The sequence below is a fragment of the Coregonus lavaretus genome (assembly GCF_964263955.1).
Source record: "Coregonus lavaretus genome assembly, chromosome: 13".
NCBI classification, from domain to species: domain Eukaryota; kingdom Metazoa; phylum Chordata; class Actinopteri; order Salmoniformes; family Salmonidae; genus Coregonus; species Coregonus lavaretus.
The window spans coordinates 37,175,504-37,247,592 of NC_140000.1; the positions used below are offsets into that span (position 1 = coordinate 37,175,504).

General features: G+C 42.5%; 1 protein-coding gene across 1 annotated transcript; it reads left to right on the forward strand.

Moving 5' to 3' along the window:
* Nucleotides 1-11,364: 11,364 nt before the first annotated feature.
* On the forward strand, nucleotides 11,365-50,148 carry LOC311140028 (synapsin-3-like; the record flags this gene model as incomplete). The annotated part of the gene is made up of 9 exons (XM_084174998.1): nucleotides 11,365-11,394; nucleotides 11,614-11,730; nucleotides 17,662-17,804; nucleotides 18,660-18,734; nucleotides 18,954-19,056; nucleotides 40,259-40,390; nucleotides 40,572-40,602; nucleotides 40,733-40,895; nucleotides 50,025-50,148. The coding sequence occupies 9 exons, from the start codon at nucleotides 11,365-11,367 to the stop codon at nucleotides 50,146-50,148; spliced, it is 918 nt and encodes a 305-aa protein (XP_084031124.1).
* Between the last annotated feature and the right edge of the window lie 21,941 nt (nucleotides 50,149-72,089).

The following is a 72,089-nucleotide window of genomic DNA, read 5'->3' on the forward strand; positions in this document are numbered from 1 at the left end:
TGGTGCAGGTCTACAATTTTGTTTCTGGTGTCCTTTGACAGCTCTTTGGTCTTGGCCATAGTGGAGTTTGGAGTGTGACTGTTTGAGGTTGTGGACAGGTGTCTTTTATACTGATAGCAAGTTCAAACAGGTGCCATTAATACAGGTAACGAGTGGAGGACAGAGGAGCCTCTTAAAGAAGAAGTTACAGGTCTGTGAGAGCCAGAAATCTTGCTTGTTTGTAGGTGACCAAATACTTATTTTCTACCATAATTTGCAAATAAATTCATTAAAAATCCTACAATGTGATTTTCTGGATTTTTTTTTTCATTTTGTCTGTCATAGTTGACGTGTACCTATGATGAAAATTACAGGCCTCTCTCATCTTTTTAAGTGGGAGAACTTGCACAATTGGTGGCTGACTAAATACTTTTTTTCCCCACTGTACATGCAGCAACCCTAATACATGGACTTCATTTTTATGGTAGCGATTGAACCATTGTCAATGGTGATCTAAGAGGGTGTGGTGCTTACTGTGGCCTGTGAGTATTGTCCTTTATCCATCAGCATGCTGTCATTGTTCTTGGCTCATCCTCTGCTCCCCCTCTGGTAGTGGCGAACCAGGCCAGACCATGGTCGATGGGATGTGTGGACTAGGTGGACCACGAGTGACCGTGGTTGACCGCGGTGTTACCGGAAAACTGCTGTGTGAGGTACCGCAGCTCATCCCAAGTCCAGATTTACTTCTGCCTGGAATCTCCCCACAGCACCACAGGAGAACCTGCACAAACATTTATCCCCAGCATCATGGGAACATTGTGCTGTTTCACAATAATGTTTCTAACTGTCCTCAAATTGATAATGATGTTTGGGCAACTGAGGATGACTAGGCCTTTTTAGAGAAAGAATGTGTTTCTGATGTCATAGTCCTTTAGAGAGTTTCGATAAATGTTTAGTCTCACCATTACAATGGAACAGTGTTTTTGTCCTTCAACTGGTCATAAAGTGGCTGTAAGTGTTGTATACATTGGGGGCTGTTAATTCAGTTTTAAAGCAACATATTAGACTCAGTTGTGTATAAAGGACAGTATACAAAGTGCAGATCGTGAGAAAGCAGCTTGAGAGGGATTTTGCGTCACCCAGTAATGATAAGTGTTGTCTTTAGAGAGAGGGCCTATAGGCACACTGGGAAGACTCCCTCAATGTATTGCTTAACTGGGCATGAAGCAATATGCTCAAACCACACTCAAAACCCTCACACCACACTTGCAATTCCTTGTAGCTCCCCATTGTCCCTGAGTGACTCCCTGTCACTCCTCCTTGTACAGTATGCCCTATCCAGTCCATCCTGGGTAAAAAGAGGTTAGGCCAGGCGAACCCTACCACTCTTCTACTCAGATGATGTTCTCTAGACAAACAGTTTCCTTCGCCATTCTAAACAGAGCCCTTTTCCAGGTGAGGAACTGGAGCAGCCCTGGGCTATGAGGATGGAGCTGCCAGGCCAGGGTTTGGACTGAGAGAGACATCAAAAGCGAGGCGGCCAGCTGCCCGGGACTGGTTCTACGGCAGAGGTTGGCTCTCTCGCTCCCTTCTGCCGGTATAAATAGAGCCGGGGTGTGCCACATCCAGCTGTTCCAAAATATTTCCCCCTTGATTTTCCCTTCTCCTTCTGTACCGGGGCCTCATTGAAAGCAGTGGCTGTGCTGACGTTTGGGCTCTGGCTTTGTGTAGTCTGCAGAAGGTTCCCCTCCCCCTTTTGCCAAAAGGAGCTGCCTGTTCCTTCTACTGTTTTCCTCAGGTGTGCCGTAGAGTAAGAGCCAACATCTACATGCATGCACTCCCTTGTGTATGATCACATGTACTTGGCAATAAATATTGTGAAATACAGTATAGGTCAGAGGGTAGAGCTAATATTGCACGAAAGACCAACTTTTGATGGCTTATGTATATCCAATCATATTTTCACGCTTGTTCAAGCTCTAAATCTTGCCCCACGCTTCCTAAAGTGAGCATTAGCACGAATGGGAACAACAACGTCATCAATTCAGGAGAGTGCACTCAAGCTTTCCCTTGGGCTTAGCTCACACCACCTGAGGTGCTAATAACCTTGTAATGGGCCTTGCATGTTATCAGGCTATATCATGCTGTGTATGTTATTCACACAGTAATGTAGGTTAAACATGAAGTGATAATCAATAACGCATGTACAGTACGACTTTCAGCTCAGTGAATCTATGGCAGTTGATCGATGCCATGAATCCCAATTGGTTCAATGTTTATTTTTCGATTCAGTCTTACATTATCTAAACTCATTTAATTCAGCCCAACACCATTTATACTGTAGTTGTATGCACACAAATACAATCCTTACTGAATTATAGTAAGTTGAGGACCTACAGGCAGAGTCCCAACCTGGAAACTGTCTTTCTCCAGCCCTCGGCTTTCCCATTTAACTCTTGAGTGGCGGACTGCTACGTCTGAGTGGCCACTCAGTGGTGGATTTCCCAACAGCCTTTCTCTTCCTGATGGATAAATCTCCCAGGGCAACACCCTCTACTACAGCCACTGTGTGTCCCGGGACTCCTGGCCATGTCAGAACAACTCTTGACTCTATGGTCTGTACTTCCTCATCCGGACAGATGTTAATAGAGAAGGAACCCGTCACTCTCCAGTATTAGCACCTGTTCTATGTCCCGGCCTTGTTTAATTTGCTTAGCCCACTTTCTTTCTTCTCTCCTCATTTGTTAATCCATTGGGCCACTTTAGGGCTTTGGCTCTGAATATGAATTTGGCTTTTACAGTGTATTAGTCCTAGAGGGAATGGTGCTTTTAAGGGCTGGGTGTGGGGGGGTTCAAAACCATTTCCTTTACTCCTAATTTAGGCCTTCACTATGCAACATTTCCCAGTTCCCTCATGCGCCACTAAAACTAAATTGTTTTGTTGTTGTGTGCCTGTAGCGTCCCCTCATTGATCAGTGTTTTGGAGGGATACTTGAGTATTACATTTTGGCTGTCCTATCACGTCTTAACCTTGTTTGCAAAAGTGGATAATTTACTGTTACCAGCTGTTTAAGGCCTACCTCTCTGACTTTCGATTAAACTTTCTAAACCCTCTCACATGCAAATTGCCTGTTGAACCCCATTTGAATTGAGTAAACAAAGTTTGTGATGCCAGTCGTCTGTTCTATCAACACCAGGACCTCGACCATCTGCTCCAAACTCCCGATGCCAAATTGACTTTTGGAATGTTTTATTTGTCTGTTGCCTCATTAGCATATTGTAAAAATGAAAAACCCATCAGAGCTTTGCAAAGACAAACGCCCAGCAATCTGTCATGGAATGTGTTTATGGGCTTGCACGAAATGGGGAAAGTAGTTCAAATTGTTCAACTTCTGGACAAAGCTCATAAAAAAACATTTTACTTTTACTTTCGAAAAACTTTTACTGCAATTTCTAAACATTGTAAATCAATCAAGACATGAGAAATAAGCAACTGCATCATAAGAAGAGGTATAAGTAATTACATAAACTGGCATCATGTTGCATCATGTTGTTAACATGAAACTGATGGGAGGTATCATGAAACTGATGCAAAAACTGGTTGTATGCCAATGCCTCCTCCAAACTATCCATTGAAGACCTTTCGGGCAGAAACATAATGTTTTGAATTAGAACTCAATAAAAGTGAAATGTTCTGCTATCAACCAATCTTTTCTCTATGTACAGTGAGGGAAAAAAGTATTTGATCCCCTGCTGATTTTGTACGTTTGCCCACTGACAAAGAAATTATCCGTCTATAATTTTTATGGTAGGTTTATTTGAACAGTGAGAGACAGAATAACAACAAAAAAATCCAGAAAAACGCATGTAAAAAATGTTATAAATTGATTTGCATTTTAATGAGGGAAATAAGTATTTGACCCCCTCTCAATCAGAAAGATTTCTGGCTCCCAGGTGTCTTTTATACAGGTAACGAGCTGAGATTAGGAGCACACTCTTAAAGGGAGTGCTCCTAATCTCAGTTTGTTACCTGTATAAAAGACACCTGTCCACAGAAGCAATCAATCAATCAGATTCCAAACTCTCCACCATGGCCAATACCAAAGAGCTCTCCAAGGATGTCAGGGACAAGATTGTAGAACTACACAAGGCTGGAATGGGCTACAAGACCATCGCCAAGCAACTTGGTGAGAAGGTGACAACAGCTGGTGCGATTATTAGCAAATGGAAGAAACACAAAAGAACTGTCAATCTCCCTCGGCCTGGGGCTCCATGCAAGTTCTCACCTCGTGGAGTTGCAATGATCATGAGAACGGTGAGGAATCAGCCCAGAACTACACGGGGGGATCTTGTAAATGATCTCAAGGCAGCTGGGACTATAGTCACCAAGAAAACAATTGGTAACACACTACGCCGTGAAGGACTGAAATCCTGCAGCGCCCGCAAGGTCCCCCTGCTCAAGAAAGCACATATACAGGCCCGTCTGAAGTTTGCCAATGAAACATTATGCTAAGGGAGTGTTTTTCTGCTAAGGGGACAGGACAACTTCACCGCATCAAAGGGACGATGGACGGGGCCATGTACCGTCAAATCTTGGGTGAGAACCTCCTTCCCTCAGCCAGGGCATTGAAAATGGGTCATGGATGGGTATTCCAGCATGACAATGACCCAAAACACACGGCCAAGGCAACAAAGGAGTGGCTCAAGAAGAAGCACATTAAGGTCCTGGAGTGGCCTAGCCAGTCTCCAGACCTTAATCCCATAGAAAATCTGTGGAGGGAGCTGAAGGTCAGAGTTGCCAAACGTCAGCCTCGAAACCTTAATGACTTGGAGAACATCTGCAAAGAGGAGTGGGACAAAATCCTTTCTGAGAAGTGTGCAAACCTGGTGGCCAACTACAAGAAACGTCTGACCTCTGTGATTGCCAACAAGGGTTTTGCCACCAAGTACTAAGTCATGTTTTGCAGAGGGGTCAAATACTTATTTCCCTCATTAAAATGCAAATCAATTAATAAAATGTTTGACATGCGTTTTTCTGGAAGATTTTGTTGTTATTCTATCTCTCACTGTTCAAATAAACCTACCATTAAAATTATAGACTGATCATGTCTTTGTCAGTGGGCAAACGTACAAAATCAGCAGGGGATCAAATACTTTTTTCCCTCACTGTATGCCTCCTCTAAGAGGCCAATGACGAGAGGTTCACAGCTTTCCCGATCCCAGGATCAAGTGACTTTGCTGGGTGTAATTGCATACATTGTCTCCTTACTTCCGCAGCCGCTTTTCCAAAGACCCAGTGTACTGTAGCCTAACCCTGGAAAATGGGAATGTCTCTTTTCCCTCTTAGACAAAGAGGAATGCTCTGCGGCCCTGATCGTTTCTGCAGGACTGGCTCTGCCAAAGACCCTGTCTGTCCCATTGATGTTGGTTCTCACTTTTTTCAAATGTAGAAGCCAGCTGAAATGTAGCTAGGTTAGTGAATTGATTAGCACTAATAGCCCTGGTGCCATGACTCTATTACTGCACCACCACAGCAAAGTTGGATTGAAATAGCAACTGTTTTGGTAGTGGTAGTGTTTATTCTTCTACTTAGGCTATGCATTGGGGGTAAGACAGCCTACACGCATATCTGTGTTTTCCTAAAATAGATGAACTTGGAGTGAAGTAGTGGCCGTGTTCTGTTATTAAATCATATTGGTTAACCACCTGCTCGATCATCACTTGAAGGGAAACTGGAGTAGGAGGCATGAAGAGTACTCTTTCATTAATTCTGATTCCTCAATTAGAGCACCAGTTAGAACTAAAGGTGTTCATACAGTAAGACTTAGTATGAATCATATCCTTATGCACAGTATTTTCTCAACATATCTCAGAGAGTGTATTCCTTAGAACACTGTGCAGATGTCCGAAGATGACTTTGAAATATCTCTGAACGGCCAGCGATTGCCTCAATGAGAAGTGCCACGGACATTGCTTACTTCTAACTCCTTCCTTCCCTCACTTCGAAACCCATGAACCATTGGCAGGTCCCTTGGCCAAAGTGTTCAGACTCTTCACCATCAAATACATCTCCATCACAAACCTGGTGTTCAGTATTCTCAGGAAACTTCCACTCTGAAAATAGTCTGCCTGTCTGTCTGTTTTCCAGACAGATGTTTCCCTCATGGAAACACACTCGGATCAAGATGGATCCTAATGGAAGCCAGATGACCCTGAATTCCATGACAATAATTATCATGCCCCGTTAGCAGTCTGTAATGGCTTACGATGTGATACACTGAGCATCCGATGCATAGTTTGCGGTGGCTGGTCAGTAGCACAAGGCTTACCATTACTGTAAAAACAACTTAAACGGTGTGTCGTCTGGTCTTTCTCTCTTCTGGGAACAGTGTGTCATGCCGGTGTCAGGTTGGGAGAGGTGTGTTATGTCTACGACTTAATTCAATTATTTTCTGGAAGTACAACTTCAAAGGCCGTGGCACGTTTATCTTGTGTAGAGACTTGGCTATGATGAAATGTGGTGGTTTACTTACAAAGAAGATCACAAATCCCTAGGAACTAGTGTACATGTAAGTGTGGGTTTGAAGATGGCAATGATAGATGGTTGGCTCTAGATTGAGTGTTTTTCTTGATGCCCAAACACTTTTACCACACATTTACCACACCAAGCACAATTAAAGACCTCAGAGAAACCACTGAATAACCTCTATAACCCTCATGATGAACAAGTGGATGTTCTGACAGTCTTGTTTGGAATATGTAGTTATTCATCCATTCACTTACCTGTTAAAAAAATATTCATCAACTTTCAGGATTGATCTTGATTTTGTAAAGGTTTCATCAATCCGTAGAACACTGTTTCTAGTTACTACAGCACATGCACACATAGTATGGGAATAGTTCTGAGGTTTTGCAATGCTGATTTCAAAGGGGCAGATCAAATCCACTCAGGCCAGGTGTGTGATTACAGTCAGTAATTTGCGTATGCTTCGTTCGTCTCTCAAGGCCAAGTTAATCTTTGGGCAGGGTTTTATGTGGACAGGCTGTCTTTGGTTTAGATGCCAGGAGATCTTTTTGAACAGCGGCCTGGGTCAGGGTCCCCCTGCTCTCCTCCTCTCCTCATCTGCGTAAGTCATTTCGCTGCTGTCTGCTTCCTTGATGTGGCAGCTTTGAACGGCCATCATAAAAATTAGAACATCATAAATATGCAGGGATGGATGCACCATGTGTTGCGTTGGATAATTGATGCGCCTCCTTAGAATTACTTTACCCCCTAGAATCAGAGCTTGATAAGTACCTATTTATAATGTACATCTAAGTACATTCTGGCCACTTTCCTGGCTAATGGGCTAATGTTGTTGTCAATAATGTGTTTTGTTTGACCTTTCACCCTTTCTCTTAGATCGCCTTTTTGTCTAGCCGCTCATTGTTTTATTAATTGCCAACTAACATCTGAAGTTTTACGATGAATGTTTTACAGTACCACTGTAACATTATACATTATATTAGACCCAGGCCCCTACTTCACAATGATCCTTGGGCAATTATAACGGTCAAATAACTTTTTAGGTCCCTCCATTATAACTGTGGTGATTCACTCAGGATTGCTATTTGGGCACAGATGTTACGTGACAATTAGCTTCGTCCAACATGATGACACCTGCAAAGGTGGGGTCGTTTGATGACTCATGTCCCCTCTCAGTTCGAAGTGCTGCCCTTTAGTTTGTGGAAAATTCCATGGGTCCAATAGACTGGTGAGAAAAAATTTATTCAATGTTTTACCTATTTGTCTGCATGCCAACGACCCAACATCCAACGGAACTCAACTATATAATTTAGTGAGGCGAGGGGAGTGGGGGGATTTAAGAATGTCACACAGAGGTGTTTGGAGGTTAGGGAAGTGTGATTCACGACAGCCTTCGGCCCTAAATGATCCACTTGTCTGACTTTCACACGCAAAATATACAGTACCAGTCAAAGGTTTGGACACACCTACACATTCAAGGGTTTTTCTCTGCATGTGTAGTTCGCACTGTAAAGCATGGAGGAGGAGGTGTTATGGTGTGGGGGTGGGTTGCTGGTGACACTGTCTGTGATTGATTTAGAATTCAAGGCACACCTAACCAGCATGGCTACCACAGCATTCTGCAGCGATACACCATCCCAACTGGTTTGGGCTATAATTTGTTTTTCAACAGGACAATGACCCAACACACCTCCAGGCTGTGTAATGGTTCTTTTACCAAGAAGGAGAGTGATGGAGTGCTGCATCAGATGACCTGGCCTCCACAATCCCCCGACCTCAACCCAATTGAGATGGTTTGGGATGAGTCGGACCGCAGAGTGAAGGAAAAGCAGCCAACAAGTGCTCAGCATATGTGGGAACTCCTTCAAGACTGTTGGAAAAGCATTCCAGGTGAAGCTGGTTGAGAGAATACCAAGAGTGTGCAAAGCTATCATCAAAGCAAAGGGTGGCTATTTGAAGAATGTTTTAACACTTTTTTGGTTATTACATGATTCCATATGTGTTATTTCATAGATTTGATGTCTTCACCAAAGGATGGGCTTCCCTGAAGCATGTCCATTATGTGCCAGACCTGGTTGTCTGGTGCGTTACTGTAAAAGACAGCAACCTCATGTTGTGAAACCAAACCTAGACTGGTGAAATCATTGGCCATATAATTAGATTTTGTGTGTTTTCTGAATTACTTTACCATACTGAACACATTGTTAATGGTTTTTGGGTGGGAACAAGAAAGGCAAATACAGTCATTCATGCAGCTGTGAGAAAACAGAAGCTGAGACAAATCAAAATGTACACGTCTGAAAGCGCATAAGCACTAAAGGCCCACCAAGGATATTTTATGGATAGGAACCTTTGGGTGGATGTTTTGCTGAAAAAACTATAAAGGATATATCAATCACTACTGTAATACAGTCTGGACTAATAAAATCGTTTCCGTAGTGTGTGAAAAAACAACTCCCCATCTTATGTCAGTGACATACAGTCTGTAATAATAGAATAATATGTAATAATTGTCTTTGGCTGAGTATTACGTAACTCCTGAAGATGAGCGGTTGACAGTGTAGGCACACTTAACCAGCCATCAGTGAATCAATACAAAACAGTGAGCACGTCTCAGCATGAGATGGTGTTATGCCAGGTTTAGTGGCCAGACTTATTTGTTCCTCCTTCTGACGTTCCGTGCTGCAAGTGTAACCTCACTAGATAGGATGTGGTCTCTTCCCTACACAGTGTCTCCCGTCATCGCCACATTGATGGGAATGACTGGGAGATGCGCAGATTACACATCCAGACAGAGTTGGCTGCCACAACTCTGCCCTCCCAAAACCTCCTCGGTCATCCTAGAACAGGCCCCCACAGGGAAACCACTATCCTCAGTCATTCTCATATACATGTTATATCAGGTGTCTCCCTGCTGCATAGCTCACATGTACCGAATACAAAGTGATTCAGCTTGCATCTGCGGTTCAGTGAATGTGCTTTTCTCTGGCACTGATGGAACTACTAACCACAAAGGGAGCTACCTACCATAAATGGTCAGTGACTGTTGATCGGTATGTAGCTTATTCTTCAGAATTTAAATAATGTATTGAGAGATCCATTGAGGAGTCCATTTCTCTTTCTATGAGCCAATGTGTTTCACCTAAACAGAGGATACTTATTATCTGGGTTCTGAAGCTCTTTGTACTATTTTTAGGGATTTCAAGTGGTTGACTCACTAGTGTAAATGGATTGTGTAGTCATGATTATATCGCTTACAGAGTTTGAAAGTGGATTATAGATTCACAATTACACTTCCAACTCACACACAAACTAAAGTTGATTTTAGCCTATGATGGATGCAAGTTTGATTGTGTTATCTTGCCAGTACAGCTTGGGGCTGTAGTTTCAAGATCTCTCAACACGGTTGGCACTGATGTCCTAACAACCTTGCGTCTGTCGAAGAGTAGAGCGCTATAAATACTAACAAGACAACATCCAGACGGGGGTCTTCTCTGTTCTGTTCAGTCCTGTCCACTGACAGCCAGACGAGGGGTGGATAAAACGATAGCAGCAGCTGCCTTTGCCCTAGCAGGTCTGTCAGGCTTGAGCTCATGGCTGTGTGCCTTCTGCTCTCACTGAACATCTCTCTGCTTATCTAAATGTTTTCTCTCAGTGTGTGTCAGGAAGAGTCTGTGTTTTTATACCCAGGCCCACCTTATAACGCTGATGTTATGTTATATTGTACCGCAACGACTGCAATAAAAATGTAAGTGATGTTACACACACAACCCATTCATGTTGTTCAGGAAATGTACTCCTCAGAAGAATACTTTATAGACAAATTATCAGTTTTTACCATACCATATCACAACTTGACATGCCATATTATATTATTACCACCACCATAACACTGTTAACTGACCAAGTTTCTCTAGTGTCTGCCTAGTGTAATATACATTTGTGTCAGAATGCATGTAACTGATGTAATGGCTTTGATACTGTCTAGTCTAACTAAAGGGGGCTGTTAAATAGAGAACGATGACGCAAACTCTCCAGTGAGTCTATATCTCATCTCCGTGTGCCATTTCAAACAAGTGGGGAAAAAATAGGAGATTTAGAAAGGGGTTTCAAACTGGATAAGCCCTCTCTTTAGATTACATTCCCCATCTAACAATGGTATCAGGGGATCGATCAGTGGCAAGAATGTGTTTAAAGAACAAGTTTGAAGTAATCTGTTGACGTTTCATCCTCCTCTCACATTGCACACCACACTATGAGAAAGCCCGTGATGTCTGCGGTGGGGCTGGGTTGTCTAAACCCATCCCAAGAAGCTGTGGTCTCGCCCTTTCTCGTTTCCCAGAACTTCTCTTCTGTGTAATAAACCAACATTATTCAGAAAATACCTCATGCTTCCCTAAATTGGGTGGCTTTAAATTCAATGTGGTAGTTCCATAATGGTCTTTGAGAAGTCTTTCTCTTTTAAATTAGGTTTTGATTCTATACCATACGTCAGGTCTGAGCTATGCCTCACAATTAAGTTTAGGGAGGAACTTGTGTTTTCCTTTTAGTAGTCAGTCACTTTCATGCATTGTGCAGTTAAATCATAGCCAAGTCATAGTCATTGGAGCCCTTGTCAATCATATTAGGTATATATAGATACTGGTTTTCATTATAGGAACCTCAGTGTAGCTCTAAAATGCTTTCCCTGCTTCACAGTCCTAACACGCTACCGTTACGATATCAAGGTTGCTCTTCAGAGAAACCCTCCATTCATTTAGTTGTTATTAGGACATCTGCCGGTGGTTTTCCAGACTGTGGTAACACTCTACTTTGTTCTTTCCCAGGTGACAACACCAACATTCCCCGTGGTAGTCAAGATGGGCCATGCCCATGCCGGCATCGGCAAGGTAAGCTTCCCTGCGACGTTGATCCCCCCACCTACACACACACACCACCACTAAGGTCTGGGCACTCCCTGGCTGCTCATCTCTCCACCCCACCATTGCATGTTTTGCTTTGTTTGTATTTGTTATACTAACCTATTACATACTGTGCAGTTAGGAGTTGAGCTGTACATAACAGACCAGGCTCCTTATCTCTTCTCTTTGTATCTGTGAGCTTGCCAGAGTGATGATGGCATGCTTTCCTTCCATAAGCAGACCATCAGTCTCAGAGAGGAGGTGGAGAAGGGTGTGAAGCTGAGCTGGATCTGGTCCTTGTCGAAACCCATGATCTCACAGCCTGTCTGATAGGAAGGGGCTTTTTCAGGGAGTTTACATGTTCATAAGGAGTTAGGGAGGAGATTTGGGAGTGACATGGGCATCGGCAAGCTGATCAGTGTCAGGATCTAAAGACCTCTCTTCTAGTTACCTAATTAAGGCCTGGATATGCTACTGTAAGTGTGAGTCTGCAGCAGTGCAAAGCAGCAGTGCAAAAGATAGACAAAGCTTGAACATGCATATATCCTCTGTGGTCCTCTGTAGCTCAATTGGTAGAGCATGGCGCTTGTAACGCCAGGGTAGTGGGTTCTGCTAAATGGCATATTATTATTATTATATTATTATCCAATTTTTCCTTATCTTTTTCCTCTTCTTTGTTTCACCATTTTGTTCTACAGTCCATGTTTGATAAAATTCCATCCTCTATTAAATACAAAATTCTAAACGCTGGAGAGAAGCCGTCTCATGCCTCATAACCCCAATACAATTTTTCTCATAAGACCATTGTAAATAACAACAAGGATTAAAACAAGCATGTGACTGTTCGCCTCGGTGCACCCAGGCACCGGGCAGGCAGCATAACAACTAGCTAAGTGGGTCATTTGCAAGTGGCACCACCACAGGGTGCACGCAAACACACAGGGAAGCAAAAAACACACACACACACACACTTTCAACAGCATGCAGTTCAGTGAACAGCCAACCAAAGCGAGTGATTACTAGCCCCAAATGGATCCCTCTTCACATATAATACAGGACCTCCCTGGCTGAGTCTGTGCGTTCACACAGTACACAGGGGGAAGTACTTCCTATAAGTTTATCCCCCCTTTTCATCTGAAGGGCTGGGTTGGGTTTCCTCCTTTACAGGAACCTGGAGTGCTATAGAGTTCCCACATGCCCTCTGGATCACTTAGCATAGGCCCATTGTAGACCAGGACCTCACTTAACCCCCCTGACCTCACAGTGGACTGAGAACTGGGGGAGAGAAGAGGGTCTGGATGTAGGCCAGGCCATTCAAGTGCTTCACATGGCTTTTAAGTTGAGCTGAGAGACTCTTAAAATTCATGTATCTGGAGTTGTGGAATTGGGACTAGGACTATGGCCAGTGTTACGATTTTCAGTTGTTTTAATACTACGTTTGCTTAACCTAATGCCCTTATTAGATTACATGTAATAAAGTGCAGAGTGTTTTCACTTCAACAGTTCTTTATTATCTGTAGCCTAAATGCAATGTTACGGCAAAATCTTTTAGGATGACAAGGTGTGTACCGTAAAAAAAAGTCAATCCATTTTGTTGTTGTTTTTTTATGAAATCAGATCTCAGAAAGAGACCTATACAGCCTGTCCATCACATGGAGTTGTTAATTCTGGTTGGGGGAGTTGAGAATGGCTCACTAAAGGGTAGACAGACTTAGCAGACACTGGATAATATTTCTCAACCATTGAAACTGGGCAGTGTCCAGAATCACATTGCTTTCCACCTCATGCACCTCTTGATCTAACTGCCAGTACATACCCTCTTAATTACCTTATGGTTTCTGCTTCCAATATTATGGTTTACTTTATTTACTCAATGGTTCACCTTATTCTCGGCATGGCTTCTCGTATTTACACCATGGTTTGGCTCCTTTTTCTCTGGCTCTCCAGTTGTATTGGGTTACAACAGTGAGTAGCCAAGTACACAAATACTTTCCTCATACAGTGGGGAAAAAAGTATTTAGTCAGCCACCAATTGTGAAAGTTCTCCCACTTAAAAAGATGAGTGAGGCCTGTACTTTTCATCATAGGTACACGTCAACTATGACAGACAAAATTAGGAAAAAAAATCCAGAAAATCACATTGTAGGATTTTTAATGAATTTATTAGCAAATTATGGTGGAAAATAAGTATTTGGTCAATAACAAAAGTTTCTCAATACTTTGTTATATACCCTTTGTTGGCAATGACACAGGTCAAACGTTTTCTGTAAGTCTTCACAAGGTTTTCACACACTGTTGCTGGTATTTTGGCCCATTCCTCCTATGCAGATCTCCTCTAGAGCAGTGATGTTTTGGGGCTGTCACTGGGCAACACAGACTTTCAACTCCCTCCAAAGATTTTCTATGGGGTTGAGATCTGGAGACTGGCTAGGCCACTCCAGGACCTTGAAATGCTTCTTACGAAGCCACTCCTTCGTTGCCCGGGCGGTGTGTTTGGGATCAGTGTCATGCTGAAAGACCCAGCCACGTTTCATCTTCAATGCCCTTGCTGATGGAAGGAGGTTTTCACTCAAAATCTCACGATACATGGCCCCATTCATTCTTTCCTTTACACGGATCAGTTGTCCTGGTCCCTTTGCAGAAAAACAGCCCCAAAGCATGATGTTTCCACCCCCATGCTTCACAGTAGGTATGGTGTTCTTTGGATGCAACTCAGCATTCTTTGTCCTCCAAACACGACGAGTTGAGTTTTTACCAAAAAGTTATATTTTGGTTACATCTGACCATATGACATTCTCCCAATCCTCTTCTGGATCATCCAAATGCACTCTAGCAAACTTCAGACGGGCCTGGACATGTACTGGCTTAAGCAGGGAGACACATCTGGCACTGCAGGATTTGAGTCCCTGGCGGCGTAGTGTGTTACTGATGGTAGGCTTTGTTACTTTGGTCCCAGCTCTCTGTAGGTCATTCACTAGGTCCCCCCGTGTGGTTCTGGGATTTTTGCTCACCGTTCTTGTGATCATTTTGACCCCACGGGGTGAGATCTTGCGTGGAGCACCAGATCGAGGGAGATTATCAGTGGTCTTGTATGTCTTCCATTTCCTAATAATTGCTCCCACAGTTGATTTCTTCAAACCAAGCTGCTTACCTATTGCAGATTCAGTCTTCCCAGCCTGGTGCAGGTCTACAATTTTGTTTCTGGTGTCCTTTGACAGCTCTTTGGTCTTGGCCATAGTGGAGTTTGGAGTGTGACTGTTTGAGGTTGTGGACAGGTGTCTTTTATACTGATAACAAGTTCAAACAGGTGCCATTAATACAGGTAACGAGTGGAGGACAGAGGAGCCTCTTAAAGAAGAAGTTACAGGTCTGTGAGAGCCAGAAATCTTGCTTGTTTGTAGGTGACCAAATACTTATTTTCCACCATAATTTGCAAATAAATTCATAAAAAATCCTACAATGTGATTTTCTGGATTTTCTTTCCCCAATTTGTCAGTCATAGTTGACGTGTACCTATGATGAAAATTACAGGCCTCTCTCATCTTTTTAAGTGGGAGAACTTGCACAATTGGTGGCTGACTAAATACTTTTTTCCCCCACTGTATGAACAGAGGAAAACCATTTCCCCCTTGTCTAGCTACCTCCACCTCTATGTCAAACATACTCAAGATGCTAAGTAAGAATCTTAGAGTAGTTATGACAGAGAAAGAAATGCCTGATCCAAAAAGTGGGCCAACTCAAGCCCTCCCCTATAACTTTACCATAGTAGACCGCTCCATCTCACTTGTGAATTGGGCCACTGGAGAGAAGAGATGAGCTGAAAGGCGAGAGGAGTGTGGGTGGGAAAGTGAGAGCATCAGTCCAGTCCGTCCCTGTCCACGACAGCCCCTCACTGTTCCCACCGACTCCCACCGCATGGTGAATGAATCATAGTGCCAACGATAACAGCCAGAGGGATGATAATGAGAGTCAATGGAGGGAATATGAAGGGAATGTCCAGGACTCTGGCTGCTATCATCATACATCATATGGATGATATATATTCAGATAGCTATACATTACAGGCTGTTGATTTATATCTGTCTTCTACTCCTTTACCCCTTTTCCCATGGTCTAAGAGAGTTTCCCTCTTTCAACAGCTATCAATACAGACAGATCTGGTTGGTAATTGGGTGTCTTAGGTTTAGTGTGCCTGTCAGTTATTATATTTAATCCTGTTTACATTATAAAGACAAAATATACTGTAGATTAGCATTTACTGTACTGTATGAAAAAGGAATCTACAGAATTTTACAGTTTGTTCTCTTTGGATAAGTTGTGGATCGATTTGAATTTAGCTACTGTTTGTTATTTCCATCAAAATGTTGTCTAGCATATTAGTGGTGGAAGAGGAGAGTTTACTCCCTTACTATGTAAAGCGCTTTTGAGCACCTACTGTAAGTGGAAACGCGCTATATACAGTGCATTCAGAAAGTATTCAGACCCCTTGACTTTTACATTTTGTTACGTTACAGCCTTATTCTAAAATGGATTAAATAAAAAAGTCCTCAATCTATGCACAATACCCCATAATGACAAAGCGAAAACAGGTTTTTAGAAATTTTTGCAAATTTATGAACGATAAAAAACTGAAATACCTTATTTACATAAGTATTCAGACCATTTGCTATGAGACTCGAATTTGAGCTCAGGTGCATCCTGTTTCTATTGATCATCCTTGAGATGTTTCTACAACTTGATTGGAGTCCACCTGTGGTAAATTCAGTTGACTGGACATGATTTGTAAAGGCACACACCTGTCTATATAAGGTCCCACAGTTGACAGTGCATGTCAGAGCAAAAACCAAGCCATGAGGTCGAAGGAATTATCCGTGGAGCTCCGAGACAGGATTGTGTCGAGGCACAGATCTGGGGAAGGGTACCAAAAAATGTCTGCAGCATTGAAGGTCCCCAACAACAAAGTGGCCTCCATCATTCTTAAATGGAAGAAGTTTGGAACCACCCAAACTCTTCCTAGGGCTGGCCGCCAGGCCAAACTGAGCAATCGGGGGAGAAGGGCCTTGGTCAGGGAGGTGACCAAGAACCCGATGGTCAAGCTGACAGAGCTCCAGAGTTCCTCTGTGGAGATGGGAGAACCTTCCAGAAGGACATCCATCTCTGCAGCACTCTACCTATTAGGCCTTTATGGTAGAGTGGTCAGACGGAAGCCACTCCTCAGTAAAAGGCACATGACAGCCCGCTTGGAGTTTACCAAAAGGCACCTAAAGACTCTCAGACCATGAGAAACAAGATTCTCTGGTCTGATGAAACCAAAATTGAACTCTTTGGCCTGAATGCCAAGCGTCACGTCTGGAGGAAACCTGGCACCATCCGTAAGGTGAAGCTTGGTGGTGGCAGCATCATGCTGTGGGGATGTTTTTCAGCGGCATGGACAGGGAGACTAGTCAGGATCGAGGCAAAGATGAACGGAGCAAGGTACAGAGAGGTTCACCTTCCAACAGGACAGTGAACCTAAGCACAGCCAAGACAACGCAGGAGTGGCTTCGGGACAAGTCTCTGAATGTCCTTGAGTGGCCCAACCAGAGCCCGGACTTGAACCCAATCAAACATCTCTGGAGAAACCTGAAAATAGCTGTGCAGCAATGCTCCCCATCCAACCTGACAGAGCTTGAGAGGATCTGCAGAGAGGAATGGGAGAAACTCCCCAAATATAGGTGTGCCATGCTTGTAGCATCATACCCAAGAAGACTCAAGGCTGTAATCGCTGCCAAAGGTGCTTCAACAAAGTACTGAGTAAAGGGTCTGAATACTTATGTAAATGTGATATTTTAAAAACCTGTTTTTGCTTTGTCATAATGGGGTATTGTGTGTAGATTGAAGGATTTTTTTTAAATAATCCATTTTAGAATAAGGCTCTAACGTACAAAATGTGGAAAAAGTCAAGGGGTTTGAATACTTTCCGAATGCGCTGTAAATGCAATCAATTATTACTGTAATGTCTGTATATGAAGTCACTGTGTAGCTGATGGTCTCATGGGTGTGCGAAACGTGCAGCTCCTAAAATCCTAACATTTTCCAGAGAGTAAGCTTTTCATTATCCTGTCTGTTGGATTTACATTCCTGTGGGATTCTAACAGTCTACTTCAGCTCCTGTCTCATTGCTTTTATAGCATGTTTGGTAATTAACCATCACAAAGCACCAATTAGGCATATCTTCCTGCCGATTAACTAATTAGTGGCATCTTCCTGTTTCAGATCAAAGTGGAGAACGAACTTGACTTCCAGGATATTACCAGTGTGGTGGCGTTGGCCAGAACATATGCCACCTCTGAGCCCTACGTCCTGTCCAAGTACGACATCAGGATCCAGAAAATTGGCAACAACTACAAGGCCTACATGTAAGTATGATGTAGTCTCTATGCAGTGTACACTGGGTTTTGTCTGTGACTTGGACATGTCAGGAGTGAATGTGACTAGAATGAAACTATATGGCTTGCATGTGAATGACTTTACCAGAGAGGGGGAGAGATAGACATGGAAACAGAGACAGATGAAGGGAAACAAAAAGAGACTGAGAGAAAGAGAGAGATGGATAGAGAGACAGAGACAGACCTTAGAATAGTCCAGCTTTTATACCAATGTGAGTGTGGGAAGAGGCCCATGGTACACTCTTCCCAGTCAGTGGAGCCGTGCAGGGCTCACCCACACCACAGCACTTCCTTCTCTACCCTGGGACAACGACCAGGGTTGCACCCTGCACTGGCATTCCATTCTCTCTCCCAGAGGGAAGTGACAGCATCAGCCAACGTGACTGTGACCACTGGGCAACTTCAGCCTTATAGGCTCAATCTCAGCTTGAACTGATATTATCTTCTCTGAGTAACCAGCCACTTCAATTTCAAATGCTCAACAGCACCCTCTTGAATACAATTTAAAGCACCATGTACAGTAACAATGAAAGTGTGAATCTACGCCCTTTCTACTTTCATGTCTCTCAATCCAAACAATTATTGCTTGACTAAGAGGAGTGGAATTTACTTCCTTATCTCAAGTTATTTCCTCGGCGTACATTGCAATCATCATCAATGTAGAATTCAACTATAACATTTCCCCCCAGGGTCTTCTGTTGAACTACAAAAATAAACACAATGACTAAGCTAGCTGACCATTGCTTTCCATTCTGGTCCAGAGAATAGCTGAATGCCTGATTCATTTCCTTGATTTTCTCTTTGATTTGATTTCACCTTTTCTAGGAGGACGTCCATCTCAGGCAACTGGAAGGCTAACACAGGCTCAGCCATGTTGGAACAGATCGCTATGACAGACAGGTAAGCTGGCATATAGACACTTTGTTAGACATAACATATAATCCTTATTATAAGAAATTATGAAAGCTTATAGATTTTTTTTATTTATTATTGTGTTTTTTTATATAGCATTATACCTGTAGGCTTTAAGTAAAGTGTTACCAAAAGTTGTTTTTCACTGCAAAAGTCTGTTTTGTAATTGACAATGACTTATCAGTTGTGGATGTCACTGTGTTCCAGATATCGTCTGTGGGTGGACTCCTGTGCCGAGATGTTTGGGGGCCTTGATATCTGTGCTGTGAAAGCCGTCCACGGAAAAGATGGTAACGACTACATTATCGAGGTCAGTTCATTCTTAGCAAGTACTGTATAAGCAAATGGAACAGTATCTCTAGGCCTTCTCCTTCAGGGTAAAAAAAACACAAGACATATCTCAAACAAACAGACAGCCCATATCATGATCAGTGTATGTGTGCCTAATAAATATTTGCCAACCTACATGCAGCTAGAGGTATGTTATAGTTGTCAAATATTCGGAAGAATGTTCAGACAACATGTGGTGTTCAACGTGTATGCTAACCCAGTTGAATTGCATGAGTTATAATAAACTCTTTAAACAGAGCGTGAGTAACAATGGATGATGATGAAAGATCATGTCAATTCCAGAAATATGTTGATTAAATCAGATTTCTCTGGTGGGCGATATCATTTTCAAAGTCATCATGAAGTAATAGATTGCATTGACAGACAAGAGTTGGCGGGCGATGGTGGAGGAAGAGGGCCTAGCCAGGATAGATCAGGCATGATCAGTCTGAGTCAGAGCAATGAAACACAACGATCTGAATTCAAACAAAGGCATGGCTAGCTGGCTGCCCACGCTGTCCGTATGTCCGTCTGTCTGTCTGTCTGTCTGTCTAGCTGTCTGTCTGTTTGTATGTTTGTCTGAAGTCATAGATACCTGAGGAACACAGCTTTTCTGATGTTCATTAGTTTTCCTCAGTTGGTTCAAATAGCAAAACAGAGGAAAGGATATAGGGAGGACCATAGATATGAAATATAGTGTTCAATTCTGTGGGGAGGACCATGTGTATTCAAACCTTTGAAACTCAAGGGTCAAATAGACAGACAGACCAACATAGTGAGAAACAGAGATCTTATCACTGGAATGAGTTGTGGTACACCTACAGTGCCTATAGAAAGTCTACACCACCCTTGGATTTCTTCACATTTTATTATGTTACAAAGTGCAATTTAATTGTTTTTTTCGTCAACGATCTAAACAAAATATGTCAAAGTGGAAGATTTTTTTTTCTCTTTTAAGATGAATGGAAAATAAATCACTAATATATCTTGATTAGATAAGTATTCACCCCCTGAGACAAAACATGTTAGAAACACCTTTTCCCAGCGATTACAGCTGTGAGTCTTCTTGGGTAAGTATAATAAGAGCTTTGCACACCTGTATTGTGCAATATTCGCCCATTATTCTTTTCAAAATTCTTCAAGCTCTGTCAAGGTGTTTGGGGATCATGGCTAGACAGCAATTTTCAAGTCTTGCCATCGATTTTCAAGCAGATTACAATCAAAACCACTCAAACTTTAACGGTCTTCTTGGTAAGCAACTCCAGTGTAGATTTGGCTTTGTGTTGTAGGTTATTGTCCAGCTGAAAGGTGAATTCCTCTCCAAGTGTCTGGTGTAAAGTAGACTGAAGCAGGTTTTCCTCTAGGATTTTGCCTGTGCTTAGCTTCATCCCGTTTATTTTCATCCTGAAATACTCCCCAGTCTTTGCCGATGTCAAGCACACCCATATCATGATGAAAGTAAGGAGCCAGTTACCCAGTGATGTGTTGTGTTGGATTTGCCCCAAACATAAGGCTTTGCATTTAGGCCAAAAAGTGTATTCCTTTGCCGTGTTTTTCTACAGTATTACTTTAGTGCCTTGTTCAAATCAAATCAAATCAAATTGTATTGGTCACATACACGTGTTTAGCAGATGTTATTGCGGGTGTAGCGAAATGCTTGTGTTTCTAGCTCCGACAGTGCAGTATATCTAACAAGTAAATCTAACAATTTCACAACATATACCCAATAAACACATTCTAAGTAAAGCAATGGAATTAAGAATATATAAATGAATATATAGACGAGCAATGTCAGATCGGCATAGACTAAGATACAGTTGAATAGTATAGAATATAGTATATACATATGAGATGAGTAATGCAAGATATGAAAACATTAAAGTGGCCAGTGATTTCTAATCTATGTATATAGGCAGCAGCCTCTAATGTGCTAGTGAAGGCTATTTAACACTCTGATGGCCTTAAGATAGAAGCTGTTTTTCAGTCTCTCGGTCCCAGCTTTGATGCACCTGTACTGACCTCGCCTTCTGGATGATAGCGGGGTGAACAGGCAGTGGCTCGGGTGGTTGTTGTCCTTGATTATCTTTTTGGCCTTCCTGTGACATCGGGTGCTGTAGGTGTCCTGGAGGGCGGGTAGTTTGCCCCCGGTGATGCATTGGGCAGACCGCACCACCCTCTGGAGAGCCCTGCGGTTGCAGGCGGTGATACAGCCCGACGGGATGCTCTCAATTGTGCATCTGTAAAAGTTTGAGGGTTTTAGGTGCCAAGCCAACTTTCTTCAGCCTCCTGAGGTTGAAGAGGCGCTGTTGCCCCTTCTTCACCACACTGTCTGTGTGGGTGGACCATTTCAGTTTGTCAGTGATGTGTACGCCGAGGAACTTGAAGCGTTCCACCTTCTGCACTGCGGTCCCGTCGATGTGGATAGGGGGGTGCTCCCTTTGCTGTTTCCTGAAGTCCACGATCATCTCCTTTGTTTTGTTGACGTTGAGTGAGAGGTTATTTTCCTGGCACCACACTCCCAGAGCCCTCACCTCCTCCCTGTAGGCTGTCTCGTCATTGTTGGTAATCAAGCCTACTACTGTTGTCGTCTGCAAACTTGATGATTGAGTTGGAGGCGTGCTTGGCCACGCTGTCATGGGTGAACAGGGAGTACAGGAGGGGGCTGAGCGCGCACCTTTGTGGATCAGCGAAGTGGAGGTGTTGTTTCCTACCTTCACCACCTGGGGCGGCCAGTCAGGAAGTCCAGGACCCAGTTGCACATGACAGGGTTCTGACCCAGGGCCTCAAGCTTAATGATGAGCTTGGAGGGTACTATGGTGTTGAATGCTGAGCTATAGTCAATGAACAGCATTCTTACATAGGTATTCCTCTTGTCCAGATGGGATAGGGCAGTGTGCAGTGTGATAGCGATTGCATCGTCTGTGGATCTATTGGGGCGGTAAGCAAATTGAAGTGGGTCTAGGGTGGCAGGTAAGGTAGAGGTGATATGATCCTTGACTAGTCTCTCAAAGCACTTCATGATGACAGAAGTGAGTGCTACGGGGCGATTAGTCATTTAGTTCAGTTACCTTTGCTTTTTTGGGTACAGGGACAATGGTGGCCATCTTGAAGCATGTGGGGACAGCAGGCTGGGATAGGGAGAGATTGAATATGTCTGTAAACACACCAGCCAGCTGGTCTGCACATGCTCTGAGGAAGCGGCTAGGGATGCCATCTGAGCCGGCAGCCTTGCGAGGGTTAACACGCTTAAATGTCTCACTCACGTCAGCCACGGAGAAGAGCCCACAGTCCTTGGTAGCGGGCCGCGTCGGTGGCACTGCATTATCCTCAAAGCGGGCGAAGAAGGTGTTTAGCTTGTCCGAAAGCAAGACGTCGGTGTCCACGTCTCGTGTCTGAGCCATTGAATTGTGACTCCACATTGTCCCTATACTGACGTTTTGCCTGTTTGATTGCCTTGCGGAGGGAATAATTACACCGTTTTTTATTCTGCCATATTTCCAGTCACCTTGCCATGGTTAAATGCGGTGGTTCGCGCTTTCAGTTTTGCGCGAATGCTGCCATCTATCCACGGTTTCTGGTTAGGGTAGGTTTTAATAGTCACAGTGGGTACAACATCTCCTATACACTTCCTGATAAACTCAGTCACCGTATCAGTATATACGTCAACATTATTCTCTGAAGCTACCCGGAACATATCCCAGTCCGCGTGATCAAAACAATCTTGAAGCGTGGATTCCGATTGGTCAGACCAGCGTTGAATAGTCCTTAGCATGGGTACTTCCTGTTTGAGTTTCTGCCTATAGGAAGGGAGAAGGAAAGTGGAGTCGTGGTCAGATTTGCCAAAAGGAGGGTGGGGAGGGCCTTGTATGCATCCCGGAAGTTGGAGTAGCAGTGGTCGAGTGTTTTAGCAGCGCGAGTACTACAGTCGATGTGTTGATAGAACATCGGTAGCCTTTTCCTCAAATTTGCTTTGTTAAATCCCCAGCTACAATAAATGCAGCCTCGGGATACAGTTTAAGTCGGAAGTTTACATACACCTTAGCCAAATACATTTAAACTCAGTTTTTCACAATTCCTGACATTTAATCCTAGTAAAAACTCCCTGTCTTAGGTCAGTTAGGATCACCACTTTATTTTAAGAATGTGAAATGTCAGAATAATAATAGAGTGATTTATTTCAGCTTTTATTTCTTTCATCACATTCCCAGTGGGTCAGAAGTTTACATACACTCAATTAGTATTTGGTAGCATTGCCTTTAAATTGTCTAACTTGGGTCAAACGTTCTGGGTAGCCTTCCACAAGCTTCCCACAATAAGTTGGGTGAATTATGGCCCATTCCTCCTGACAGAGCTGGTGTAACTGAGTCAGGTTTGTAGGCCTCCTTGCTCGCACACGCTTGCTCGCACAAGTATGCTTGGGGTCATTGTCCATTTGGAAGACCCATTTGCGACCAAGCTTTAACTTCCTGACTGATGTCTTGAGATGTTGCTTCAATATATCCACATAATTTTCCTTCCTCATGATGCCATCTATTTTGTGAAGTGCACCAGTCCCTCCTGCAGCAAAGCACCCCCACAGCATGATGCTGCCACCCCCGTGCTTCACAGTTGGGATGGTGTTCTTCGGCTTGCAAGCAACCCCCATTTTCCTCCAAACATAACGATGGTCATAATGGCCAAACAGTTCTATTTTTGTTTCATCAGACCAGAGGACATTTATCCAAAAACCACGATCTTTGTCCCCATGTGCAGTTGCAAACCATAGTCTGGCTTTTTTATGGCGGTTTTGGAGTAGTGGCTTCTTCCTTGCTGAGCGGCCTTTCAGGTTATTTCGATATAGGACTCGTTTTACTGTGGATATAGATACTTTTGTACCTGTTTCCTCCAGCATCTTCACAAGGTCCTTTGCTGTTGTTCTGGGATTGATTTGCACTTTTCACACCAAAGTACATTAATCTCTAGGAGACAGAACGCGTCTCCTTCCTGAGCGGTATGATGGCTGTGTGGTCCCATGGTGTTTATACTTGCGTACTATTGTTTGTACAGATGAACATGGTACCTTCAGGCGTTTGGAAATTGCTCCCAAGGATGAACCAGACTTGTGGAGGTCTAAAAAAAAAAATTCTGAGGTTTTGGCTGATTTCTTTTCATTTTCCCATGATGTCAAGCAAAGAGGCACTGAGTTTGGTAGGCCTTGAAATACATCCACAGGTACACCTCCAATTGACTCAAATAATGTCAATTAGCCTATCAGAAGCTTCTAAAGCCATGACATCATTTTCTGGAATTTTCCAAGATGTTTAAAGGCACAGTCAACTTAGTGTATGTAAACTTCAGACCCACTGGTATTGTGATACAGTGAATTATAAGTGAAATAATCTGTCTGTAAACAATTGTTGGAAAAATTACTTGTGTCATGCACAAAGTAGATGTCCTAACCGACTTGCCAAAACTATAGTTTGTTAACAAGAAATTTGTGGAGTGGTTGAAAAACAAGTTTTAATGACTCCAACCTAAGTGTATGTAAACTTCCGACTTCAACTGTATGTGGTGTCCAGTTTGCATAAAGTCCAGTGAAGTTCTTTGAGGGCCGTCGTGGTATCGGCTTGAGGGGGGATAGACACGGCCATGACTATAACCGAAGAAAATTATCTTGGGAAATAATACGGTCTGCATTTGATTGTGAGGTATTCTAGGTCGGGTGAACAAAAATACTTGAGTTCCTGTATGTTATCACAATTACACCATGAGTCGTTAATCATAAAACATACACCTCCGCCCTTCTGCTTCCCGGAGAGATATTTATTCCTGTCTGTGCGATGAACTGAGAACCCAACTGGCTGGACCGACTCGGACAGTATATCCCGAGAGAGCCATGTTTCCTTGAAACAGAGTATGTTACAATCCCTGATGACTCTCTGGAAAGAAACCCTCGCCCTGCGCTCGTCAACTTTATTATCCAGAGACTGAACATTAGCGAGTAATATACTCTGAAGCGGTGGGTGTTGTGCACGCCTCCTGAGTCGGACTAGAAGACCGCGCTGAGTACCTCTCCTCCGGCATTGTTTTGGGTCGGCCTCTGGAATCAGTTCAATTGCCCTGGGGGGTGCGAACAAAGGATCCGCTTCGGGAAAGTCGTATTCCTGGTCGTAATGCTGTTAGTGCAGTTGAGTTACCGCCACTCTGATATCCAAAAGTTCTTCCTGGCTGTATGTAATAACACAACATTTTTTGGGGGCTAATAACATAAGAAATAATACATAAAAAAAACAAAATACTGCAAAGTTTCCTAAGAGCTAGAAGCAAGGCAGCCATTTTCTGTTACCTGCATACATATGCATGTTTTGGATTATTTTTCCAATATTTCTATTCAGTATATTTGTATTCTTATTTTCACTCTGTAATTTAGGCCATTATTGTGGAGTCACTACAATGTTGTTGATCCATCCTCAGTTTTCTCCCATCACTGCCATTGAACTCTGTAGCCGTTTTAAAATCACCAATGGCCTCATGGTGACATCCCTAAGCAGTTTCCTTCCTGCAGCTCAGTTCAGAAGGATGACTGCATCTTTGATGTCTGTGTATGCTTAAAGATATATTCAATGTCTGATTTGTTATTGTTACCAATCACTGCCCTTCTTTAAGAGGCTTTCGAAAAGCTCCCTGGTCTTTGAAGTTGAATCTGTGCTTAAAATTAATACTTGAATGAGGGACCTTACAGATGTATGTATGGAGGACAGAGGAAGGAGTAGTCCATATAATTTATGTGATTTGTTATGCCAAATGTTACTTCTGCACTAATTTAGGCTTGCCTAAACAAATACTTATGCAACAACTATTTTAGTTATAGAATTTTTATTAATTTGTAAAAATGTGTAAAATTTTATTTTCACTTTTACATTACAACATTTACAATTAAAATCTATTTCAATTCCACTTTGTAACGCAACAAAATTGGAAAAAGTTCAAAGGGTTGTAGACTTTCTATAGGCACTGTATTTAACTGATAAATGTGACCGACCGGCTCGATTCGGTCTTATGTAGCAAAATTTAAATTATGTTTTTTTACATTGGATAAAAGTGGAGACTCAGAGGTAGAAAATGGTCTGTCATACACTACAGTTGAGGAACAATGGGGAAGTAATTCTGCTTTGAAAGTTGATAAACTTATAACCCCATTTTTGAGAAAATGGCTCTTGAAAGTTTTGGTACACATACTGGAGAGCTCTTCTTTGTTTACACCCATTCAGCATCATTCACACCCTCTTAAGCCTTAGCCCCACCCATCTCTTTAAGGATTCACATGTGAGGCCATGTGCTAAACAGAGTGAGTACGGTAGTATACTAAACAAACAAAGATTTCAACACTAAAGGCTGGTTTATACTACGTCTATTGACATGTCTGTAGATAGTTGTCGCAGTGACATCATGAACATTCTATTGTCGTCTGACATCAAACTTGTCATTGTCGTTATGAAAAAGTATAAACACAAAAATGACAGGCTGCATTACATCAGCATTCTGGTCGTCCAAAATAGAGTAAATGGTGTATTTTAACGCCAATAAACCCATCCGTTTAAAAATGAATTTAGTATATGTCAATCTAGCAAACCAGGCAACTAAAAGCAACTTTCTAAACAATGTTTTGGTTTGTTTCTAGCTTGTTAGCTGGCTAGCTAGTTCAAATAATGACCATATCATATAGCTGACAATGTCTTAACTTTAGCTCATTTATATTAATTATTACAGGAAAATAAACTCACAACAGTCATTATTTACAAGTTAATGGCGAGCTAATTATAGAAAATAACTTACGTTTGTGATTGTGACTAAATAAAAGCAGGGCATTCTACGGGAGAATTTTAGAACTTGGACACGGTTTCGTTAGCCTAACGTTATGTCCTAATTTGACTTTTGTGCAGGTCATGTTGTTCTTCGCATTACCATCTCTGGTAAACACACACTATATCAAATCAAAGTTTATTTGTCACATGCACAGGATACAGAAAGTGTAAACGGTACAGTGAAATGATATATGAGTCTTTTGTTTAGACATGTAGCTAGCTAGCTAAACAATGAACCACACTCCCAACTCATAACGTTAATACCGTGCATGAATCTGCAGGTAGCTAACCAACTAGGTTCAATGTTAGCTAGCTAGCTAACATTTGGCTATAACTAGCAATGCAAATGATTCTGCGAAATGAATAATATTACTACACAGATCATACACGTAACGTTAGCTAGCGAGCCAACCAGCTTACGTTAGCTAGCTAACAGTACGCTATAACTTGCAATGAAAACAACTTTAAAATTTTTTGAAATGTATAATATCTGAAAATGTAGCTAGCTAGACTCTTACATGGATGAACGCTTCTCCCTCTCTGTCTCGGATGCCATGGTTGCCCTTAGTTTGAAGATGTAATCCGGAGACAGGTGTTCTATACAAAAGCCTTCTGTGTGTTCTCTTTTCGACTCCCTCTGCATATTTGCAATCAAACTGCATAATTTTTGTCCATCTCCTTAGCTATCATACTCTGCTTCCACCGGGCATTCTACTGATTTAAAAACTCGGCCCTCCAGAAAGTGGAGAGTAACACTTTTGCAGTTCTTCATGATATATTTGAGAGAAAAAAACAGCTTTAGAAAGGATTACCTACATACACTGAGCAGCTCATGTTATAGACAGAAGTGTGATACATGGCCGACAAATCCGAACTAATCTCTCGGCATTTCCAGCCTATCCATTATCTCAGCCAATCATGGCTAGCTGTAGGTTCCTGTCTTTTTCTGAAGCTAAACCAACTAGGTTCGTAATTTAACAATTTTATTCCTATTTAAGATGGCATACAAGTTTGTTATTAAAGCACATGAAAGTTCACATGTTCCAGAAGGCATTTCTGCCAAAAAATTAATTTTGTAAAAAATTTATGTTTACCTTAAAATGCCTCTCCTGTGAAGTAGTTTCCTGAAATGAGTCACAAATGATCATCGCATTCCCAGTGGTCTTTGTGTCTTCTAGTTAAAAACCCTTGCCCAATTTCAAGGGTTAAAGCACCTGCAGTTAGATCACTACCAAGCCACTGACTTGGGAGAACCACCCAATGAGTGGTACAATAAGTGCCTCTGTGCGACAGACATTATCACCCCATAACAACCTCTGGCTGGGTTTATTTTGGCCTGCTGGGCAGCACGGCACAGTGAGCACTTGTTGCTGTAGAACACATCTGTTTAAAAGGAGCAGATATACCGTTACACCGACCAGGCACTTCCTGTTGTTCCACTTAGCTCACATCAACTCCAGATGAGGCCTTTAGCTACACACATGCACAATACACATGCAACACATACATAGACACAGAGATAACTGCATTGCCCTAACCTGACGTTATTGGACAAGCGATGAAACGCAGACACACACACATACACACAGTGTAAAAATAAGCTTCGGCAGACAGAGATACGTGCATGGTCGTGACCTGACGTACTGTATTGGGACTGGTAAAAACACACCGTCTCAGTGCTTAGGTAGCCCCATCTCTCACAACCAGCCCAGCCTCTTGTTTCCTCCAGACAAGCCTGGTTTATCTCCTCTCACATGGCAGCTTATGGACTGACCAGTGGGAAGAGGAAGGGGTGGGATGGGAGGAAGAGGAAAGAGCTGGTTGTGTCAGAGTGTGTGTCCATATGGTATGTGTTTATGTGTGTGTCTGTGCTATGGATTGGACAATAGAGACAATTCAGAGGGGTGCATGCGTGCGCACGTGTCTGTTTGTGCGCGTGTATGCATGCGTATGTGTGCTCGCTCGCACCTGTGTGTGTGTGGTGCACACCTGCACAGTTGATTTACAGTGCAACTGGCAGCTGTTGTGAGTAACTGTCCCTGGTGCAGCTGAACCCATTTGTAAGCCACTGTGTTTGATGAATAGTTCTGTTCCCAGTGTTAATGTATTTCATATAGCAGGTATTACCTATACTTTTGATCTTATGGAAAACACAACAGAATTGATTTACTATGCTAATTTAACCTACTTTTCTTGGTTGCATTCCATAAATCATTGGACTTTTCCAGTTGCAGAGGGTGATTAGACATAATTTCAGTGCTAACCTGTTTGTGATACCATAGTATAACTTTGTCCAAAACACATTTTCTGGCATTCTTCAACGGTCCTTATTAAATATAAGTCATTAAACTCAATGTACCAATGAAAGGAGGAAATTAAGGACAAGCATACAATGGATTCCTCTGTGCTTTTCCTCTAAACACATTACCATGTACTAATACAGCAATGGAAGTTAGGGAACACTCATGAATGTTAGTTAAAATGAGATAAACACTTCATAATGGGTTTATATTAAAACCGGTAAAACAACAGGAATGTTCTCATACAGGAACCGAAACCAGTTTTGCTTTCAATGACCTTTAACCTTGAGAGATTACTGATGTGACCCCAAAATGTTTTAGCTTTTACTTATTCACATAAACAGTTTTTGAAAATGGTTGAGAAGAAGGGTATTTCCGATCTGCATCGTCATCACAGATCACACACACATCACTCTCCAATGTGGTTTGTTTATGTGCAATCCCCTCGTGGGCAGTTAGATGAAAAATTACCTCTCATCCCGTTGTCTTTGATACATACTGACACATACGGCCCAGTGCTCTGAGATGTCCATATTTAGCCTGCTCTCAAACATACATCAACATTCTCTCTTAACCTGATGTTTCTAGGGTGGAGGCCAGCCTTCCACCCACCCATCTGTCATCCACTTTCTCTCTTCCCATTGTAGGAAGGGCTTATAACCAATGCGGCTATTGCAGGAAATCTCCACAGGCTCTCCTGAGACTCTGTGTGTGTGTGACACACTGCATTCTTATTTGAACGGCCCCCGGGTCTTAGAGGTCTGAGACAGACAGGGACTGCAGCAGTTACACAGTCACGTAACAATGTTCCGTGACAAGAAGAGTTCTACACACACACACACACACACTGTGGCGGCAGGTAGCCTAGTGGTTTTGCCGGTAACTGAAAAGTCGCTAGTTTGAATCCCAGAGGCGACGAGGTGAAAAATATGTCTGTGCCCTTGAGCAAGGCACTTAACCTTAATTGCTCCAGCGTCACCGTTGATAATGGCAGACATTGGCCGTGACCCGACTCTCCGAGGGTCACATGTTTTATAAGCGCACAACAAATTACACACACCTCTCCATTTGGTGGAATTTAATTAGTGTGAATGGGAACATAGCAATATTGCACGTCCCTAACAGTGGGAACCTGTTTGTGTTCCAGACAGCCATTACACATGGTGACACTTCCCATTAATGAAAAGTAATGGCTGTTTACATTCGCTTCATATAGAATCCACTGGTACTGATCTCAACATGTGGGTCATTCCACCAATCCGGTGCCTTCTGAGAAGTGTAACTTCGTCATTTAAAAAAAATATTTCCCCAAATTTGTACATTTTGTTGCAAAGAGCAAGAACAATTTCATGACATGTTTTCAGATCTCGAGGTTAAATACAAAAATGACTATAGTAACAGGGTTGACGATTTAATCTTAAATCAGACATAAATCCCCTTGTAACAGGGGAATGGAAGCTTGTTGTGTGCAACAGGGAGTGGCAATTTAATGCAAGCTTCACAAAAAAATGTCAATTGTTAAAACATTTCTAGTCTGTATCTATGGGAATTCCGGGAAGCCTGGGGAAGTTCCATGGCAGAAATCGGCTAAAGAGGGGTCGGAACCCGGTGTAAATTAGTGATGCCTCCAATACATCAAACCATTCAAATGCCTTGCTTGGGTAGAGCTCCAAAGGTGCTCACCAGATTAGTGCCGTAGGAGCAACAGTGCGTGAGGACAAATAAATTCAACAAAACATTTTAGAACGTTTGTGGCACGCTGTTTTTCACAGCATTTCTCTGTTATTTTGAGATGAGCTAAAGCTGCAGCAAGAGGGGAGAAATGGTCTACAATGCTGGCCATATCAATATTTTTAATTTTGACATTTCTGCAGTGTTATTTGGCTGTAAAGGCTAGCATGAGGGACAAGAAGTACATAGCCACAATGAGGTTTGTTTTGAGAAAAGTCAACTAACCTTGTAAGCTAACTAAGTATAACTAACTAACTAGCTAGCTACTAGCTAGATCACTTTCTCTCACGATTATAAAGCCAACAAAATGTTAATAAAAACAGCATATTATTGGCTGTGTTGGCCCAGTCGCTAGCTTATCCAGGGTCAGTGATACATAGAGCTATGGGAACAACTGCAATAATTTTGCAAGCAACATTGCTAAAATGAATAAAATAAAATAATTCAAAAAAATGTTTCCTGTAATGCTCATCTCCTGTAACCTAATTGGCATCTCCTTATTTTCATTCTGTACCTAAATTACAAGTGTTGGATTTACACTAAACAATTGTACATGTCAGCACATAAAAGGCATGTACAAAATCTGGTATATGGTTTGCCTCATATACATTGTCTACTGGTATCATTTTAAATTTAAGAACATATCTCAACATGTAAACAATGTGTGAGTTTAGCTGCTTCAGATGACCGATGCCCAGAAGGCCAGTAATGCCATCATACTGTAGGCCTATGGCTGCATTGTCGATGCATGACATATGATAAGCTGCAAAATGGATTCACATAGCTGATATACTGAGAGAGAGTGACAATCAAATAAAACAGATTGGAGATCTTACAACTAGACAAAAAGGAAATGTTCATTTGAGAGTACAACACAGAAACACAGACACCGAGACAGGATTGTGATATGTGATTAATCAACATTGACACTAGTTCATTTTGAATTATAGTTTAACAATTAAAACAAGTTTAAACACTACACTGTGGCAGGTAGGCTAGCGGTTAAGAGGGTTGTGCCAGAAACTCAAAGGTTGCGTGTTCGAATCCCTGAGCCGACTAGGTGAAAAATCTGTCGATGTGCCCTTGAGCAAGGTACTTAACCCTTTTTGCTCTTGTAAGTCGCTCTGGATAAGAGCGTCTGCTAAATGACTAAAATGTAAAGAATCAACACTTCATGACTTCAAAATGTACAAATTAGCTAACTCGTATGTAAAGATTAGTCTAAAAAACAATAGATAATTGAGTAGTAACAAGTAGGCTATTATTACTAAAGCACCATTTCAGTTAAACAAAAAAAACTCCATACCAGCAGTGGCCAACCTTGCTTCACTGATCCCTGATAAACTGGGTGAGTAGACTCCAACCCATCAATAGCACACTTGATTATCAACTCATTAGATTTGATAAGTTGAATCAGGTGTGTTATTGCTGGATTTAAACAGAACCCGGCACACCCAGCAGACCTCCAGCAGGGTTGGCCTGATCCAATTGTAATAGGTTTATACACTGTGTGATGTTTGACTGTATTTTTTGTATACAACATTTGCTAACATACAGTGCATTCGGAAAGTATTCAGACAGACAGTGTCACCAGCAAAACACCCCCACACCATAACACCTCCTCCTCCATGCTTTACGGTGGGAACTACACATGCAGAGATCATACGTTCACCCACACCGCGTCTCACAAAGACACGGTGGTTGGAACCAAAAATCTCCAATTTGGCCTCCAGACCAAATGACACATTTCCACCGGTCTAATGTCCATTGCTCGTGTTTCTTGGCCCAAGCAGGTCTCTTCTTCTTATTGGTGTCCTTTAGTAGTGGTTTCTTTGCAGCAATTCGACCATGAAGGCCTGATTCACACAGTCCCCTCTGAACAGTTGCTGTTGATGTGTCTGTGACTTGAACTCTGTGAAGCATTTATTTGGGCTGCAATTTCTGAGGCTGATAACTCTAATTAACTTATCCTCTGCAGCAGAGGTAAATCTGGGTCTTCCATTCCTGTGGTGGTCCTCATGAGAGCCTTTTTCGTCATAGCTCTTCATGGTTTTTGCGACTGCACTTGAAGAAACGTTCAAAGTTCTTGAAATGTTCCGTATTGACTGACCTTCATGTCTTAAAGTAATGATGGACTGTTGTTTCTCTTTGCTTATTTGAGCTGTTCTTGCCATAATATGGACTTGGTCTTTTACCAAATAGGGCTATCTTCTGTATACCCCCCCTAACTTGTCACAACACAACTGATTGGCTCAAACGCATTAAGAAAGAAAGAAATACCACAAATTAACTTTTAAGAAGGCACACCTGTTAATTGAAATGAATTCCAGGTGACTACCTCATGAAGCTGGTTGAGAGAATGCCAAGAGTGTGCAAAGCTGTCATCAAGGCAATGGGTGGCTATTTGAAGAATCTCAAATATTAAATATATTTTTATTTGTTTAACACGTTTATGGTTACTACATGATTCCATATGTGTTATTTCATAGTTTTGATGTCTTCACTATTATTCCACAATGTAAAACATTTTAAAAATAAAGAAAAACCCTTGAATAAATAGGTGTGTCCAAACTTTTGACTGGTAGTGTAAGTATTCAGACCCTTTACTCAGTACTTTGTTGAAACACCTTTGGCAGCGATTACAGCCTCAAGTCTTCTTGGGTATGACGCTACAAGCTTGGCACACCTGTATTTGGGGAGTTTCTCCCATTCTTCACTGCAGATCCTGTCAAGCTCTGTCAGGTTGGATGGGGAGCATAGCTGCACACCTATTTTCAGACATCTCCAGAGATGTTTATCGGGTTCAAGTCCGGGCTCTGGCTGGGCCACTCAAGGACATTCAGAAACTTGTCCCGAAGCCACTCCTGAGTTGTCTTGGCTGTGTGCTTAGGGTCGTTGTCCTGTTGGAAGGTGAACCTTCGCCCCAGTCTGAGGGTCTGAGCGCTCTGGAGCAGGTTTTCATCAAGGATCTCTCTGTACTTTGCTCCGTTCATCTTTTCCTCGATCTTGACTAGTCTCCCAGTCCCTGCCGATGAAAAACATCCCCGCAGCATGATGCTGCCACCACCATGCTTCACCGTAGGGATGGTGCCAGGTTTTCTCCAGACGTGATGCTTGGCATTCAGGCCAAAGAGTTCCATCTTGGTTTCATCAGACCAGAGAATCTAGTTTCCTATGGTCTGAGAGTCTTTAGGTGCCTTTTGGCAAACTCCAAGCGGGCTGTCATGTGCCTTTTACTGAGGAGTGGCTTCCGTCTGGCCACTCTACCATAAAGGCCTGATTGGTGGAGTGCTGCAGAGATGGTTGTCCTTCTGGAAGTTTCTCCCATCTCCACAGAGAAACTCTGGAGCTCTGTCAGAGTGATCATCGGGTCACCTCCCTGACCAAGGCTCTTCTCCCCCGATTGCTCAGTTTGGCCAGCGGCCAGGTCTAGGAAGAGTCTTGGTGGTTCCAAATTTCTTCTATTTAAGAATGATGGAGGCCACTGTGTTTTTGGGACCTTCAATGCTGCAGAAATGTTTCGGTACCCTTCCCCAGATCTATGCCTTGACACAATCCTGTCTCTGAGTTCTACAGACAATTCCTTCGTCCTCATGGCTTGATGTTTCCTCTGACATGCACTGTCAACTGTGGGACCTTATATAGACAGGTGTGTGCCTTTCCAAATCATGTCCAATCAATTCAATTTAACACAGGTGGACTCCAATCAAGTTGTAGAAAAATCTCAATGATGATCACTGGAAACAGGATGCACCTGAGCTCAATTTCAAGTCTCATAGCAAAGGGTCTGAATACTTATGTAAATAAGGTATTTCTGTTTTATTTTTAATACATTTGCAAAAAATTCTAAATACCTGTTTTCACTTTCTCATTATGTGGTATTGTGTGTAGATTGAGGGGAAAAAATGTATTTAATCTATTTTAGATTAAGGCTGTAACGTTAAAAAAAAGTCAAGGGGTCTGAATACTTTCCGAATGCATTGTAGGTAGGCCTACACATATAACTCATGGCATATAGGATATAACCTTAATCTTTTGGAACATCCATTGGGACCTCTCTCTTCATCTGCAACAGGCTTTCATAGCTTTCCATATCTGAGGACAGAACAAAAATCACAATGAAACAGGCTTTATTATACTCAAATTAGACAGCACTGAATATTATGTTGCTATTATTTCCCCTCTAGGGACTGGAACTGGATAATATTTTAATAATTTCCTCCCATAAAATGACCTGCCCTATCCAGTAGTCTACACTAACTCTCACTTTACTGACAGCTGGAAATGCAATTTCACCCTCTTCCATGGCTGTTATCTACAAATGCATTTGGAGACTGTTTTTAATTTACAATGATTACATCAAGATAGCTAGCTAATAGGAAGTTAGCTAGCTGATGACATTTAATTCACTTAGCTAAACAGTGTGTAAAGTTAGCTAGCAGCTCAGTTTAGTTAGCTTACAAAGTGGCCAACTGTAACCAGCCAGCTAGCTGGCTAATAATACATAGTTTACATGTTAAAAATGTATTTACTTACTTAAATAGGTTCTCCCACTGCCTCTGTTTTTTGGGTCCTTACAAAAACAAAATAATGGGTAATCTTCACGATATTGTCGGTGGTAGCAAAGCGCAGCCATGTGGATGAATGGAGACAAGGAAAAATTTGTGTTTGTCACCAGAGTGGTTTAGAACGTGTTGTGACTTTACCAGCGTAATCCAATTTCAATAAATATAAACCACACTTGGTAACTTCAAAACTAGCACTTAAAACTAGCATAGGCAACAACTACCCGGACGGAAAACAGTGATGAACATAACACACAGCACCCCTTCTACGGGCGTGTAGGGGAGGGTTCTTGAAACCCGTTTTTGCAATACAATATACTCCAGACCTCCAAGGGAGGCGTGACAATGACGTGATTTTGGAGGCAAGGCAACGCGAGACTAATCTATGGGTAATAATAGAGTTGACGGGTTATGCTCGATCCACTCAGTTTTCCACCACAAAACACCAGAAATGGCCAAAAAGAGTAGAACCAGCTCACCTGCTTTTACATTATGATTTGACTATTAGATGTTAAATGTTTATTTTGAAAAATATATCAAAAGGAATAGAATCACCATATTAAAATGATAGTTTAGTTCACGTAACAGGGTTGACCTTAAAATAAGGGACGGACGTAAATTAATCACTAATCACATTAAATTAATAATCTTCAGAAATGACTGTCAAAGCAACACAATAATAAGGGCTTTACAATGATGGTGAAAACTTTGGGGTTAAGTGGGTTAAAATATTCCTAGAATCACAGAGGATGCACAAGGGACAAGACAAAATGCTGAATTTTGGCACTTTAGCAAGTCTTTATTCATATTAAAATTCTGATTTATTGAATTCTCCATGTGGTCTATATTAAAAGGTACTTCATTTAATATAACAGGCTTTTAAATATTGGTACACAATTTCTACTGAAAATATCAAAGGTACTCAAAAGGCAGTCTTTTTTTTAAATGGAATAACCCATATAGCATATCTTTATGTTGGCCAGTGTTGTAATATTACAGACATCAGATAGCAGATATGTTTTGTATCAGATTAGATTGTGATGTCTTTGGGAAGACAGGTTGACTGTGAATATAGGAGTCGTATTTCAATCCATCATCTCGTACTGTAAACATGACTGCCTACCCCCCGTCAGCCTACCACTATTCATAAACTCACCTAACAATACTAACTTTGCTCTCTTCAACATCAATGAACAACAAAGCCCCCTTGCTCCATGAACTTATATCTGACAACAAGCTAGACTTCCTCCTCCTAACTGAAACTTGACAACAACCTGGTGATTTATTTTCTCTTAACCAAGCTACTCCCGCTGGTTATGGCTACCTGTGTCACCCCTGCTCCACCGGCCGTGGTGGCGGCCTCGCTGTACTGTACAACTCTAAAATCAAAATAACTGAACTGTCTCTCTCCTCATTTGAATACATTGCTTACAAATGATCTTGCTCCATGACCATTATACATGTGTACCATCCTCCTAAAGCTAATCAATCATTTCTGTTTGAACTATCTAAACTACTCACCATTGCTGTCCCACTCCCCCCCCCCCCCACTTGCTTGGCGATATGAATATTCACGTGGACTTATCAAACTAAAAACTTGCCTCTGATTTCATTGCTGTTCTGAACTGTTTCAATATTACCCAACATGTCAATTTTCCCACTCACATCAAGGGACACATACTTGACCTCGTCTGCTCTGTTGGCCTCAAGCTAACTCATATTTCCCCCTCCCTGTTCCCACTGTCTGACCACAAGATCCTTAATTTCTCGCTTACCTCATACTCAAAACATTGACAAATGCCTCATCTCCTTCCGCAACATCAAAGCTGTTGACCCCCTCCAACTCTCATCTGCTCTGCCTTGCCCCTTGACCACACCCCCAACTCACCTGATGAACTAGCTGCCCAATTCAGTACTGCTCCATCTGTCTCCCTCAACTCTCTGGCCCCCCTCCAAACTAAACCTGGTCTCCTCCTCCTCCCCCTGGTTTACCCATGAGCTCCGTGCCCTGAAGCAAGCTGGCCGCCGCCTGGAGTGCCTGAGCGGGAAGTCTGGCCTCACTGTCCACGCTGAAGCGCTGCCAGGTCCACCTACTTCTCAAACTACTTCAGCCCTGTGACGACACCTTCTCTACTCCCTCCACTCAACTGAAACGCCTTCCTTCAGTTTTTCAAGGACAAGATCACCAAAATAAACTCATTACTGACTGATCAATCTCCCTCAGCCGCCAATCCCCCTGTCAACCTCCCAACCGTCACACATGAAACCCGGCTCTCTGAATTTGCCCCCTTTGACTCTCCCGAAATCTCAAAACTTTTCAAAACTACAACTTGCTCCATGGATCCTCTCCCCACTGTTCTCATCAAAGCCTGCCTGCCTGCCTGCTTTCAGTCCATATGTCAAACACATTGTCAAACTCACCCTCGCCCACGGAACTGTCCCCTCCAACTACAAAACAGATGCAGTCAACTCCATCTTAAAAAAGCCAGGACTGGACACCACCATCCTCAATAACCTCCGCCCCATTTCCCACCTCCCCTTCCTTGCCAAGACTCTGGAACCTACAGTTGCCTCCCAATTACAAACCCACCTGCTAATCAACAACCTGTTTGAGCCTCTCCAGTCTGGTTTCCGCCCCCTCCACAGTACTGAAACTGCACTTCTCAAAGTTATCAATGACCTCCTCACCTCTGCTGATGCTGGTGCCCTCAACATCCTGATACCCCTTGACCTGAGTGCTGCTTTTGACACAGTGAGCCATCAGATCCTCCTCATCAGGCTGGAGGGCCTGGGTGTTGAGGGCACTGCACTCTCCTAGCTACAATCATACCTCACAAACCGGACCCACTACATCTCCCTCAATGGCCACACCTCAGACTCAGCTGCGGTTATACAGGGTGTCCCCCAGGGCTCTGTGCTGGGTCCCTTACTCTTCATCATCTACATCATCCCTCTTGGTCAGATCCTCTGTCACTTCAACCTTAACTTCCACTGCTATGCCGATGACACCCAGATATACCTCAGCACCAAATCCCTCCTCAACCCCCCTCTGACCCACATTGAACCCTGCCTCTCTGCAATAAAAACAAAACTTCCTTAAGCTCAACAGTGATAAAACAGAACTCCTCCTCCACCCTCACCAAAGCTGGCAACCTCACCCTCACCACTGACGACACCACTGTCTCTCCCTCCCTCCATGCACGCAACCTTGGCGTCATCCTGGACACCACATAAGACAGACTGTCAACACCTCATTCTTCCATCTCCGCAACATTGCCAAAGTCAGGTCCTCCTTCTCCTGTCCTGCCGCTGAAACCCTCATACATGCATTCATCTCCTCCCGTATTGACTACTGCATCTCACTACTCTCCGGCATCAACTCAAGTTCCCTCCATAAGCTCCAAATGGTTCAAAACTCTGCAGCTGACTCCTCACTTCTGTATTGTCCATCCGAGTACAGAGTGCACCATCTACAACCCTTAATCTTTCCATTCCAGAAGTGTCCAGACCAGCAGCAGAAAAGAACACTGTGCAGCCCAATAAAAGAGGGGAAAAACAACACCTCCTCTATGTTCTAATACTAAAGGGCAACTAACTGCAGCCTTGTCATCTGCTAGATGAGTCTATATCCCAATAAATCACCAGGGTGTAACCGGTACTCTGGCTACCACTGCACCACGTTTGAAGTGGCTCCTGGCTTGCAGTGGGTCCCGGCTGGAGCTGCCAGTCCTCCAGGGCTCAGTCAGTCTCAGTCCCTTATGGTTAGGACTAAGGGGCCACACTGCCCGGCACATCGCCCGCCCAGTTCTCTTCCTTCTACCCAGCTCCCAGCTCTCCTCACCTGGGCTAGGAGGGCTTTCCCCTCTCTCAGCGCTCTGCTGCACACACATACATACAGACACTTATAGACGCACACATACGGATGCTTGTAGACACAGAACCACACAGAACCACACACAAACACACACAGCCTCTCGCCTGTAGACACTGTGTACAAGGGGCACATGGATGAAAGGGGTTCTGTCTGTTTACAGTGTGCTCTGGCCACAATGCGTGCAGCGGCCTGATACTGCTCTGGGGACACGACACATGCATCCTGCTGGCAGAGTGTTCCCTCCGTTCTCTCCCTGAGCCTGTGAGACACACTTTCCTCTGTTTGTTTTGGTTCTCATTTGGCGTGGCATTGGCACAACCCTCTCATGCAGAGGAAAGCATGACTGGTGGAGAGCCACATGCTTTGTGGAGATGGTTTCAAACAAAGCACGTGTTGTGAGTTGAAATGCTACGGTGGGAAAAGTTTGTTGAGTCAATTATCTATGTGGCCGTGCCATCTCCTGACATCCAGTGTCCACCCATAAGTTATGAAATAAGTACTAAATGTACTGAAATAATGACTAATATTTTTCTGTATTTTATGTAATAATATGGAGGAAGTCACATCTCATGATTTATGCCTATAGTACTGTATACACATATCAGTGGTCAATAGACCCCTTTAATCACTGTGCTCTAACATAAAAACTGCAGTGATTTCACCCCCTCACCATCATCTTCATCACACCTAGCTGCTCAAATAAGATGTCCAATACTGCTGTCTAGTGGCAAGAATAAAGTCAATCATGTTGAAAGGATTTACAGTGAATTTCCCATTTACTTGCATTGACTCAGTCTAGAATCCCTGCCTATACTGTCCATATTGTTGTTCTTCACTCTGATTGGTGTACATCTCCTGTGTCATCTAGGTGATGGACAGTTCCATGCCTCTGATTGGTGAGCACGTGGAGGAGGACAGGCAGTTGATCACTGATCTAGTGATCAATAAGATGTGCAGTGTGCTGCTCGGTATCAACACACCACAGCCCAGCGCTGTGAAGGTAAATCTCTCTCACCTCCTCTCCAGAGTGTAACACTGTTATGGATTTGAATTGATGATGTAGATTAGATCTCAAAAGTAATGAAGAATTGTTTCAAATAAGCCCTTGTATAGGGAGTATATCAAACCAACCATGCATCATGCACTATTACTGTCCATTTTCAATGCTTTTCATTTCACAGCCACAGACGACCCAGCCAAGAAGGGCCCAAGGTAAAGAGACCTCATCGACATCTTATCACCAGTTTGTTTGCTGTTGTGAAAATGAGTATTATGGTTGTGTTGAGAAATACATAGTAGTGCCTTGAGTCTCTGAGACGAAACATGTGTGTTGGCTCTGCAGGTGGGCATCGCTCTGGCTCTGGTTCTCCCTCCCAGTCAGCCCAGGGTTCTCCTCAGCGAGCCCGCTCAGCTAACACCTCTCCCAGCCAGGCCTTCCAGCCCGGACCCATCCCACCTCCCGCCGCCACTGGCCCCGGCTCCCAGAAACAACCTCCACAACTGAAGTAAGTAAATGCATCAAATGCCTCAAATCTCATCTCCATGGTCATAGCTGATGTTAACATGGGTGTGTAATACTAACAGAATAATATAATTAAGAAATTAGGCATGAGGGGGTGTGGTATATGGCCAATATACCTTGGCTGAGGGCTGTTCTTATGCATGACTCAACGCAGAGTGCCTGGATACAGCCCTTAGCCGTGGTATATTGGCCATATACCACAAACACCCAAGGTACCTTATTGCTATTATAAACTGGTTACCATTGTAATTAGAACAGTAAAAATAAATATGTTGTCATACCCGTGGTATATGAGCTGATGTACCACGGCTTTCAGCCAATCAGCATTCAGGGCTCAAACCACCCAGTTTATAATGTCATACTGTACCATTCAAGTTGACTGGTACTGTATATTGGCCATATACCACACCTTGGGCCTTATTGCTTAATTAGAATTGTAAAGAAATCTGTGCTAAAGTACAAGATCTCTAGTGTCACGAACCGGCTCGTAGCCCGTAACAAATAGGAAAACAACGTGGAGATAAGGAATAACAAAATATGTTTATTAACTAAAGCAAACTATATACAATTAACAATGCTGTGAGTGTAGTCAGTAATCAGTAGTGTGAGTGAGTGGATGCGTGCATAGGTGTGATATGAGGAGTGTTGAAAGGTGCCAAAGCAACAAAAAAAAACAATACAGCCACAAAAATGCCACAACCAAAATCCAACAGTGTGTCTGCATGGAGAGTCTCTCTACAATTAATGGGGGGAAAGGTGTATTTATCCCTGGGACACAACCGAGCCCGTTTCTCTGACGACCCTCCCGGCTCCGCCCACCGACATCCTGTTAAGGAAAACAAGAACAAAGAGAGAATTCGGCAGACAGAATGGGAGGGTCGTTACATCCCCCATAAAACCGGGGACCACCAAGGACCCCGGAACACCACACCAACCATACATGCATAAACACAAACAAAATACTGCCCTGGTTACCCCTATCCCACTGTCCCAGCCAACCTCGTCCTCCCCAGACCTCAGCAACCTTTGCGCACAGGAAGCAACTTTTAAGAGGAAAGAAGAAAACGAGAACAGAAAACAGGAGCAACAGAACACAAAATATACAAAATAAACAGTAGTCAGTCACGTGGACGACATGCATACAGTCGGGGACCACGTGTCTGAGAAAACGCGTGTCCACCGATCAATAGGACCAGATTCGTTCAGGACCAGGGCGCACGAGAGAGCGGCTCAGCAACAACATTATCAGTTCCCGTGATGTGCCGCACGTAGAGATGGAAGGCCTGTAAAAACAAACACCATCTCATTAGCCTCTGGTTGGGACACATCACAGACCTCAAGAAGGTGAGAGGGTTATGGTCGGTGTAGACCACAATAGGTACTACACCCGACCTACACCTCAAAGTGTTGTAGCGCCCATATGAGTGCTAGCGCTTCTTTTTCCGCCACAGAGTAGTTCAACTGATAACGATTAAATTTCTTGGAAAATAAACTAACAGGCCTCTCAACACCGGACACATCAGCTTGCAGCAGGACTGCACCTGCCCCCACGTGACTCGCATCCACCTGCAAGGTGAATGACAAGTCCATGCAAGGAGCAGCCAGCACCAGAGTTGAGGCAAGCAACCTCTTTGCATCCTCAAAAGCCTGTTGACAGAGAGGAGACAATATGTAAACCGCCTTAGCTTTCAGGGGAGAGACTACGGTAGAGAAGTTCCTACAGAAACTACGGGAATAACCAATCATTCCCAAGAAACGCATCAGTTCCTTTTTTAGTAGTTGGCGGTGGAAAAGCATCAATAGCTATCACTTTAGCCCAAACTTCACCCTGCCCAACCACCTTACCAAGGTACGTAACGGTCGCCTGAGCAAACTCGCACTTAGCCAGATTGATAGTGAGGCGACCCGCCGCCAGGCGTTCGAACAAGGTTTGAATACGGGACAGATGCTCCTCCCAAGTATCTGCATAAACCACTACATCATCCAGATAAACAGCGCACCCGACCAGACCGGAGACAACCCTAATCATAAGGCGCTGAAAAGTGGCAGGTGCGTTACGCAAGCAGAAATTCATAACCGAATACGAGTACAGACCAGAGGGTGTAATAAAGGAAGAGATTTCACATGCCCTACTGGTCAGTGGCACCTGCCAATAGCCCTTTAACAGTTCAAACTTGCTCACAAACTTAGCTGCTCCGACCTGATCAACGCAGTCATCCATCCGAGGACATTAATCTGGCTTAGTGACAGTTTACCTTACGGTAGTCCGTACAATATCTGTTTGTCCCATCCGGTTTACTGACCAAGATGCAGGGAGAAGCCCAGCTAGAGAAAGAAGGTTCTGCAATATCACTCTCCAGAATGTACCTTCTCAGCATCCAGACAACGCCATTTCTCTGAAGAAACTCTATAGAACCGCTGACGGATGGGGTCAGCATCCCCAATGTCAATGTTGTGTTCTATTAAGTTTGTATGAGTAGGTGTATCAGAAAACAAAACTGGAAAACTTAGAATCAGACCAACCAACGCGTCTCGCCTATCAATTTTTTTATCTACCCTGCAGTACGCAATCGTCGGGACCAGGGACATCCTCATCACCATGCACGGACCTAGCTTGACAAAAAGAAGAACCCAGCGACGTAACAGTACCGGCCAAAATAACAGGTTTACCGTCCTCTGCAGACTCACACTGTTCGGGCCCAGAGGAACGTGCATAATACGGTTTTAACAGATTTACATGGCACAGTTGGTGCGCTTTCCTCCATTCCAGAGTGGCAACTAGATAGAATTGGTCAGTGCACTGGTGCACAACTGTATATGGACCTTGAAACTTGGCGTGAAAAGGAGAACCAACAATTGGCAGCAGAGCAAGAACCTCGTCACGTGGACTAAAGTAACGAGGCTAAGCTCGCCGATCAAATATGGCTTTCATCCTCCCTTGTGAAGATGATAGCTTATCTTTAGCCATCTCATCAGCAGCGTACAGGCGTCGCCGGAAATCACATACATAAGATAACAGAGACTGAGGTGGCTCAGGAGACTTCCAGTCATCCTGGAGCACCGCTAGAAGTCCACGAACACTATGGACTGAAACCCGTGCTCTCCTGTGAAACCTTCCTGGCGGGTAACAGTAACCAAGGCAACCCCTCCTCCCAATCCTTATCCATCTCCGAACAATAAGCTCTCAACAAAGACTTGTGTTTAATGGAAACATTCCAGCACTCCTTGACTCTGCGCGTGATAGGCGCTAGCCAAATTATGTTTAATATGGAGCTGTTGGAGAACCTGACCAAACAGATTAGAGGTGAAATTAGAACCTTGATCACTGAATGACCTTAGGGATTCCAAACAGTGAGAAACTGAGTCAAAGCTTTTAGCACAGACTTAGTCGTGATTGACCGGACAGGATAGACAGCAGGAAACCTAGTGGTCTGACATCACAGTGAACAGGTAACTACTACCATTCTTAGAGCGAGGCAGAAGGCCAACAGTCAATAATCAGTACTCAAAATGTTGGCTGAGTACGGGAATAGGAAACAGCGGTACCGGCTTAATAGCTTGATTAGGTTTACTCGTTAAATTGACAGGTGTGACAGGTTTTGATGAACGCCGAAACATCCCTGTTTAACCTAGGCCAAAAGAAATGTCTCAATATGCGATTGTAGGTTGTCACGCCCAGATGTCCAGCAACATCGTTGTGGGAAGTTTTCAGCACCAACTCACGAAGCTTAACTGGTACCACAACCTGACTAATTGCCTCCCCCACAAAACTACTACCATGAGGCACCCATTTTCCTGGAGAAAATAGCCATGGGCGACATCTCACAACTGTTCCACAGGCACACTTTTGTCACGCAACTCTTCTAATGTGGGGTCAACCCGTTGCTCTTTGATTAGATCAGAGCGGGGCACAGATAACAGGGAAAATAGTGACAGATTTCTTTGTACTATCATAATTTGCCGACACAGTGACCAGGTCGCCACGGCTCATGGAACGCGTCACTGCGCACGCAGAGAACACCTCTGGGAAACTCTGCGCGCTCTCATCGGGAATCCCTACAAATGACGGCTTACAGGAAATGGAGACACGACAGGCCATACACGCGCACCAGCCAAGTTATTCCCAAGGATAACGTCGATACCCTCAATAGGCAACGAAGGACACAACCCTACAACTACCTCGCCTTTCACCAGTTCAGAATCCAACATCAGTTTATGCACTGGAACTGACAGTGTTCAAACAGATTCCCCTAATTAAAACACTATTCCATTAATCAGTCTCAGCAGAGAAGGGTAACACAGACTAACACAAATGTCTCAGAAGCACCTGTGTCCCTTAGGATCTTCATTGGCACTAGGTCATTATTTCCTAATATAGACACAAAACCGTCCTTAATGAAAACAAAATAATCTGGGTCAATTGGGACTTTCACATGCACCTGGGCATGAAACGGAGTGACAGGAGTGAACTGATGTGAGACAGGCGCTTCTAACGCCGTAGGCCTAGGTTTAACGTTAGCGCGAGTACTGAATTTACCCTTAGCCCTGAGAACAGGACATTCATTTTCCCAATGACCTGAACCCTGACAGTAGTGACACACTTGACCAAAGTCAGCTTTACCACGGGAGCCAGGCTTAATCCTAGACGATTGAAGCTCTGCCTGTGAACCGGAGTATCTCGGTGGGCGAGACCCAAATCTTTCCGAACGTCCCCACTCACTCTGAATACGGGGATCTGCAAAGCCAGTTTTGTGAGTCAAAACATACTTGTCCGCCAAAACCGCAGCTTCAGAGACAGCCTTCACTTTTCGTACGTTAATGTACATGGCTATTCTATCAAGGATTGTGTCCTTAAATTGCTCTAGCATAATCAGATCACACAGCCCCTGGAAAGTTGTAACCACAGAGGCGGAACACCAGCGATTAAACTGTGAAGATAACTCTCGCGCAAACTCAATATGAGTCTCTTTGTCAGCCCTTTTTAAAGTTCTAAATCATTGGCGGTAAGCCTCAGGAACCAATTCGTAAATCTGTAACACAGCCATTTTAACCTTATCATAGCTGACACTGTCGGCTACACCAAGAGATGAATATGCTTCCTACGCTTTACCAGTCAACACACACTGCAACATTAAAGTGCGATCAGAGTCAGGCCAACTCCTAGCGTCAACAAAACCGCTCTTTTTGCAGCTTAACTTTAGCACCTTCCAAATCCTGTTTAAATTCCAATTCCTTTTCATACTTAACACGATCATGCTCAATCTTAACACGATCACGCTCGAGCTTAACACGATCATGCTCGAGCTTTAACACGATCATGCTCGAGCTTTAACACGATCATGCTCGAGCTTAACACGATCATGCTCGAACTTAACACGATCATGCTCACGATCAAGCTCGAGCTTAACACAATCATGCTCACGATCATGCTCCAGTTGTAACAGAAGCAGTTCTTTCTGCTGTTCAAAAGAAAGACTACTAAGGCTATGGAGTGGCCATTGTAGTGAAATGGGGAGACAGCTGGGGAGGTGGCGAGTCCTCGCCAGAGGCTGCCCCAGTGGTAACTTCCAGTATACCACTCCATCAGATTGGCCTTCAATATCAACATAATTTTATAGACGTTTATCACTAATTTCAACCCGGTAGTGTTCAGCGATCTTCAACAGCTGTTCTTTAGTACATAATTCTAACAGTTCCTCTTGTAATACCTTGCTAAAACCAAGTATAGAGTTTATTTGTTATAATTAATTGGTATTAATTTAAAAGGTGATCGAATAGCTCCTGATTTGTAATGTCGTTAATGCATTAATGTTTCAAAAATGTACAAGTGAATAGGTTGGTTTACTTTTAAGTTCAAGTTTCACACGTATCTTGTTAAAGTTTTGACCAATGAGGTAACTTGTTAAGTTGTGGCCAATGGGAGAGTGGACTGGTTACTGGGAAAGAAAAGAGAGGGAAAGGTTGAAAAAAGGGAGAGGAGAGACGTTAGTGGGGTTGGTGAAGGAAGGAAAAACGACGAAAGGAAACGATAAAGAGAGAACAAAACCATACCTACAGAGTTTTGAAGGGAAATCCTGATTTTAGTTCTATAAGAGAGTGATATTATTTCGTTAAGAAAGACCTAGTGGAGACTGAAGCTGCCGTCACATTGTGGAGACATTCGACATCCTAGAGGTTAGCCTAGCATCGTGCGAGACTTGGAGAGAATTGCTTGTGACGATCAACGAGTTTGGGTTTCCAACGGATGTCTGTTGCTGCTACGGAGTACTGGCTGCATTGATAGCTGTGTTCGCTGTGGATCTTGTGAGGACACCTGCACAGAACTACTAGCTATACTTTGCTGAGGTATTATCTACAAGTAGTGAGTAACTACAAATGTGGGGTGGACTTCAGGACTTTATGTATGTCGTAATTTTTTTTTTGTTCCAACGCGCGCCCAGGGTTTAAGCAAGCTTGCAAATAATTTGGACATGGGTTGTGGAAAATCATTGGGGTTTATTATTTGTATTTCTTTTGATGTGATACATTGAAAATGTGATTAATATAGATCTTGAACCTTATGTCTGTTGAATTGGTGGAGTCATTTACTGTTTCAGTTTAATTTAATGCATGGGAAAGCATATCCTTATAATAATAACCAAGTCTATAATCATTCTATCTGAAGTTAATACCCTATTTGTCATTCACCCTAGCAAGTTTACAATAGGGTTTCTTATTGGAGATGTCCTTCTCACCTAATATCCCATGCTGTTCAGATATTCTAAGTAAGGTAATATCGTGAGAGTCAAATTCGAGCCTGGTGAGAGAGTTACACTCTGATGCAATGCGAATTAACTTGTCTACATTAGACGCCATAGTCACAAATAACTATTAAAAATAATCTTACTCTTCCCCTCTGCTGAGCACACAAGACCACAACAAGAGAAGAGCCAATCACACTGGACACCACAGGAGAAAGTTGAGATATAAAGAGCTTCCCCAAATCCTACAATAACTCAACCCTAGTCTTCGTGCGGATTTGCGGTGGGTAATTACGCACTGTAGCCCGCTGGCATGGGAGAAAAAAAACAGCACGCCGGCGGATTCCACCTAAGCCACGGATATGCTCTCAAGACAACTGCTCCGTCCGCCACACAAAAATAAACAAAATAACCATGCCCAACGTATTCCAAAGTGGAACACGTCGCTAAGCCTAACGAAAAGAAAGGCTATCGCGCCGGGTAGCAAATAGCACTACCCTAACCAAATCTCCCACTGAGGTACACAGCCGATTGTGCTCACCTCCTCGGACCGATGTCCCAACAGCGGGTAAAGCAAGAGTTTCCAGCCTGGGCAGGGGCCTGGAAACTAACCAATATACTTTCCAACGCAGCACACAAAAATATCCACCTCAGTGGCTAGTTTAACAAACAAAAGGCAACCAACACTGGGCCTACCAAACATCACAACTTTTTTTTTTTTAACTGTACCAAAAGATGCAAACAAAACACCTAAAGAGTTTATCGAACACTAACTCTACGTTTTCTCCCAAACAAAATACTCATACCAGTTAGCCAAACAACACTAGTATTAGGCCTACTGCATACTTTACCAGGCAACGCACCGTTTGATAAAGTCACCGGACAACCAAAATAACTGATACGTCTCGAAGGCACTATACCAAACACTTATAAGACTATACAGTGAATACCAACCAAAGCGCATCCCAAGTAACATTAACCCATCATAATGCAACACAATACTATACGCAGAAATGTCTAGGAACCAACCTCCCGGACGAGCCCCCACTTGTCACGAAGCGGCTCATAGCCGGTGGAGATAAGGAATAACAAAATATATTTATTAACAAAAGCAAACTATATACAATTAACAATAGTGTGTGTAGTCAGTAATCAGTAGTGTGAGTGGATGTGATAATGAGGAGTGTTGAAAGGTGCCAAAGCAAACAATACAGCCACAACCTAAATCCAAACGTGTGTCTGCATGGAGAGAGTCTCTACAATGAATAAGGGAAAGGTGTATTTATCCCTGGGACACACCCGAGCCCAGGTGTGTCCCATTTCTCTGACGACCCTCCCGGCTCCACCCACCGATATCCAATTAAGGAAAACAAGAACAAAGAGAGAATTCGGCAGACAGAGTGGGAGGGTCGTCACACTAGTAAAAGTTCTGTGAAAACCTTAAACTGTCGTCTGGTCATTAAAACCTTTACCTTCTGGGTGAGTACTAGGAATATATCTACTTGGAGCAGATCTGTGCAGATGCCACAAACGGCTGATAGATAGAGACATTGTATAAAGATTTTACCGTACATGCTCCTGTAGCTTGACAGAAATACTCTATTATAATCACTGACGCGCCCACTTTTGTTCCTGTTTAACGGCTGTTAATAAATGGTCTGCATTTACAGGATGCTCAGCTCCAGCTACCCCTTCAGATAATAATATGTGATAAAAGTGAAACTACCTCTTGAGTTTTGGTTCTCTCGTAACTCCTCTCTAGTTCAACGGCAGGGCGGCAGGTAGCTTAGTGGTTAAGAGCGTTGTGCCAGTAACCGAAAGGTCGCTGGTTCTAATCCCCGAGCCGACTAGGTGAAAAATCTGTCAATGTGCCCTTGAGCAAGGCACTTAACCCTAATTGCTCCTGTAAATCGCTCTGGATAAGATGACTAAAATGTAAATGTATTGGCTGTACATGGCAAAGGGATTGTCGGTTGGGCAATTTGCAACAAGATTTCTCCACAACCTTTGCCCAGTTTACCTCCTGGCTCGGATACATTTCTAAAGTTTGACTGTATTTCTGTCCAAGCAGACAGTTGTTGGCTTTGCTACAATAAACATGAACTTGTGTCTTCTAAGATTAAGCTCCTTTGTTAAAATCTTGTTGGCCTTAGAGAGCAAAGTGCACTAGTGTATTTATTCCCTGTTGTGTGTGCTGTTGGCCAGCCTCTGTTGATCAAACTGTGCAGTAGCAAAGTTGGCAGAATATGATCCCCTCGCCCCTCTTAACACATGCGCACACAAGCATGCATGAATGCACACAAACAGACACGCACATACATCTCCATGTTGCATGCCCCTCAGCCTCACTCTTTCACTCTCGCCCCTTGCAGCAAATCCCAGTCGCTCACCAACACCTTCACTGAGACCCTGAAAGGGAACGCCACGGACGACGAGGCCAAGGCAGAGACCATCCGCAGCCTCAGGCAGTCCTTCGCCAGCCTCTTCTCCGACTAACTTCAACAGACTCCTCATATCCATCCGCCTACTGTCAGTCATTAGCCATCGGCCTCCAGGAGAGCTCCAAGGTACTAATCTGTTACAGAGCGCGCTCAGTCAAGCTTCCTGTCCACTACTTCCTGTTCTTATCCATAAATGGCAGGTAGAGAGGGTCCACCTCTCAGAATCATCCGTCAAAAAAAAAAAAAAAAAAATTAACTAAATTAGGCTATAGTTCATCTTGTACTGCTTGGTTGGTGTAGTTGAGATGTCGGTTTGCATTCTATTTGTCATTTCATCAAATGTTCATCTGATTCATTCTTTTGTTTTGGTCATATTTGTGTTTATCATCTTCAAGGATGTTGATATACTTTGGGAGATAAAGGCAATATTACAGTATTTAGAAATGACCAATAATAGTGTATGGGCTAGGTTCACCAGCAACGCTTAGCATCTTGCCAGTCTCATTTCATAGAAATACTATTTCCATGTCTTGTAGACCCATACATGTTGATTGGCTGATATAGTAATTCACTATATAATGATTTGTAATTTTGGCCTTTGATTACAAAAGTATTTTGGATTAAAATTCCTTGTATTAGGTCAAGATAGTTTAGGCTATATATTGTGCCTGTCAATTTGCAATTTTACGAGGCAGAAATATTATTCTAAGTCTTCCATCACAGACAATTCTTCCCTACGTTCTAAGCATTAATGAACTATCCAATGTATATAGCACTATGAACTTTATTTTATTTTATATTGGGCATTTGATTTACTACTACTCCCTTGCTGTGTGTTGAAAGGTGAAAATATGTACATAACACAGAGAAGAAGTGCTGACATCTTTGCTTCAATGGCTATATGATCAGTTACCTTTAATTATGTACATTCTGTAAGGTTGAAAATACTCCTGGGAGAATTACATTTACTTTTGATCCTTGAAGCATTGTCGACCTAAGAATAGACATGATTTGCAATGTGTTTATCTGTCTATAGCTTACATCCACTTCAGGAAATGACAAAGTTGTCTTGTACCCTAATACTCAGCAACCTATCTACGGTAACGATACTATCTGATGTTAGCTTAGTGTCCATATTATTCCCCCCCCCCGTACGGTTATCTCATTATAATAGAGAAGGACAGACTAATCACATGACTGCCTAGTTTGTTCTTTTGACTTAAGTGCAAACATTTTAAGTCTGCGCCCAAATTGATTTTCTGTTTAGGGTTACATTTTTGACTGGGTCTATTTCATGGATTGAATATTGTCCCCATACTTTCTTTATAGTAATAGCACTTCAAGTCGCACTATCAGCAATATGGGTGAAATTAAACTTGCTCTCCAACTTGATTTAAATACGTTTTTAAACAGTTATTCAGTTTGTCTTTTCACTTTCAAACTGTATTTATTGTCCTGAACATATATGCCAATCATAGTAAGGTATTATTATCAACATTGACAAAATTATGTGTTTGTATGGTAAAACCTGGATGTTTGAATTATTTTGTCTCTGTTGTTGAATGTGAAATGTTTCTACAATTCAAAGTACCGAATACTATGAAAAGCCATAACAAAACCATGATTTACTGAAAATGTAAATCTTTTTTACAATATGGTCATGATGTTATTGATAAATCAAAATGTTTACTCGTTATCACTGTTAGTGTTAGTTATGCTTCAAATGATTCAATCATTTTGCTTCTACTAGTGTTGATTTATAGTGTACATGGGTATAAAGCTGTAAGCTTATGAATGCCACACATCCATAGTGATTTATTTACTCATTTGTTAATTGACAATTTCAGTAAGCAAATCATGTTAATTGAAGCACTGAAGAAATGCAGAATTGAATGGTGATGATGTCATCTAGTAACTACCTCAATTTCAGCAAGCTGTGCTGCTAGTAGTAGTTACCACTAATACTCTGAAGTGGGTGGAATTAAGACAAAAAAAGAATGGCTTTCATTTGACCTAATCTGTATGTCTGCATGTATTCCTACAATTTTAATCTAACATTCATGCAGTAAATTTGATGTACTGTACTGTCTCTCAAGTAGTTATTCCCTGTGAGTAAAAGGCAATGCACCCATAGATGAGTCTATTATCTACGGTCAATAACTAAATGAATATGACATGGTTTTCATATCATGATTCCCATTTACATGTCATTGCAATGGAGAATTAACGGCAATAGCCCTTAAAATATGTATGTTTATTGAAGTGTGCACTATGCCATTCAACAGATGCTCAGAAGTCATCTACACTTCCGTTGAATAGCCACCCTCCTCTCTTATTTTCCCAATCTAACAGAACCTGCAGTCATATATCCTCTTATGATGAGCATCTGCTGGAAAGCATTGTGTGCCCTCGTGTGTATTAATAATATAAGTATGGCATGAAAACTGACCCCTGGTGTGCCTCTGGTGTAACAATATTGTCATGTAAATAATTGTTATTGTCTGGCTGCTTATAATGTATGAAGTGTGTGACGCATAATGTGTGTTACTGTTATTAATGCAAGTCATTTTAACATTGTTTTGTTATTTTGTTAAGTTTTTATTAAAAGTGACATATTTTATTACACTTAGTGGTAAGAATTTAATTTTTCGTATTGACCATGCTGCTGGGTAGCGATGATTATAAACCCCCATTATACAACCATGTAATATCCCATTCTCCATCTCAGGTACTGTAGAATGCATATCATCATGTCCCCATTGACTTTGTCATAAGAAATACCCCTTTAGGATGTGAAACTCATAGAACACAGAGGACTTACAAGGTGAGTGCCCACAAACCAATTTACGACAACGTTGGAATTATTGGCACTTTCCGTTGTCTCTGACTGTCACTTTCTATTTAAAGCATACAACTTTATTAACTACCACCAACCCTCTTTCTGTTACTGAAGTCCCATTTGAAGCAGTTTCATAGATTTCAGTCTTCTTCATTTAAGGCTGTTACAGTTAGTCCTCTGACTTCCCTTCAAAGCACACAACTCTCAGGAGATTTATTGATAATCCCAAAATTCCTTCGACTCAGATTAGTAATTTATTTGAGTTGGCGTGAGGTCTGGGTCTAGTAGGTCATGGGTAGGAAACTCTGTTCCTGGAGTGCCGGAGGAACTGCAGGATTTTATCCCAACTAGTCACCACACTGAGCTACTTAGTTAATTGATCAGGGCCCGGTTTCCCAAAAGCATATTGAGGCTAAATTCATTTTAGAACCATAGGATCCTCTGGTTCTAACGATGAATTTAGCCTTAAGCTGCTTTTAGGAAACCGGGCCCAGTTCAGTGATTGCCTAAATTAAAACCCACCTGGTCTTCCAGGTCGGTTAAATAAATAAAAAATGAAGTGCCTGCGGCGTAGGAGATTGGCAATAGCCCGGGCCCATTCCAGAAAAAATAGTTTTCTGGATTCCTTACTTTCCTATGATCTGGATGAATAAGAGGTGAGTAAGTGTGTGATAAAGTTAATGTCTCTCAGTCAAGTATTCCATGACAGATCTAAAGCTCTTGATCCACAGGTTAATTTAAGATGAGGATTAAAAACAGGCTAAAAAACCTGCATACCTGTACATATCAGCTGAGTAACATTACACATTGGGCCTGTCGCTGGCCTCAGTCTCTATAAGGAGTTTTCTTTTTAGTCAAAGCACTCGTTTCAGTGCACTCCATATAATGAAAATGACCTCTTGCCCCTCAGGTGCAGGTGACTAGTGTGAGGTGGCATAAATGAATATAGGTGCTGAAAGAACCGATACCATGGTTTCACTCTCATAGTTGTGGAATGTGTAGAAATTATAACTGCATCCTCACTGTCCAATTCAGAGTTTTAGGGTACCAGGGTGTAGACAAAGGGACTGCCTGTGTATGTCACTCATAAGTAAATCGTCATTAAAGGTGATGACATAAGGCCACAGAGTTATTTGACTGGCTTCTGCAAGTGATATTTAAAGGTGTATATGGTATTCTTTATAAAATACCTCTGATGGAATGTTGATCTTTGCATTCACCCATAATGAATTCACAAAGATGAGACAAATTAGGTATTTTCCAGATTTGTTACATAATGCTTGTAATTATTTATTCACCAGCAACATTAAACAAACATTTCAGTTTCACCGTTGTGGAAAAGCAGTGGTGGAAAAAGTACTCAATTGTCATACTTGAGTAACAGTAAAGATACTTTACTTACACTACCGTTCAAAGGTTTGGGGTCACTTAGAAATTTCCTTGTTTTCGAAAGAAAAGCAATTTTTTTGTCCATTAAAATAACAGCAAATTGATCAGATATTCAGTGTAGGCATTGTTAATGTTGTAAATGGCTATTGTAGCTGGAAACGGCTGATTTTTAATGGAATATCTACATAGGCGTACAGAGACCAGCAACCATCAGTCCTGTGTTCCAATGACACATTGTGTTTGCTAATCCAAGTTTATCATTTTAAAAGGCTAATTGATCATTAGAAAACCCTTTTGCAATTATTTTAGCACAGCTGAAAACTGTTGTGCTGATTAAAGAAGCAATAAAACCTTCTTGAGACTAGTTGAGTATCTGGAGCATGAGCAATTGTGGGTTCGATTACAGGCTCAAAATGGCCAGAAACAAATAACTTTCTTCTGAAACTCATCAGTCTATTCTTGTTCTGAAAAATGAAGGCTATTCCATGCGAGAAATTGCCAAGAAACTGAAGATCTCGTACAACGCTGAATACTACTCCCTTCACAGAACAGCGCAAACTGGCTCTAACCAGAATAGAAAGAGGAGTGGGAGGCTCCGGTGCATAACTGAGTAAGAGGACAAATACATTAGAGTGTCTAGTTTGAGGTCCTCAACTGGCAGCTTCATTAAATAGTACCCGCAAAACACCAGTCTCAACGTCAACAGTGAAGAGGTGACTCCGGGATGCTGAACTTCTAGGCAGAGTTGCAAAGAAAAAGCCATATCTCAGACTGGCCAATGAAAATAAAAGATTAAGATGGGCAAAAGAACACAGACACTGGACAGAGGAAGATTGGAAAAAAGTGTTATGGACAGAGAAATCGAAGTTTGAGGTGTTCGGCTCACAAAGAAGAACATTTGTGAGACGCAGACCAAATGAAAAGATACTGGAGGAGTCCTTGATGCCATCTGTCAAGCATGGTGGAGGCAATGTGATGATCTGGGGGTGCTTTGGTGGTGGTAAAGTGGGAGATTTGTACAGGGTAAACGGGATCTTGAAGAAGGAAGGCTATCACTCCATTTTGCAACTCCATGCCATACCCTGTGGACAGCACTTGATTGGAGCCAATTTCCTCCTACAACAGGACAATGACCCAAAGCACAGCTCCAAACTATGCAATAACTATTTAGGGAAGAAGCAGTCATCTGGTATTCTGTCTATAATGGAGTGGCCAGCACAGTCACTGGATCTCAACCCTATTGAGCTGTTGTGGGAGCAGCTTGACCGTATGGTACGTAAGAAGTGCCCATTATGCCAATCCAACTTGTGGGAGGTGCTTTTTTATTTATTTATTTTTATTTCACCTTTATTTAACCAGGTAAGCCAGTTGAGAACAAGTTCTCATTTACAACTGCGACCTGGCCAAGATAAAGCAAAGCAGTGCGATAAAAACAACAACACAGAGTTACATATGGGGTAAAAAAAACATAAAGTCAAAAAATACAACAGAAAATATATATACAGTGTGTGCAAATGTAGCAAGTTATGGAGGTAAGGCAATAAATAGGCTATAGTGCAAAATAATTACAATTAGTATTAACACTGGAATGCTAGATGTGCAAGAGATTATTTGCAAATAGGAAGCATGGGGTGAAATCTCTTCAGATTACCTCAACAAATTGACAACTAGAATACCAAAGGTCTGCAAGGCTGTAATTTCTGCAAACGGAGGATTCTTTGACGAAAGCAAAGTTTGAAAGACACAATTATTATTTAAATTAAAAATCATTATTTCCAACCTTGTCAATGACTACATTTCCTATTCATTTTGCTATATTTCCTATTCAAACTCATTTCATGTATGTTTTCATGGAAAACAAGGACATTTCTAAGTGACCCCAAACTTTTGAACGGTAGTGTATATTAATAGAAAATGACTCAAGTAAAAGTGAAAGTCACACAGTAAAACACTACTTGAGTAAAAGTCTAAAAGTATCTGGTTTTAAATGTACTTAAGTACAGTGGTTGAAAAAGTACTCAACTCTCATCTTGAGTAAAAGTAAATGCTATATATCAAACTCCTTATATTAAGCAAAGCAGACTGCATATTTTTCTTGTTTTTTTTTTAAATTTACGGGCAGCCATGGGCAAACTCCAACATTCAGACAATGTTTACAAACACAGTATTTGTGTTTAGTGAGCCCGCCAAATCAGAGGCAGTAGGTATGACAATGTGTTACATTGATAGGTGTGTGCAGGGTTCTACACTTTTTCCACTGGTGGCACTGGTGCTGCTACCAACTTTTTCAGTTGGTGGCACCAGCACATGATTTGGTCACACCAAATTGTTTATATATTTGTTTTAATAATTGATAATGACCTGGCCTGTGTCCCATAATGTGCCTGCATTCCATACAGAACCAGTCTAATAATAACTAGCCATCTTTTAAATTAGCATGCCCATGTGTTCTTACATTGATTTGGATAAATGTACTGTAACAGCAAAGAAAAGAGTCTTAAAATAAAGTGCAAAATGTATTTATTGCAGTGCAGATTTCGAAGTGCCATGTGTTCTATTTTGCAAAAATCCTCTAGAGGGCAGAATTTGAAAAAACAATACTTGAAACCAAAATGATACCACAGCAACAACAAAAAAGAAAGCGGGGAGACTGATTTGTCAGGTTTTCGCACTCAAAAACAAACTTTTTTAAATAGAAAAATAACTAAATTGGATGTTCCAAATCCACAACAATGCTTAAATCACATCAGGGGAATTTATTTCTGAAAATCTGAGAAATTTTAAAAAAAACGTGTGTACCCTTTAATTCAGGTGCTCACCAGCCAGACAGTTGTGTATGGCTAGTGGTGTTTCTACAGCCCACTTGTGATGGAGTTTTCAAAACAAATGGCCACTGGATTGATGCAAATAATCATGATTCTGCCAGGTAGGCATAGGCTACTTTGTAGTTACCTTTAATTGGCCTTTCCATCTACCCGAAAACGGTAAGGCCATCATTAGCATCGCTAACGGCTACACAAAGTGGTAGGCTACACACATAGGGCCTAGCACACAGCAGGGCTCATCATTCTGGTAAATTCAAGGACTTTTTCAAGCACTTAATTGTAATTTTCAAGGACCTACATTTTATATGTAATCGTTGTAATAGCCTATAGGGAGAAAAACAACTGTATGCAAAAGAGTAGGTCTATGCATTACCACTTTAAGAATAATGCATTTTTTAATAGGCCTACCCAATGGCATTATGCATTGACGTTCACGTTATTTTTACATTCTAAAATATGTCCGAATAATGTGGGCATTGCCTGACTAAATACACAATATGCTCCCGACAAAAACACACTAATGAAGTCTGTCCAGGTGGTAGCTAGTCAGTGTCGACATTTGCGATGTTGAAGAGTTATTGAGGGGTTTTAAAACGAGAAAGCGACCAAAAACCGGGTTCCCTTTGTAATGGGATGCGTTGAATGGAAAACCAAGTTAAAGCCGACATTCAATGTTGTCTTGCTCATAATAACCGAACATGGTTTTACCACAACAAGCGCAACAGAAGCAGCAGGAAACAAACAAAAGCACTTACATCTCTCATAAAAACGGATCAGAAATGAAATCACAGATAATTATCTTGGAGCAGTAGAATTTATAAATCGGCTACCATAACTTCAAGGACTTTTCAAGGACCAAAGACCCTAGAGGAAATGTCTGATTTTCAAGGTAGGCTTGCCATGATGACTGAATTGTGCATTGCAAATACTCAACCAAGACTTTGAAGTTTTTAAATACCTGGTTTGCGTACCCATTCTTGCCTTAGCATTTACTGGTAAATATCATAATTTGGAACATTTCTTACTGCTTTGCTGTGGCTGGCGGACTGCGTTCCACGCAACAACCAGCTGTTTGAGAGCTGTGCGCTCGCTCTTCCAGACAGATAATCTATAGGCTATACAGTGCATTCGGAAAGTATTCAGACCCCTTAACTTTTTCCACATTTTGGTATGTTACAGCCTTATTCTAAAATTGATTAAATTGTTTATTTTCTTCATTATTCTACACACAATACCCCATAATGACAAAGCGATAACAGGTTTTTAGAACAGAAATACCTTATTTAGGTAAGTATTCAGACCCTTTGCTATGAGACTCGAAATTGAGCGGAAGTCCATCCTGTTTCCATTGATCATCCTTGAGATGTTTCTACAACATGATTGGAGTCCACCTGTGGTAAATACAATTGATTGGTCATGATTTGGAAAGGCACACACCTGTCTATATAAGGTCCCACAGTTGACAGTGCATGTCAGAGCAAAAACCAAGCCATGAAGTCGAATGAATTGTCTGTAGAGCTCAGAGACAGGATTGTGTCAAGGTACAGATCTGGGAAAGGGTACCAAAACATTTCTACAGCATTGAAGGTCCCCAAGAACACAGTGGCCTCCATCATTCTTAAATGGAAGAAGTTTGGAACCACCAAGACTCTTCCTAGAGCGGGCCGCCAGGCCTAATTGAGCAATCGAGGGAGAAGGGCCTTGGTCAGGGCGGTGACCACAAACCTGAATGGTCACTCTGACAGAGCTCCACAGTTTCTCTGTGGAGATGGGAGAACCTTCCAGAAGGACAACCATCTCTGCAGCACTCCACCAATCAGGCCTTTATGGTAGAGTGGCCAGACGGAAGCCACTCCTCAGTAAAAGGCACATGACAGCCCGCTTGGAGTTTGCCAAAAGGCATATAAAGGACTCTCAGACCATGAGAAACAAGACTTTCTGGTCTGATGAAACAAAGATCGTACTATTTGGCTTGAATGCCAAGCGTCACGTCTGGAGGAAACCATGCACCGCTCATCACCTAGCCAATACCATCCCTACGTTAAAGCATGGTGGTGGCAGCATCATGCTGTGGGGATGTTTTTCAGCGGCAGGGACTGGGAGACTAGTCAGGATCGAGGGAAAGATGAATGGAGCAAAGTACAGAGAGATCCTTGATGAAAACCTGCTCCAGAGCGCTCCGAACCTCAGACTGTGGCGAAGGTTCACCCTAAGCACACAGCTAAGACAACGCAGAAGTGGCTTCGGGACAAGTCTCTGAATGTTCTTGAGTGACCCAGCTAGAACCCGGACTTGAAACCGATCGAACATCTATGGAGAGACCTGAAAATAGCTGTGCAGTGACGCTCCCCACCCAACCTGACAGAGCTTGAGAGGATCTGCACAGAAGAATGGGAGAAACACCCCAAATAAAGGTGTGCCAAGCTTGTAGCGTCATACCCAAGAAGACTCGAGGCTGTAATCACTGCCAAAGGTGCTTCAACAAACAAATGTGACCAGGTTAAAAAAAAATCACTGGCACTCTTGCGACCAATAAAAAATGTGTGTTGTCCTGCCAAGTCAAACGGTCGCAAATTCAACTGTTTTGGTCGCAGTATCGAACCCTGCAGTGTGAATTGGACCATATTGCTGTTCTGCCTGAGCAATCAAAATATAACAAGTACTTTCGTGTGTCAGGGAAAATATATGGGAGTACAAAGTACATATTTTCTTTAGGAATGGCGTGGAATAAAAGTAAGAGCTGTAAAAAATATTAATAGTAAAGTACAGATACCCTTCAAAGTACTTTTACTTAGTTACTTTACACCACTGTGTAAAAGTGGAGTTAGTGAGTTAGTCAACAAAAAATCAACTAATCTGCTCGCAAACTTTAATCGTGCTATAAGATTTATCCAAGACCTGGCTCTTCAGTCATGCTGAAGTCCAACTACACTAAACAAAAATATAAACGCAACATGTAAAGTGTTGGTCCCATGTTTCATGAGCTGAAATACAAGAGCCCAGAAATGTTCCATATGCACAAAAAGCTTATTTCTCTCAAATTTTGTGCACAAATGTATTTACATCGCTGTTAGTGAACATTTCTATTTTGCCAAGATAATCCATCCACCTCACAGGTGTGGCATATCAAGAAACTGATGGGCGCATGATCATTACACAGGTGCACCTTGTGCACAATGCCACAGATGTCTCAAGGTTTGAGGAAGCGTGCAATTTACATGCTGACTGCAGGAATGCCCACCAGAGCTGTTGCCAGAGAATTGAATGTTAATTTCTCTACCATAAGCCGCGTCCAACGTCTTTTTAAAGAATTTGGCAATATGTCCAACCGGACTCACAACCGGTATATGGCTTCTTGTGGGTGAGCAATTTGCTGATGTCAACATTGTGAACAGAGTGCCCCATGGTGGCGGTGGGGTTATGGTATGGGCAGGCAGAAGCTACATACAACGAACACAATTGCATTTTATTGATGGTAATTTGAATGCACAGAGATACCGTGACGAGATCCTGAGGCCCATTGTCGTGCCATTCATCCGCTGCCATCACCTTATGTTTCAACATGATAATGCACAGCCTCATGTCGCAAGGATCTGTACACAATTCCTGGAAGCTGAAAATGTCCCAGTTCTTCCATGGCCTGCATACTCACCAGACATGTCACCTATTGAGCATGTTTGGGATTCTCTGGATCGGCGTGTACGACAGCGTGTTCCAGTTCCCGCCAATATCCAGCAACTTCACACAACCATTGAAGAGGAGTGGGACAACATTCCACAGGCAACAATCAACAGCCTAATCAACTCTATGTGAAGGAGATGTGTCGCGCTGCATGAGGCAAATGGTGGTCACACCAGATACTGACTGGTTCTGATCCACACACCTATCTTTAAAAAATAAAAAAATATTCCCAGTCATGTGACATTCATAGATTAGGGCCTAATCAATTTATTTAAATTGACTGATTTCCTTATATGAACTGTAAAATCTTTGAAATTGTTGCATGTTGCATTTATATTGTTGATGCACACAAACACATGCACAGCTTGAATATCAGTTTGCAAAACAGCTTGCAAGTAAGCATTTTATTGTACTGGGTACACTATACTGTATCCTGTGCATATGACAATAAATGTTGAATTGATGTGAAACAAAAACCAAACAAATGATTCATTCTTGGTTCATATTGATTGTTTAATTGATTAAAATTATGATTCAATATCAATTCTGGAATTATGACAATCTAACATCAAGGCGGTGACCCGATCCTGCAGGTTCATGCTCTACAACATTCGGAGAGTACGACCCTGCCTTACACAGGAAGCGGCACAGGTCCTAATCCAGGCACTGGTCATCTCCCGTCTGGATTACTGCAACTCGCTGTTGGCTGGGCTCCCTGCCTGTGCCATTAAACCCCTACAACTCATCCAGAATGCCGCAGCCCGTCTGGTGTTCAACCTTCCCAAGTTCTCTCACGTCACCCCCCTCCTCCGCACACTCCACTGGCTTCCAGTTGAAGCTCGCATCCGTTACAAGACCATGGTGCTTGCCTATGGAGCTGTGAGGGGAACGGCACCTCCGTACCTTCAGGCTCTGATCAGTCCCTACACCCAAACGAGGGCATTGCGTTCATCCACCTCTGGCCTGCTGGCTCCCCTTCCTCTGCGGAAGCATAGTTCCCGCTCAGCCCAGTCAAAACTGTTCGCTGCTCTGGCACCCCAATGGTGGAACAAGCTCCCTCACGACGCCAGGACAGCGGAGTCACTCACCACCTTCCGGAGACATTTGAAACCCCACCTCTTTAAGGAATACCTGGGATAGGATAAAGTAATCCTTCTACCCCCCCCCCCCCCCAATTTGTAAGTCGCTCTGGATAAGAGCGTCTGCTAAATGACGTAAATGTAAAATGTTGTTAATCTTTGATGGATTCAAATAAAGTCTTCCTTTTGCTCACTCAACCAGGGATTGTACATTTCTCTCCAACGACCCATGTCTAGAACCCCAAGGGCTACAACCAGGTGGGGAGCTGGACTTCATTGATCCAGAACTGCACCTTGACTTGATTGAGCCGTATCTAGATGTTTGCAGAGACCATGTGTCAGAACTGTTCTCTCCACTCACTGTGAAACAAGATGATTTACTCACATATTTCATACTGTAATGAAATTAACTTTCTGCTCTAACTAATTGTTATTTTTGCATCATGACAAATATGTATTCTTTCTATGAAAATGTTTAGTATAGAAATGTTGATTTAACTACAAAATACAGTATTTTGCAATGTTTTCATTGATATATCTTTGAATCTTGGCATCAAATTTATGTTATATGCAATGTTCCCTCTAATTGTTTCGGCACTGAGCTAATTCCAGGTCTGCTGAGCGCAAACTTGAATGTTGTGAAAATTCTGTGCAACTTCCGGCACCCGTTTACTGTGAATTGCTGTACCCACTTTAAGTTAAAGTTTTAACAGTGGCAAAGTAGGCTACTGTGGCTATTTTATCATAATGTAGGCCTACCAGAGTGGCCTACCACCAAAAACAATGGAGAAAAATGCATCCCATAACATTTTAACATGGAAATAGCTGTTCTATCATTCAGCCTACAGTAGCAGCAAATGTGTTGTTCAATGTAGGCCTACATTCCATGAGACCTTTGAAAATAAACATGCAGGGCTTGACAGTAACCTGTTTATCCACTTGTCCTTCAGACAAGGAGGTGACTGAAAATGTTGTGTTGTTTGATGCAAGAAACCACTTTACAAAATAACATTCATTATTATTCCCATACCATTATTACAGAGAATCAGACAAATTATCCTACCTTCTGCCTATTGTATTGGCTACTTAGCTTACTCAAGACCACTCAAAATACAACACTGCCCCTTTAAGACATAAATAAAATCTCTTTACCTGACTTGCTTTTCAAAGATGGCTAGAAATGCACACATGTTGTGTTCTTGTAGGAAGCAACCACTCCCCCATTGTTGACTAGAAATTTGCTATAACTGGCGACTGTTCATGCAGTAAACAGAATGGCACAGATCCATATATGACAATGCTATTTGAATATAGGCCTACTGCAGCTCTGATTGGTTATGGCGCAACGGTCTGTGTAGAGTAGGGGCCTGAGTTGTGCTTGTCAATGCAAAATAATCCTATTCCGATGTGCAAGACAATCTCTTGCATAGTTCGTTTTGTTTCGGTATGTTACATTGGAAGTGGCTAATATTGCGTCGATTCGAGCACAATTCCCACAGTAGAGCGAAACGTTGGTAATGTTAACTAAAGGGGAAAACTCTAGAAAGTTGAGTGAAGTTCAATCTCATGCTTCTCTGCTCATGCTTATATTTGTTCTGCATGGCAGTCCAAGGGGAGCTGCGCACCGGCGCGCAGTTTAGAGGGAACATTGGTTACATGTTATTATTATATTGTGCAATTCTTACTATGTGGAGGGTAACCTATGCTGTTTGCTCTCCTCTGTGTAATATAGTCGTGGTCAAACGTTTTGAGAATGACACAAGTATTGGTCTTCACAAAGTTTGCTGCTTCAGTGTTTTTAGATATTTTTGTCCGATGTTACTATGGTATACTGAAGTATAATTACAAGCATTCCATAAGTGTCAAAGGCTTATATTGACATTATATTACATTAAGTTTATGCAAAGAGTCAATATTTGCAGTGTTGACCCTTCTTTTTCAAGGCCTCTGCAATCTGCCCTGGCATGCTGTCAATTAACTTCTGGGCCACATCCTGACTGATGGCAGCCCATTCTTGCATAATCAATGCTTGGAGTTTGTCAGAATTTGTGGGTTTTTGTTTGTCCACCCGCCTCTTGAGGATTGACCACAAGTTCTCAATGGGATTAAGGTCTGGGGAGTTTCCTGGCCATGGACCCAAAATGTCAATGTTTTGTTCCCCGAGCCACTTAGTTATCACTTTTGTCTTATGGCAAGGAGCTCCATCATGCTGGAAAAGGCATTGTTCGTCACCAAACTGTTCTTGGATGGTTGGGAGAAGTTGCTCTCGGAGGATGTGTTGGTACCATTCTTTATTCATGGCTGTGTTCTTAGGCAAAATTGTGAGTGAGCCCACTCCCTTGGCTGAGAAGCAACCCCACACACGAATGGTCTCAGGATGCTTTACTGTTGGCATGACACAGGACTGATGGTAGCGCTCACCTTGTCTTCTCCGGACAAGCTTTTTTCCGGATGCCCCAAACAATCGGAAATGGGATTCATCAGAGAAAATGACTTTAACCCAGTCCTCAGCAGTCCGATCCCTGTACCTTTTGCAGGATATCAGTCTGTCCCTGATGTTTTTCCTGGAGAGAAGTGGCTTCCTCACTGCCCTTCTTGACACCAGGCCATCCTCCAAAAGTCTTTGCCTCACTGTGCGTGCAGATACACTCACACCTGCCTGCTGCCATTCCTGAGCAAGCTCTGCACTGGTGGTGCCCTGATCCCGCAGCTGAATCAAATTTAGGAGACGGTCCTGGCGCTTGCTGGACTTTCTTGGGCGCCCTGAAGCCTTCTTCACAACAATTGAACCTCTCTCCTTGAAGTTCTTGATGATCCGATAAATGGTTGATTTAGGTGCAATCTTACTAGCAGCAATATCCTTGCCTGTGAAGCCCTTTTTGTGCAAAGCAATGATGACGGCACGTGTTTCCTTGCAGGTAACCATGGTTAACAGAGGAAGAACAATGATTTCAAGCACCACCCTCCTTTTAAAGCTTCCAGTCTGTTATTCTAACTCAATCAGCATGACAGAGTGATCTCCAGCCTTGTCCTCGTCAACACTCTCACCTATGTTAACGAGAGAATCACTGACATGATGTCAGCTGGTCCTTTTGTGGCAGGGCTGAAATGCATTGGAAATGTTTTTGGGGGATTAAGTTCATTTTCATGGCAAATAGGGACTTTGCAATTAATTGCAATTCATCTGATCACTCTTCATAACATTCTGGAGTATATGCAAATTGCCATCATAAAAACTGAGGCAGCAGACTTTGTGAAAATTAATATTTGTGTCATTCTCAAAACATTTGACCACGACTGTAGATTGTGCCACCAATTCCGTAAGAAACTCCAGTCATCTTCTTCCACCTCATTTTATTTTTTTAAGGGGGTAGATCAGCTTTAATATTGCTGATAGATTGTAACTTCCATCAATGTAATTGTCTGCATCACTTCCAATCCCCCATATGTTTTTTTTTTCTCTCGCATATATATATATAGATACATACACATACATACACATACATACATATACGCATATACATACATACATATATATATATATATATATATATATATATATATATATATATATATATATATATATATATATATATATATATACATATCCTTTAAAAATATATACACTGCTCAAAAAGATAAAGGGAACACTTAAACAACACAATGTAACTCCAAGTCAATCACACTTCTGTGAAATCAAACTTTCCACTTAGGAAGCAACACTGATTGACAATAAATTTCACATGCTGTTGTGCAAATGGAATAGACAACAGGTGGAAATTATAGGCAATTAGCAAGACACCCCCAATAAAGGAGTGGTTTTGCAGGTGGTGACCACAGACCACTTCTCAGTTCCTATGCTTCCTGGCTGATGTTTTGGTCACTTTTGAATGCTGGCGGTGCTTTCGCTCTAGTGGTAGCATGAGACGGAGTCTACAACCCACACAAGTGGCTCAGGTAGTGCAGCTCATCCAGGATGGCACATCAATGCGAGCTGTGGCAAGAAGGTTTGCTGTGTCTGTCAGCGTAGTGTCCAGAGCATGGAGGCACTACCAGGAGACAGGCCAGTACATCAGGAGACGTGGAGGAGGCCGTAGGAGGGCAACAACCCAGCAGCAGGACTGCTACCTCCACCTTTGTGCAAGGAGGAGCAGAAGGAGCACTGCCAGAGCCCTGCAAAATGACCTCCAGCAGGCCACAAATGTGCATGTGTCTGCTCAAACGGTCAGAAACAGACTCCATGAGGGTGGTATGAGGGCCCGACGTCCACAGGTGGGGGTTGTGCTTACAGCCCAACACCGTGCAGGACGTTTGGCATTTGCCAGAGAACACCAAGATTGGCAAATTCGCCACTGGCGCCCTGTGCTCTTCACAGATGAAAGCAGGTTCACACTGAGCACATGTGACAGAGTCTGGAGACGCCGTGGAGAACGTTCTGCTGCCTGCAACATCCTCCAGCATGACCGGTTTGGCGGTGGGTCAGTCATGGTGTGGGGTGGCATTTCTTTGGGGGGCCGCACAGCCCTCCATGTGCTCGCCAGAGGTAGCCTGACTGCCATTAGGTACCGAGATGAGATCCTCAGACCCCTTGTGAGACCATATGCTGGTGCGGTTGGCCCTGGGTTCCTCCTAATGCAAGACAATGCTAGACCTCATGTGGCTGGAGTGTGTCAGCAGTTCCTGCAAGAGGAAGGCATTGATGCTATTTACTGGCCCGCCCGTTCCCCAGACCTGAATCCAATTGAGCACATCTGGGACATCATGTCTCGCTCCATCCACCAACGCCACGTTGCACCACAGACTGTCCAGGAGTTGGCGGATGCTTTAGTCCAGGTCTGGGAAGAGATCCCTCAGGAGACCATCCGCCACCTCATCAGGAGCATGCCCAGGCGTTGTAGGGAGGTCATACAGGCACGTGGAGGCCACACACACTACTGAGCCTCATTTTGACTTGTTTTAAGGACATTACATCAAAGTTGGATCAGCCTGTAGTGTGGTTTTCCACTTTAATTTTGAGGGTGACTCCAAATCCAGACCTCCATGGGTTGATACATTTGATTTCCATTGATCATTTTTGTGTGATTTTGTTGTCAGCACATTCAACTATGCAAAGAAAAAAGTATTTAATAAGATTATTTCATTCATTCATATCTAGGATGTGTTATTTTAGTGTTCCCTTAATTTTTTTTGAGCAGTGTATATTTCCCTTTATTACTTTCCAACCCCACCATCCCTTCCCTAATTGGGGTAAACAACAATGCTTAGGCCTCTACTTACATTTACATTTTAGTCATTTAGCAGACGCTCTTATCCAGAGCGACTTACAGTTAGTGAGTGCATACATTTTTTATTTTTTTTATTTTTTCATACTGGCCCCCCGTGGGAATCGAACCCACAACCCTGGCGTTGCAAACGCCATGCTCTACCAACTGAGCTACATCCCTGCTGGCCATTCCCTCCCCTACCCTGGACGACGCTGGGCCAATTGTGCGCCGCCCCATGGGTCTCCCGGTCACAGCCAGCTACGACAGAGCCTAGATTCGAACCAGGATCTCTAGTGGCACAGCTAGCACTGCGATGCAGTGCCTTAGACCACTGCGCCACTTCATCCTTATACATACTATATACATTTTATGGACACAGTCAATAATTATATTTTGTTTGTTTTTACTCCTGAACTTCCTCCGATCATTTTCATGATGTCCATCTGGTATGCTTCTATATGCCATATCTTTCTAACTGTGCTCTTTCACAAAAGCTCACAATATATAACCTATATACTTATTATAATAATAATAATATGCCATTTAGCAGACGCTTTTATCCAAAGCGACTTACAGTCATGCGTGCATACATTTTTTTTTTTGTGTATGGGTGGTCCCGGGGATCGAACCCACTACCTTGGCGTTACAAGCGCCGTGCTCTACCAGCTGAGCTACTGAGGACCACCTGACCACCAGCTCTACCACCTGAGCTATTATGGACACAGCATGTCTTACACTAGTTATCTTGTTGTTATTAGTTGTTGTTATTAGCCCCATCCTTCAGCTCCATTCAACACCTCCCATCTATCTCTTAACACCATCCATATTGGATTTCTATTTGCCATATATTTTTCAACTGTACTGTGATGTTTTACAAAAGTTCTGAACCTTTCTATTCTCATTGTTTCTACAGTTTGTGAATTGAAAATAAACATTTTTGCTAAAATAATTATTATATTATTGATCGATTGACTATGACTTTTCAGATCACCCAGTAGTGCTATCTGCAGGGTCAGCTCCATGCAAATATTGCAATCCTTCAGCCATTCCTGGACCTGTGTCCAGAAACAAGCTACAAATGGACAGTACCAAAACATGTATTGCCTCCATGCCCTCATCCTCCCATCTTTCATGCTGCAATGGTTCTCCTCCATTTTCCATCACCATCCTCTCTGTCTTATCCCGCAGCTCTACAAATCAAATCAAATGTATTTATAAATTCCCTTTTACATCAGCAGATGTTACAAAGTGCTTATACAGAAACCCAGCCTAATACCCCAAACAGCAAGCAATGCAGATGTAGAAGCAAGGTGCAAGAAAATCTTCCTAGAAAGGCAGGAACCTAGGAATACTGGACAGAGAGACATAAAAATTGTATCCACGAGTTCATCTGACTCTGGGGAAGTAGATAAAGTGTCTCGTAGCCAAAATCCCGAAGTATCCCTTTAAGGCATGGATTTTGACAGCTGAAGCGCCGCCTATCCAGCCGTGATGCACAGTGCCCATATGCGCATGGAACAAAAGAGATGTGCTTTTTGTGCCCCTAAACCTCGTATTTAGAAACATAAAAAAATAATGTATTTTTTCCATTTTGTTTCATTTGATTAAAAACCAAGCATCCCCTCCTCCCCAATGCATTCGCCAAGTAGTCAAGGCTATCGATAAAGGGTTTGGCTCGTTAAACCGCTTTGAAATCAATCTTAATTACCAAAGCTGTATTAAAAGATAATATCTGGGAGTAGCAAAAATGTGAGCAGACATCCCATGTTTTATCTGTATCTACATTATTTTAGCCAGCTCCTGTTATTATTTTGGATGTGCGTAAAACCCCTCATGTAGGCTACATGTCCATATGCCCACCATGGAACGAGAGATGAGCTGATACCAGTGACCATATTTAGAAACATTTAAGTTATTTTCCTGTAACAATTCCTTGTTTGCCGTTTCATGTGATTAAAAAACAAGCCCTCAGTGGGATAACTAAATCTGTTTCGACAGGTGTATTTATTATCCTGGCCATTTATTAGCCAAAGAGCCTGTCCATAAAATGGTCTACTCGTGAGGCTTTTGCCGTCATGCTTTTGCATTAATCACATAGGCCTCACTGCAGTGCAAACTCCATTCGGCTTGTATCCATCCCCATTTCGAAAGATTGCCTCTTGTCCGGTTACCAAAGACGCACTCCACCAAGCATATTCAAATTATTCAGTCCTGTAACGCCATTTCAATGGTAGGCCTAAGCGCCTAGGCTATATCTTGCTTATTGAAAACGTGCCTGACACATTCAATACAATTTACTGGAGCCTAGTGTTTTTATTTGAGGTGCAATGATGCATAAAGACATGTAGTCCTATACTCTTTTAAGCCAATTTCAACAATGTTGACTTCAACACTCCAAACATATTGAGCAAAAACTGTAATATCAATCCACAATGGATTAGAATGAGAATATTCCATGTCCCCAGCCGAATTGGAGTTGATGACAACGCAAAGATGTCAATAATTTACAGAACTTGAGACAAAGGCATGCAGTATTAAGCCATGAAACGTGTTGATTGGCCAGTGAGTGGCCAAGCCCTCTTCGCACCTCCAATGTATTTATTAATCAAAACCCAGCCCTATCTTGCCACCCCCAGCTACTGCACCCATAATTATTGTTGTAAAAATAGCAACAATATTTCTGACACACCCCTGAACCTATAGCACTACCGCCAGCACTAAGAGTTACCATTGTGCTAGGTTTGTTAAAATAGAGCCCTAGGTATTTGATGATATTGGGTGCATTATTCAGGAATACATTAGGCCTATATCCACCCAGCCTGTTCTGTCAAGCAGAGGGAACTGAGGTAGCTTCATTTCCTTGTCTCCTTTCCTTCCCTACAGACAAGGAGGAACTGACCAGGTCTTTCAGATGAAAGAAAGTAGGTCACTTAAGACAGGGTTTCCCAAACTCAGTCCTGGGACCCCCCTGGATGCACTTTTTTTTGCCCTAGCGCTGTACAGCTGATTCAAATAACCAACTCATCAAGCTTTGATTATTTTAATCAGCTGTGTAGTGCTAGGGCAAAAGCCAAAACTTGCACTCAGGAGGGCCCCAGGACCAAGTTTGTGAAACCCTGACTTAAGAGTAGGTTGAGACTCATCCAGAAACAAAGATGTGTATTGCATTCAGAGGAGGCTGGTGGGAGGAGCTATAGGAGGACAGGCTCATTGTAATGGCTGGAATGGAATTAATGGAACGGAGTCAAATACAATATGTGGTTTCCATATGTTTGATTCCATTCCATTTATTCCATTCCAGCCATTATAATGAGCCATTATAGCTCCTCCCACCAGCCTCCTCTAATTACATTCCATCCCTCTCTAGATCTGTGATGATTATCACTGTGTGGGGCCAGTATGGTCTTGCACTTGCATTCTTCAGGGAGTCTATCTAGTCACCCATCTGCCACTGAGCACTGCCTCTGGCCCCCATGGCCCTCAGTGAGACACACATGGACTGGTTTCAGTATAAATAGATTCCACTTGCTTTAGTGGCAACAAATATGATCATTTTCTCTGGAAACCTCCAGAAAACAGAGCAGATTGAATATCTACTATCGATCTAAAATCTACAGAAAAAAAAGTGTGTGTTTGCAGTGATTTTAGTCTGTCAGTAGAAGGCACTGCTCCCAAACAAACCAATCCAAACCTACATTTCCAACAGGCTTCTCTGATTTCTCAACCAGAGTACTTGCAACATGCTGTCAACTTAAATTACAAAGACTAAGTATTTTTTGTAATCGATTATGTTTCTCTATTGTCAGTATTCAACTAAACACCACTTCTGGTCCCTAGCTTTTCATGATCATGGATTGCACGGCAGCTATTCAGGATTGTTATTTTTCAGGTCTCAGTGAAGTTAATAGTGATTCATGTATCATATCTGAATAAATAGATATTTGGAAATTATCCACTGCGATGTGCAGTTATCAAAACTGCCACTTAATGCTACATATGCTGATTGTTCATTCAGAATCTGTTCACTGACATTATAAAGTAGACACAGTGGGAGTAGGAGAACAAAACTGTCCCCTGTACCAGGGAAGGTATTTTAGTGAACCTACCTGTGAACTATGTATAGATGCTAGTCTTTTTGTATCTCTCATCCCAGTCCCTAACCACACTTACCCCTCAAGGTCTGAACATGCGTCACAGGGATCTTTATTTCATATGTTAAGATCCTCCCACTCTTGGGCATGGTGTATGTGTGTGTGTATGTGTGTGTGCCTACGCTATCTCCCAGACCTGCATATTTTGTCGCTCAGAGAGAAAGAGGGGGGAAAAAGCATCTCCTTAGGTTAGAATCAAGGGAAGGCCTTGGTCGTCATGGTAACTGCAATACGAGAGAGAGAGAGAGAGAGAGAGAGAGAGAGAGAGAGAGAGAGAGAGAGAGAGAGAGAGACAGAGAGAGAGAGCTTAGGAGTGTTGAAGGGAAGGCCACCAAGATGTCAATTACCCGCTAACCAATTGTTGTGGTTATCTCTATGTGCCTGCATTTATGAAATAGTTCCTCCTCTGCCTGTTGTCCGTAGCCTCCCTACACACGCTTGTCTAAGCCACCGTCCTTCAGTTCTTCCTCCCATCTATACCTAAGATGACATGACAATAGCTGGTCACTATAATATGACTTTATAAAAGCCTAAGGAACGGATGTTGTGCAATGGGATTTGTGAAATGTGTTATGCTTATAGATGATATATCAGGGCTATTCTGACACAGTATGTAGTCATAATATGACAATCAAACAGCATTACATTGGTGAATCGTTCCTGTTGAATAGCACACTACTGAATGCCACAGTGTGGTCCCTCTATGTGAGAATAACATGTAGTGTTATATGACTAACTGCACAAGTCATTGTCAAAGATGACATCAAT